Here is a 72,089-nt window from a genome sequence, read left to right on the forward strand (position 1 = left end):
TGCCCTGTGTTGGTGCACCTGAACTACAGTATGTACACATTGTTCAGATGTAACTGTAGAATGGAATACACTATATTTGCCATTAAAAGAAATAATCAATACAATGTCTAGAATTAAAAGTATGCACAAGCAAAGATTATATCAATGCCATTCTTTCCATAGAGCTTGTCGGTGCATGGCTTATCCCTTGTGTTCGAGGAGGATGAGATGGCTGGCCAGCTGTTTCTCTTTCCCAGTGGGATTCTGCTGACAGACGACTATGTAATAACCTGCCAGAAATGGATACTCAGCCTGTCAATATCAGGGGTTGGAGTGAGTGCTGTCGCTGGCTGGCCATACTGTGAACCATATGGGGGACTGCTGACGAGGAGAATTGGATTGTGAAAGAGTGATTTTGTTTAAAGGGTGTGCACACTGGCCCTACTACGTGGCATAGTTGACGAACTTGGCTCATTTAACTTGAAATGTTTTCGTGTCCGAACCTTGGCATGCGTGATTTTTAATTCTTCACTCGATTGTATATCCGACCTGAAATTATTACAACGTGGCGTGCGAGATCATTGCGGCAATACATATTTTTTTTGCTCATATGTATCTAAGGCACACCTGCAAATTTAGAACATGTGGAGTGCATATTAAAAGGAGATTTATTGCATGGAATGACAATATATTGAGTACGTGCATTCAGCATAAAGGTGATATTCTTATGAATGCAGCAAACATATTGGGTTTCAACATGATATATACTTCTGTATTGCAACCCATTTTTTGGTATCCATTATGTCTTATAAAAAGCCTTATTTAATGCAATGGCTATTCCCCAATAAGAACAGATGTGAAAACATATTTCAATGTAGGTGCTATTGCCCAGTCTTAGAAATGTGCATACATTGAAGTGCATACCTGTGGCAAAAACTGCGTAGACTGTAAATCAGGACAGGGCTGCATAGCCCCGTAAGGAGGAGCGGAACTGCAGTGGGGCTGGTGGAAATGTGTGGGAGACAGCTGAAAGTCAGCATGGGATATTAGCACAGTGATATGTGTGTGTGTGTAGCAGGCAACTTATTTTTGGCCACTCCACAGCTGAGGGGTCCAGTTTGTGTCACTAGGGCAAGCATTCAGATGTGTTGTGAGTGTGCCCAAGTCAAAATAAACTCACGCGCAGACACAGCCCATTTGGAGTTAACCGATTTTATCCGGAGACGCTTACCCATGGTTTTCACTGAATTGATTGTTACAGTTCACGTCATGCATTCACACAAAATAACAGAGATCGTGGAATTCGATAAGATGTGATGATTATCATTCTGCTTTGATTATTGCTATTGTGTTCCACGTAATGTACACTACCAGAATACATACGCTATTCATATTCACTTTCGTCTCACGTTATCATTTGTACAATTAATGCACTAAAATATATTCAAAAAGTGACCCGCGTCAACACTTTATTTTTAATCAAAAGTGTTTTTCCACCTCCTCCCGTTGAGGATATAACAATTTAGCACGCTGCAAACATCTCCATGACATATTGAGGATGACATATTGATGATGACATCCTGCCCAAAGTAACGGTGGTGCAAAAAGAGAATCCTTTAATCGTGCAGTGCACAATCCCTCTGAATGCATGGAGAATTACACTCGATTTAGTTTCGCTTATATATATAAATACACGACCTAATTTAATTAAATGTACAACTTAGGAGGTGCAGCTTAGCATAATTGTGCAATGTATTCCAAATGGCTTGTGCAGTACCAACACCACAAAATATACATATTTCAATTTCATTATATTTATCTTACATGCTCCAACCTTTTCTTGTAATTATTGCACAATATATTTCAAGTTGAATCCTTTGTGTAGCATACTTGCACGGTACAGCTGCCTCTGATAACGCTAATTATACCTCTTACAATCTTTGAATGCGAATGGTTCAAAATCAACTTGACGTATTTAATTGCAGGACATTTACAAATCCAGATAAATTCAAGCGGGAACCGTAACCTATTAACCTCTCCGACGAAAATAATGCTTTAAAAGCATGCTTATGAAATTTTGTTCACAAACATATCGCACAGATGGTTAACAATATCTAGACAAACCTAAGACGGCCATGCACATATGGATGTCTGCTTTTGTCCGTGAAAATAAATGGTAAAATCCGCATAAGCTGAAACAACAACAAACAGCCTTCCATTTTGTTTGAATTGCAACTGCAGCTTCTGCAACTCTCCACACCGTTAATTAAGAGCAACGAAGACAATGAATCGCAACTCCTGAACTGTATAACATTTGCATCGGCAATGCATAGTTTCGTACAACTCAGTGGAAATATTCAGCTTTCATGTTCAAAGGAAACACAAAAGAATGGGGAGGTGGGCAGTGGCTTGGCGGTTTGCGCACTGCAACATGAACCCCAGCGACATGCGCTAGAATTCCTGGCCATGGTTAACATCAGCAGTGAGTGACATCAGAACTGGTCTAAGGTCCTCCCGTAGACCGAACCACACTCACGATGCTGGTGACCTATGGCCAAAACAGCCCACATGACTGACATGATGAACGGGAGGCCCTCATCCAGCAGTGGATTGACAAAGAGCTGTCATCTTTTTTTCAAGATACGTATACTTTTAAATGTCACAAAATGAAATAAATAAAGTATGCGTATAGCGCAGCGTTGCACATATTTCGAATGTTTTCGAAGGAAGCAAAAGCAAAAAACCCAACAACCTTAAAGCAACCCCAGAAGGGGTGCGACGTTTCATGAGTTCAATGGAGCTGCTATGGTTACACCGGACACAGACACAGAGTTTGTATGCCCATTGCTCAGCTCAGCAATTTTTTCCCCTGCAGTCTCTTTCCACAGTGTGGTTGGAGACTGGCATGCCTGGCATGGTCGGGCGGCGGAGGGGGTTCCGTGGAGAGCTGGCAGCTGCTGCTGCTCCACAATTAGTAACGGGAGACGGGGGTTCCATCCATCCCAGGGTAGTGGGGGACCATGGGGTGTTGGCGGGGATCTGGGTAGGAAGACCGATATGCTATCCCCTGGAGGTGAATAATGCTGTGGCGTTGCGCCGATCCCATGTGCTTGGCTCGTCTGAAAAAAAAGTGTTGCTGGGTATTGTGTTCACAATTAAGACGTGCTCTCTGCCTTCACAATTTCTCTAATTTCTTGCGACTTGTTTACACACAATGTTGTATTTGTTAATATCGGTGTACGTGATGTGCACGTGTATCTTAACTGTGCCGCATATATGTATTAAAAAAAACACACACTGGTATATTTAGACATTTGTATACAAACATTACGTTGGTCTTCTCAGTCGGTGAACTCACAATTTCCAGGGGAAGTCCCATGACCTCCTACCAGCAAGCCTTCGACACTGCACTTTGCCTCATACTCCACCTAGACTGGCACAAGTGGCGTGGTGACATCACTGCCACTTCGTTGCAAATATAAATTGTTGTATATATATGAGTGTGTGGAGCCTGACAATGTGATGCTGTACAGTGTGCAACTAGTATGGCAAAGGTTTACTTTGATTTTCTAACGACAGCCAAAATTCTAGGGAAGCGAACAACGTTGAAATAGTTGCATGCCTGTTGGGAAAATACTCTTGATGAACCCACATCCTGCCTCAGCCAGATCAAGAAAAGCAACGTTGGTTTGTGATTATATATTTTTATGTTCCAAAATCCCCCGGGGCAGGGCAAAAAAACAAACATAAAGGGCTGATGTTGCTTTGCATCCCCATTGAGTCGTTGATGAATGCTTTGCAATGCAAGCTCTTTGTTTCTTATTTCTGATTTCTTTTGGGAAAACAACACACACACACGCGCGGCGCGCAATGAATCGTGCATTCATCACATGATTATAAAGTGATTGTTGACCCACATGTTCAGCGGTTTGGCTCGCCATAACGGGGGTGGGGGGCAAGCAGATGGACAAGAGCACAATATGAAATATCCCCATATGAATTCGCGAGTGGAAATTATTTTCGCATGGGTACGGAGCGACACAACCATCGTTTTTTGCGCACGTATATACATCTCCGTCAAGTTACATTTTGGATAATTACAAATTGTCATCGGATACCGAGCTCTTGAAATATATAAAGGACTTGTGAAAGGCACGACACTCAAGTGAGCATTTATTGTTGTCATCCATATCTCAGGTCGCCGAGTTACAAGTTGTTCATTGCTATGTATGCACAAGTCTGGCTTGTCTGGGTCTTCTTGAGCCATCTTTGAAACTGTGTCAGCCGTGTTTATTTCAGTTGCGTGAACAAAGCGTCACGTTTAAACGTTCTTCTCGCGCCATGGAATTCGTTTTAGTTTAACGGTGTCGGTACGGGCTTCGACATTCTCACTGTGAAGGCTGTTTTCCTTATCGCTCTGTGTGTGCGTACCAGTGCTGCAAATGCGTAACGGAGATTCCTATTGGTATACTTTTTTGGGTGATGCTGTATGGTCCATTGCTGTACATGAGTCCCTGTGTGCAGCTTTTTTTTCTCCGTAATCACCGATCCCCCACGTGTACGTACTGTTTAAGCTGATTGATTTCCTTGCACATTTTACAGAGCTGCGATTGTGGTAGGCTGCACCGTGGTACGTCATGAGAACTGGACTTCCCAAAACACTGAGGTAGGTTAGGCTAAATGGTATACTTCAATTGCCTATCCAGATTCACACTTAATATTACTGTCTCCATAAGTTTTTATATATAGTCACCTCTAACAGTTCTGAGATCATTGTCAGCCATCATCTGTCCAAAATGCATCTCACTGCTACACACAAACTCATTGCTCCATCTCCGCGTAGGTCGTATTCTCTCTTTTGACCTATATGCTTAAATACTAGATCCATTGCTGGCTGAAACTTGGTCTCAGTACTGTCACTGGGGGGGTGGAGCCAGGGAGGGGTCCGTGTCTACTCGAGGTGTATCAAATGCATTCATTTATCGAATGAAATAAAATCATACACTTATACGATACATGCATTGCATTATGTGTGTATGACACAAGGAGTTTGATTCGTATGTTGTATGTGAAGGGTTTACCTCCCCCCCCCCCCCTGCAATGACGTGATCGAGCGGCAGGGCGTTTGTCGCTTGTTGCAATAGGTTTGCAGTTCGAAATCCTGCCACCGCCCCGGTTAATACTGCGGTTGTATGAATTCACCTCTGCTTCACAGTGGACATGAAAGATCCAATTATTTCATTCAAAAAAATAGTTGGCCATGTATGCAAGAGTCGTGGTCCAAATGTTCCAAATGAGGAAATAACGATTCGCAATTTATTTTTGGGTCAAATCACACACGTAAAATGTGTGTCGTGAACCCTCAACTACCCGACGACACAGCTAATGAATAAAGTTGTTACTCGAACAGTGTATTACCGATCAGCAAACACTAACGGTATGTTGGAGAGTAACCTCAGACAACATTTAACAATCGGTTTTTTAGACGTTTCGCTGATAGTTACAATGAGCGTCGGCAAGCAGTTGCCATAATTGTGGGAAGGTCCTCCAGTCTTTGGCCTTCTGAAATCGGTGGAGCGATGTCATCGGTGGCCCATCATTTGTTAATTAAGCTTACAATAAACCACGTTAGATTTGTAAATATAAACAGTATACTGTATATGCAGATACAGAACTTACATAATGGAATAAGTTAGTCATCGTTAATTTGATAGCTACGTTAGATTATAATAAATTGCGTGACATGTTATTGAGCTACACATATTGACATGGTGAGCGAATTAGTTATAGTCAATGATTTGTGATGGTATAGTTACAATTGATTTAAATTACCTGCTGTTATTTGGTAGAGTCGTACATTGCCCCCCTTCCCCCCGAGTGTGAAACTACTGCAGACTATTATCGACTGTGATAACCTTGCTCCGTAATAATGTAGTGCACACCATATGCATGTATGAGTGATTTAATTTAGAGGCCACTACATTAATCGCAATAGAAAACCGTTGCCCCAATTCGTGACAATTCATGGAATCCCAAGAGATTGTGTCGGTCCAAATGGCTTTGCGTGCGAAATATTCAATTTCCCATTGTCACTATAACCGTAGCAAACTCAAATCCACCTCTCTCTACGTCGATGAACAAAAGAAGAGAACAGTCAGTTGGACGAAGCTCTACAAATACGGTGCTGGAAGAAGATTAGCAAAACTGGTTAATTACCCCCTTTCCCCACCACCCCAAAAGAAAGCCGCCTCCAGTAACAAACAATCCAATGCAAATACGGTGCTGGTGAATTAATAAGCCACCACGCCCTGGTAATTGTAGCAACGACCAGACTGTGTTGGCTCTGGCGGTTGCTCGTGTGGTTCTTGGCCTCGATACTCTGGTCCCCCCTCCCTCCGACACAGACTTGGCCAAACAGCAGACACGCCACCACCACTACTACTACTGAACTAAATCGTTACTAAGCTCACTCTTGGCTCCCGTATGTTTTCCAGCAGCGTTTCTTATTTATTTTTCTGTCTGCGTCGCAGTAAGCATTCAATACTTCTCCACCTCCCGCCCCGAACGTGGCCACGGTGGAAATAAATCTCGTGTATGAAGTTAGCTGTTTCCTTTGTAGCTTGATTACAGTCTTGTCACCGATTTAGAATCAAAAGGAATATGTTCTGCATTGTCCTGTATGAGACACCGATATGAAGGTGTTTAACCCTGCACAAACAACGAAGTTGCTTGGTGTCAAGGCTTTGCAACACACCTCAAATGCGATCGAGAGGTGGCCATTTCAATCACCCAGCCCGGCAAACGAAACAGCAAAGAGAAGGTTTATTCATCCCCACCCAGCAGTCACAAATGAGCCCGCCGGCCAGTAAAGTGTGGGTGCTCCCAACTCTTACAAGACGTCAGCATGGATGAGTAGGTCAAACACTCTGCAGAGGAGCACTTTCTAGAGACCTTCCTTCTGCCAGCGGTGGCGTGAGCAAAGGAATTCCATGGCTGCACCTTTAGAGATATCAACACAAAGCACGCGGCGAGAGCAAGCTTGCCGAATGCAACACAGTCAATGGATGGATTGTCCAGCAACATGCGTTTACATCTGATGCCACGTACAGTACTCGCAATTGTCATCACACGCATTTTTTCAGTGGGCATAAACGCGAAGACATCGCGATATCTGGCCTATTTTATGTTATTTATTTAGACGGGGGCAGACCCGACGAAGTGTATTTACTTGCGTCTCTCGTGAAAAAAAAACGAGTGTACCGATAACTGCTCGCAACCGAACTCAAAAAAAGAGAAAACATTCCTAAAGCCCACGGATGTTTTTTTTTTGCTATCCATGGCAAGACATACAGGCGCATGCATGCCCTCATAAGGATGCTTTTCGGGGCTCTCCGCTTTGCTGCTTTGCATTGCACACGTGCTGATCTCGCCCCTCCCCTCCCCCCTCGTACTTTTTTGGCACGTGGGTTGGGAATTCCAACTTAGGATCATTCCTCTGTGGATACAAGGAAGTCAGCAGAAAAGCCAAAAACGGTGACATAATCGTACGCGCATGGCAGTGCCGTGTGTGTGTGTACAGAGCGCCGTGTGTGTCGCCCCTTATCCTCCCACGTGACGGTAGCCCTTTCACAAGGGGACCGCAGAGGGCCGCGCATTGTTTGGAAAACGTCTGTTTCCCCTCCTTTTGTTGCTGTTGTTGTTGTACAAGAAAGAACTTGCCATTGTTCTAGGAAGCTGGCCGCAAGCAGTGTTCACGGGCCCCCACATCAGGGCCTGAGCCGGTGGGCGGACTGATTTTGGACAACGGAAATGTGGGCAGCTCAGTCGCTCCGATCGTCGTCTTTCCACGAGTCGACCCCGGGCCACCCTTCAAGTTGAAATCCGCGAGAAGTCGCACGTGGTGAATAATGAGGTATCTCAAGAAGGCTATAAAGTATCACGACCCAAAATGTGCGACGCATCCTACAAATACCGTACGTGTATAGTTACCGTTAAAGGACGCAATTCTCAATCCGCAAATACGGAGACGTCGTAGCGATACACTCCACTAACTCCTGACACGGTTATCTGGCTCGACCGCCTGAATGTGAAATTGTAGTTGTTGCTGTGCACCTACATCAGCCGTACGACAGGAAGACGACATCGCTGTGAGGAATGACCGGTGGACAAGGCTGGTGGTGGAATAGAGGTCAAGAGAGAGAATGGGGCGTGAATTCGACCGACGCGGAGATGGAGCAATGAGTTTGTGTTCAGCAGCGAGATGCATTTTGGACAGATGGATGGCTGACAATGATCTCAGAGCTGTTACAGATGACTATAGATAAATAAATATCTAGACAGTAATATGAAGTGTAAGTCTGGATAGGCAACTGAAGTATACCATTTAGCCAGGCCTAAATCAGCGTTTTGGAAACTCCAGTTCTCAAGACCTCCCACGGCGCAGCCTTCGACAATTGCAGATCTGTAAAAAAACATGTGCAAGGAAATCACGCAGCTACTACAGGACGCACACGTGAGGGTTGGTAATTACGGATAAAAGAAAAAAAGCTGCACGCAGGTAGTGGAGTTTGAAACCCACTGCCCTACATCTTGCCAGAACGGTTACATCGACGCGCGGACTTGTGCTTCGTGGGTGAGCTGCCGTGCTGTGATGGTTCGCACGCGACTGAGACTTGCAATCCGGAGTTCGCCGATAAATTTCCAATTTCCATCTCCCAGTACAGCGGTTGGAATGGCGGTGCAAGTTGATCAAATTCCCCTCCCAGCACGCCCCCGTCCTCCCAGCATTACAGGCGGGTAGAAAAGTTAAGTCGATGGGCATTTTGCGTGGTGGTGGGGTGAGCTGTGGGTACGCCCACATCTTCGAACACATCTGGGCTCAACGTGGAAGCATAGGCCAAGTACTCTCAAGTATTCGCTCTCTCGTGCAGTGGTTTCTCTTGAAATTTTGTTTCAACCGAGTAGCCCTTGCAGACCCAACATGGCTTTCTGAGCAATAAATGTTACGAATAACGAGCATCGATATTTTAACTAATTGCCCATTTTGTGAGGCATCCTAGCTAGCTCGTAACCGCAAGCGAATGAAGCAAATTCGACGGACGCTCTTGCATGTATGACGCGATTTGTTCGCGCTCACTGGCTACTCGAGTAAACCGCATTGTTTGTGATCAATAAAGTTTAGAATGTTACATCGTTCTCGGTTACCATACGGACAGAAAAAGTATCGTAGTTATCTTCTTTGGTTTTTTCGGTAAAGTCACGTAGAATGAGAATAAAATAATAAATTGATAAAATAAAATAACACAATAAAATTCTCACGACGTTTCGGCCACAACACAAGCGGCCTTCATCACAACACAAGCGGCCTTCATCACCTGATGAAGGCCGCTTGTGTTGTGGCCGAAACGTCGTGAGAATTTTATTGTGTTATTTTATTTTATCAATTTATTATTTTATTCTCATTCTACGTGACTTTACCGAAAGAACCAAAGAAGATGAATCCTTGCAGTCACGAAAGCTTTAAATCGAAATATCGTAGTTATTTTATATTAGCAGATTCACACGTGATTATTCTCGGTTACCATACGGACAGAAAAAGTATCGTAGTTATTTTATATTAGCAGATTCACACGTGATTATTCACCAATGACCCTCATGTATGATATAATTTCACATGTATAATCAGATGCCCCTCGTTTGAGAGCCATTGCTCTGTAGGAGGCCCTTCACACCAGCAGCGGTGCAAGTGAGCAGTTAGGGCTGCGCCTTAACCTTTTAACCCCTCGAAAGTTAATCGTTTATTCACCCCAGGGATAGTAAATTATTTACTAACAAAATGCGGAGAGATTCATTGAGTAGATGGAGAATCTCAAGCGTTATGCACCCTTTCTCATCCCGAATTAGTTTGCAATTGTAACAACAGTTGGGAAAAAAATACCAGTGGCAACATTTCTCTCACGCAAATATTTGCAACGATTGAGTTCGCGTATTCACTCCACAATCCATGGTATGCATCATATACATTGGCACTGTTGAACTGAGAAGCCTTGTCAATTGAACAAAACAAATGTAAACGATCCTATGAATGAGCCTTCTTCAGAGATTAGCTGCATTCGCACTTGTCAACAGTGCCTTGGAAAATGTATTTTCTTTTTCATAGTTGCATGCAGCATCGACAGTCTAAAATTAGGCGTGTTATCTCGAATAACCAATATTATGCCACTGTCAAAAATCATGTCATTTTAAGGACTAAGTCGTGCACCTGCCGTTATAAAAACCGTGTGTATAGCGGTCTGCGAGAACTCATCTCCCGCAACACAAAACTGCTTTGATGCCTCATGTTTATATTGAGTTTATTCTGAATATTCCCCCCCCCCTCCTCACTAAATATTAACGTGTTTTAGTTTTACCAAGGAAGGTCAACGTGGGCAGACTTCATCAGCACTTTATTTGTTCACCAAATACAGTGCTTAAACTCAAATGCAAAAAAACATTGCAAGTTATTGTTACTTAAGGCATATATTATCACACACACACACACCTAAAAACCAGCTTTGAATATGTAAAAAAAAGCGACCGTTTCTTTTACATTTATTGAAAAATAATTAATTGGAACTAATATAAAGGCATCACTACAGTAGTCTGACAACATAAATAATTACAAGTACAATAAAAACATTACAAAGCTAAAAATACTTTTTTTTTATACAAGTGTAGGCATTTGTCCACTTTTCAAAACATCAATAATATAAATTAACTGGTTACAGGGCTATCACGGAACCTTAAACTTCACATTTACTGACACCAAATCATTTGTGCTAACTACAAGCACTAAGGTGCTAACTTCATTAGCATGCACGAAACACCACTTCGGCCCAAACGCCAAACACGTATCGTCATTACATGTGACGAGCGTTCTTCCGCGCACAGCGATGACTTGAAGAACAGCACGCATTATATCACAACAGATGTCGTCCCGTCACAGTTGAACATAAAGCTGTCATCGGCGTTCTGTTGTTGTCTCCTAACCCAACATTAAAGTAGCACATCAAAGTGGCAGTTGTGTGGAATAAATAAAAAAAACATCCACAATATATTTTAACAGTATCAATAAGACCACTAATAAAAGAAGATACCCTGCCGATTTGGTGGTTTTTGCCCAACGAGCGAGAAGATTTATGCGATTTGAGAAACTTAAATCGCGGGTGAAATTTAAAGAATAATTACGTGCGGGCTACGGTTTGTCACTTAGGGGCCGTCCATAAATGACGTCACGCGATTTTGGACGATTCTTGACCCCCCCCCTCGTCACACGGCGTCACAAAAAGTCAGATCCCCCCTCAAATATGACGTCACAAAGCTCTGCCCCCCCCCCCAAAAAAAACATATTTCCATTTTGAAAATAAAACATGCTTCAAATGGCTTTAAACTATTGTCATTGTAGTGCGTATTTAATGTGGCGCTGCACCTTGATGTTGTAGGAGTGTTTTTATAACAATTAGTGTTATAGCAATTCTATATTTATTTCAAGTTGCGCATTTTGATGTGACGTCACATTTCTCAAACCCCCCCCCCCCCCCTTGTCACACATCGTCACAAATGTCTGACCCCCCCCCCCCCCCCGGTGCGTGACGTCATTATGGACGGCCCCTTATTACAAATTTCGTGATTTCGTTTTGGACTTTTATAACCAAAACTCAAAACGTAACTAACAAATGAGTGGATTGTGCTAACAGAGGTACAAACAGCCGATTTAGAATGAATAATAATTACGTGTTTAAATTAATATTTCTCCGTTTAAGTTTACATGCATAATTTAAATGTTTCATCAAATTTCGCAAATAAATGATATGGCTGCATTTCAATATGCTAGATACGAATTCCTGTGTCTGAGAAAAAGCAAGAAAGAACTTGCATACGAACTTGAAAATTGGCACTAATCTTTTTATTTCCCTAACATTAATTGTTGCTATTAAAATTCTCATACGCGTTTTCACCTAAGCTGTGGGATCATTGCCATCTTCAGAATTCTCTGCTTCAAGTTGACCCCGTTCCGATTCTGCATCAGAATCATTTTCTTTTTCCTCCAGCTCCTCCACTTTGTCCAGGTCCCCGGTGTCATCCGCATCGTTTGCAAGATCATTGCCACCATCTGGCTCACATATTTCCGTGTCCCCAATCGGAGACTCGTCGTTGGCCACATCTGTATTAAATTCGACTTCTTCTGCAGGGTCATCGAATGTTTGTTCATCGTCTGGCATTGAGGCAATGCATTCTGCATCATCTGGTGCTGGATTCTCTGCTTTGTCGTGAGCTATCAGCTCATTATTGCTCTCCTGTTTGTCTGCTGAGCTGTAATCATCATCATCATCAGAATGGGTATTTTTGTCTAGATAGACATTGATCGAGATTCCACTTGGATCCTCCTCCTCCTCTTCATCATCATCAGATAAATCTCTGAAATCTTTGTCTTCACCACCCAGATTATCATCAACGTCCGGCGTGTCCTCTTGGTCATTCTCTAACGTCATATTCGTTGATGTTTCTTCAGTACCACGGGTGGCAGCCTCATTTTCTGTTGCTTCCGATGCGCCGTTCTCGGTGCCTTCTGGATGTTCCGACTCGGCTGCTGTTTCCCCAGTTTCTTGCGGACGGGACTGCGAGCAACGCCCACCGCCCTCCAGTTCACCTTGAATGTCTGCGTGTTCTCCTTCCTGTTTTCCACCTGCATCAGCTGAAGGTTTCATACACGAAGCGTTTGCCGGACCGGACTTGGGTTTCTTGCTCGATGCCACGGGGGACGGGGAGGATGAATCTCGCGGCAGCCACCGGGGTTGGAATGCCCGGGTTGTGGATTTTTGAGAACGCCGAGCAGCTGCAGACTCGCGGGACTGTTGCACATAAAAAAAAACGCAGGGAGAATAAAAAACACAACAGTCACAATAACAGTCGCATAAATTAATGCTTTGACCGCATTGGGTACTTTGTTGGGAGGTTCAGAAAATGAGTGAACGAAGAGAATTGAAAGCGATTCAAGAATTGCAATTGGAAAAGTGCAAACATCAAATAGGACATTGTTTCATCGAGAAAAGCAGACTTACAGCAGTCTAAAGTTGGCATGCTAGGAGCTCCAAGGGGCTGTTAATACAACAGGGTGCTTCTGGATACATGTCCAGCAAGATGTGGTAAAAGAGCAGAAATTAGTGTTAGTAAGTAAAGATGTTAAAACAGGTAGTTTGAGTAAGTAAACTGCATGCAGCCTTCACAAACCACAGCACAATTCACTGAGAAAAACAGCTTCCGTAACCGTCATGTTAAACAAAACATTGTAAATAACGCATGGCCGAAGGAGGCAAAAATGATGGTGCTATGCTAGGATCGGAGAAAAGCAGAGTATTCATTACCGACGGCGATTCGGGAGTATTCCCCGTAGGTTTGTCTGTGTTGTTCTCTCCTGCATCGTCTTGGTCGCATGATTTCGCTGCTGCAGGCTCACTGCTCGACTGACCAAGGGCTTCTCTCCCTCTCGGAGGGGCAGTCACCGGCACCTCTTTCTTCGGAGACCCAAAACAGCTTTTGACAGCCGCAGCACAGATCCTCTGTTCGCGATTGGAGTTAGGACTCAGTGACCTGTCTCGAGCATTTTTCAGGATCTCTTGGATGAGCCCGTAGTTTGACCGCGACATGTCGACCGATCGCGACCGCACTGGCTCCTTCCCGCCGGGCTTTGGCCCTGCCTTGCCGGGCACCTCCGTGGAGTGATCGATAAACGTGAAGAGGCTCGAGAGGCCGTGATTGGAGGTGGTGTGCACGGGGCTGTCCCGCGTGGTCGTGGAGCGAGCCCAGGCCGACTCGCTCTGCCCTTTCAGCGAGTCGAGCCGCGACAGCGGCGAGTCTCGGCCGTAGCGAGCCTGCTCGGCACGGCTCGCGGGGGCCTTCCGCGGAAATCTCGGCGAGCTGAACTTCGAGCAGCAGTTGCGCTCAAAGCGGGCGTCCATCTTGTCGAGCGGCGACGCCGCCGCCGCCGCCGCCGCCGCAGCCGCCGCCGCGGAGCCTTTGCCGCGCGCGCCGAGGGACGAGCGCGGCGAGCCGAGGACGGCCTGCGAGGTGGCGCGCTGCAGCACGGCCGCCCGGTGGGACGACAGGCCCCGCACGTACTCGGTCTGCGCGCACACGTTCACCATGGTGCGCACGGTCTGCGTGCCGGTGGTGGAAGCGGAGGCCGTCTGGCTGGCGGTGTCCCGCGTTGGACGGCCGCCGCCGCCGCCGCCGCCGCCGTCGTCTTCGTCGTCGTCGTCGTCCCCGCCGCCCCCGTGCGCGCCCGTCCGCGTGCCGAACGCCGCCTCCTTCATGTCGTCGCTCATGTTGCGCGACGCCTCCGTTTCGGCCGCCGAGGACGTCTGTATGTCCGACGCGATGCCGCTCTCGGAGGAGTCGCTCCGACGGCCGAGAAGCTCGGACGACCAGCGCGAGTCGGCCGCTCGCCTCCTGTGCGGGGACAGGAACGAATACCCGCCGTCGCCGGCGTTGCCTTCCGGCTGCGCCGCGTCGGATCCCCTGGGCGACCGACGCCCGTAGTACCCCTCCCCGTCTCTCTCGGCTTCTTCTGTGCCGAAGCCCATGATCTGCTGAGCCTGGAGCTCCGCGTCTGCGAGGACGCCGCCGCTCACGTCGTCGCCGGTGGTGAGGTACCAGGAGGAGTGCCCTTCACTCTCGGCGGGGCCATCCTGCAGCAAAGCCTGCTCGCTCTCCCGCCCGTCGCTCGACCAGCGGTCGTGGGTGGCGTCGTTGACCCTCCGCCTGGCTGCAAACTCTTCGATGTATTTCAGGTCGTCTGGCGAGAGTGGGTGCGAGACCCCATCGATCTTAATGAACAGCGGATCGCTGTTGGTCGGGGAGCTCTTTTCCGGAAGGTATGGCACATTGTCCATTTGGGCATCGAAGTCATTGATGGAGGAACTTGACCTTGCCCTAGAAAGACACGAGCGAGTCTTTAATTAAAGTCACATCAATTAGTCCACAACAATTTTTGCTTCTCATTGTATATCGGTATTCATGAATCTGAATTTCATGTTATACTTTAAATATGTACAGCAGCATTTTAATGAAAATTATTCGCTGCTGTTTGATCCGTCCAACACACCTGCGTAAACCTGTTTTACCATCAGTGTCTTCTCCCGGCTCCTCGCTGTTTGTTCTACGGAATAGTTTCACCTGAATGTGGAAAAGAGCAAGAAAGCACAACAACACTCATGTATATTGTGAATACATTCGATTTTATTGCAAGTGAAATGTTCAGCGGTGCAGAACGGAAAGTCACAATTGGTTATTTTAAATGGTACAAGCAAACAAATCAATGTTGGTTGAGTTTGGAGTGGTGGTGCACTGTGCTATATGAAGCCAGTGACCTGAGTTCAACTTCCTGCCATGGCTAATATCAGTGGCGAGTGCTGTGCCAACCGGTCCTGGGCCCCAACATTACTTCGCACTGACCAGTGTGGTCAAGTATGGTTAAATAACCACATGATTTGACATAGCGTGGGGAGGCCTTCATCCATCAGTGGATTGACAAGAGCTGAAAATAATCAATTGTGTATTTTTTTGTTCAAAAAAGGAAAACTTACAATTTACAACTTTATTTGATTTATTATTGCCCACAATGTCTCAGTTCAACAATATGAGCTTAATTAAGAGCTTAATTACAGTCATAATTTCACTTTCATTATGAAACTCTGTCATTATTCATTTTACATTATGCCCACAGCAGGTGTGGGCAGTGCATTTAATGTGTTTTTAATGGAAAACAATATTTAATTAGAGTGGATAAATGCCACCTTCTAATGTGCAACGCCTGGGCAAGCTATGTTTGCTCATTACAGTGGGATTGAGCTATTCTGCATTGTGTTACCTCATTCTGTCCCAGCATTGGGGCCTTGTGTAGTGCCTCCCGGTTTGGCGAGTCCAGGCTGAGTGCGTCCAGAACCAGGGATTCGAATGCACGTGGCCGAATGTCCTTCAGCATTTGGGAGTCAGGGCCACAGCGCAGGATGGAGATGATCTTTCCTTGCTCGCTTCGGAGGCCCGATGAAACTCCGGGAAGGTGCTGAGCCAGCCCACTGGCTGCATGCGATGGCTTCTCTTTCTGTAGCTAAGGGATTGAAACACAATTATCAATGCTACTTACCACCAGAGACGTCAAGGTCAAGAGATCATCGTGTGCCAATGAGGTTCGTAGCACCACACCTTTGGCCAGCATTTCCTTCCACTGTATTGTGTAGCTATTGTAAACTTGACAGCTGGCCTTCAAGGTCTGCTCTTAGTGTATCACATGATCTGGCTACAGATCTTCCTCTTGGTCATCTTGTCTCTGGGCCTCTCACACCAATGCCTGTCTTAGTAACCAGCCCTCCTTCATCCTACACTCATCCCCACCCATCATGTACTATTAGATATAATCAATTTATAAAAAAAAAGTGTGTAAAATATACCATAGGGCCCATTTTGGTGATGTTCATCATAACTAAGCACGTTTGAAATATAAACTATATTACGTGTCGACTTGTAATCCATACAGGTTTACATGTATATAGTAATTATTCTAAAGACAATTGATAATTCGCACACGTTTCGCGAATCAGATGTGAATGTTCGATCAAGAACTCGGAGGCGCAGAGTCAGAGCTGAACGTTTTTCGTACGGAAGCCTGAACAGGTGAGAGCCTGAACAGGTGAGAGCCTGAACAGGTGGGAGCCTGAACAGGTGAGAGCCTGAACAGGTGAGAGCCTGAACAGGTGAGAGCCTGAACAGGTGAGAGCCTGAACAGGTGAGAGCTCAAGGGTCTCACTTGTTTAGGTGGATACTAATTGGATGCGGAAAATATTCAGTGTTGTTTCAGTATGCCCTAAATGGAACTGTAAAAATGTTCGAAGTTGTTCATGCTATTCGGATTTGAAAGTGTTTGTATAATTCCACCACTACCCTACCACTGCGGGATTGCCGTGTTTCTGTGGATGAATGGCGTTGTGGCTAGAGGGCATTCGATTTCACACTCCCAATTTATGTACGGTTGCAATGACTGTATCCTGTTACCATCGGCCGAGGTGGCTTAGTAAATGAGCAAAGTCTGCGCAATCACAGGACACTCATCAACAGTGGGAAAAATACAGCAGAACAAAATCGCTAATTACGTAAACATTAAAGGATTAAGCTATGAAGCAATAGTTCTTGCTTTCCGTTGGTCTCACCAATCTGCAGCCTATTCATTGATAGAGGTGCATTTTCTCATTGCTGAAGAACAATAAATCAATGTTTGGCATTTTACTTTTTTTCTCCTTTGCGAGTCGACCACAGGAGCTCAACAGCAGCTGCGAACACGATCTACACCCCTCCCCCATCGCTTGCGAGCTCCACCACCACCCACCCCCTCCACTGCAGCCATCAGCCAGACCAAGGGTTGCCGCGATATCATTTTTCACGATACGCTGTGACATATACGTTTTCAAAATATAACGATTATCGAAAAATCGTATCTTGCCGTTTCTTTGTAACTGTTCTTATAATATTGTTTTGAGCAATATTATTAATTAATAAGTATTCATATTGCAAGCTATGCTTGCAATATGAATACTTATTAATTGCATTATTAAATTACGGTACCGTGAAAGACTGCCATGCATCTTCGAATCATTGTCAACGTACATATAGTAAGTATTTTAATATGCGTGTGCTGTGCGTTACAAAATAATTAATTGAACAAATAAACTAAGGGAAATGTTTTGTTGGTTGCAGAGATTTGTGGCTCATGATCCATAGCCGCCCTGGTTAACACCGCGGTAATAGCAACCATAGATACACGCCGTCTGCTTCACCGTGGACATTTCGGATCCTATTTGGAGAAGAGCAGGCCACGTGTGCCAGTGTAATGGTCCCAATTCGCCAAGATTAAAGAACTGCCCAGAAACTACTTCATCGGGAGAACGCTTTCAAATGCGCTTCTGCGGCCGTCTGGAATGCTCTAACTTCCAATATTGAGCAGCCACTGGAGCTACGCACTTTTAAATCTAGATCGAAAACTAATTTCTTAAGAACTGCTTTTTGTGTTTAGTTTGTTGTCCTTCGATTAACACGGTTGGCTATATGTGAAAAAAGTCCAAAATACATACATACGTAGATAACACAAATAATGATATTCCGAGATCAGGATACATACAAATACTTCACCACGATGGTCAGTGCGGGTTTGTCAAGGTGGTGGCAGGGTTAGGGGAGCAATGTTTTTTTTCCTGCAGCGCTGCACTCTACTGCACACAACGCCCACTCCACCAGTCTTGTATGCATGGTGCTCACCCGTCCGAGTGCTACACACACAGCGATAAACCTACCACTAGCCTACGGCCACGAAACACGGCACCTTTGCGAGAGCCTCTCGCGCTGTAAGACTTGGCGAGGAACACACCGAATGTACCAACTAAACGGTTGTGGTTAAACATTGCACGGGCGGCTGGGGCGCGCGGCTGGGGCGGCTGGGGCGGGCGGGCGGGCGGGCGGGCTGACCTGGTGGACCTTGTGCCGCATGAGGCGGAGCTGCTGCTCCCAATCCTTGCGCTCGTGGTCGAAGCGCTGCAGCAGCTCCGTGCGCTCACGGCCCCAGCCGCGCTCGCCGGCGTGAAGCTGGCGCCGCAGCTCCATCGTGCGGCCGTGCATGTCGGCCAGCAGCGCCTTCTGCTGCTCCGCCAGCTGCTCCGGCAGCGGAGGCTCCTCGCCCGACGACGAGATGTCTGCCTGCAGCTGCGCCCGGGGCAGGCGACCGGACGCGTCCCGTGCAAAGGTTATCGCTTAGGATGGCCGGTGCCCAGCGCGAGCAAGCAAGCAAGCAGACGCATCGCAAGTTAGGTTATTAGTTTGGCTCCGGCTGGCCAATGGGTTTCAGTAGAGGATTGATGTTATACTACCGCAGAGCACTGGAATGGTTGAGATGAGGTGCGACGTAAGGTGCTTTGAATCGCTGAGGCAATTGATATTTTAAATCCAGATTTTTGGCAACTAGTCATTTATTTTTTTGTATAAATATGCTTTCTCCATTTCAAAGTTTTACAACTCCACTCGTGATATGGGCATCATGTCATTCGATCAGAACTCTTGCAGAGCACTGCATACCCCATGTGCTGGAGAACACACGTGGTTTGCAGCACATAGCACTGCTCATAGCGTGTGCACCAAGTAATATCACAACTAATGAGGTCTCGTCAAGGTACATCCACATTATGGGCTGCACCCTCTGCTAATGAGAAACATTTCCATAACATAGCAGTGCAACCGTTTTGTTTAATTCTCCGAGGCGGCAAGTCAGCCAAAATAAGTGAAAAGACAAATTGTGCGTGACGTGCGTGTGCGTGTGTCGGTTCCTTTGCTGTTCAGTTATTGGTGAACCGCGTTGAGACAATCGGCTTGATGAATTACGGAACCCGGTTGAATCATGAGTGGATGCCCAAAATTCAAACTCAGTATCACAGCGGTGATGTCTCAGTGCTTTGAGCCCTGAGCCACCCGGATTTTGGCTGCTGGCCATTGAACAAAGACGCCCACTGCGTCGCGCGCTTTCAGATGCGCTTCTGCGGCCGTCTGGAACGCTCTTCCTTCCGATATTAGGAGAGCCACTGAAGCGATGCACTTTTAAGTTTAGATTAAAAACGAATTTCTTGATAACTTTTTGTGTGTGTATAGTTTGTTGTCCTTCCCCAGCACCTCCAATTCAGATGGTTGGCTGCGTAAGGTGCAAAAGAAGTTCAATGCACATACAAGAAAACAACAGTTTTAATTCATGAGATTCCAGGCCATTGTCCTGTTCGTTAGTATGCTTTTGAGCACACATAACACTTGTTCTGATTGCGAAACACAAATCTCACATACTTGATACTCGTCACCGGCTTTACGGCACGTAGGGGGTCTCTTTTAAAACGCCTCTCAGATTGGTTCAAATTTTCATTAACGTGCTTGGGGTTTTTTTTTGGCCACAAAAAGTGAGAGACACAACAGATGTGGTGAGTTTGATGCTGTCCAGCTAGAGGTCGGGATGTCACTGCTGTGATCCCTATCTCGACAACATCTGTCTCCACCTCCTCATCCCCTAGCTCCTTTACTGTTCCCATCACATGACTGACATCTCATTCTGTTTTTCTTCATTATTTAAAAAAAATGTTTTAGTCGTTTCCCATTTGTTTGGCTTTTAGTTAGAATGGTCCCCCCTTACTTTACTCGTGCTGGATTTTTTTTACTTTACTTTACTTTAAAAGTTGTTTACTGAATAATGTGGCACATTTTTGGCAGGGTCCAATGAAAGTAACATTTTTAATCCACATTTTACGTCAATTCCAGGTTTAATCATTCACACCCCTACTGCAGTGATTCAACGCATTGTCATAATTCAGGGTGACAATTTGATTTGAGGATATATCATTGTTTTGTTTTTACATTGTGGCTATTCTAGCCGCCTCTATGTATGTATGCTGAACTTCTTTTGCACCGTAATGTAGCCAAACGTGCAAATCGGATGTGCAGGGGAGGGACACCAAACTAAACAGTGGCTGCTGGGGCCACACAGACGCATTACATACAGCATAAATGGATCGAGAAATGTTGATTCTTACACATGCAATTTGATGTGTAGTGTGAGGTTCAGAAATTATATTTGTGAGTCAATATGTCATTTTGCATTGTACAAATGGATCATCAGTGGTGTGTGTATATATATTGGCAGACAGCACGGTTTCCTGCAGTTTGGGTAAAGCATACCTTTCTAACGGACTTCATACTGTAGAAGCATTCCACAAATCCTGCCACTGCAGCCGTTCTGTGACCAATCGAGCAATCACTCCTGGTGGTTCGCACATCTGCGGCAGGGGATGCGTGTACAGTGCCCACTCTCGGGTCTTTTTTTTTAAGTCCTTTGTGCAGCTGTGGAGCTTATTTTAAAGTCGGCACCGATAATTTGATAACGCATCCAAACTATTACTGGGAATGCAATCGAATTGCCGTATATTTCATCACCGCTCATGAGCATATGAGGAGTTTATCCACTTAGAAAGGGTTTTTTGTTTGTTTAATTTAATAAAAATGTAACTGCAATATATTATGTGTAATGCTAATACTGAAAGCCCTGCGGATGAATAATTCTGAATTCGCTTGAAAAGATATGCATCATATACTGTATATATACAAATGTATAAAGTAATCAGATAAAGAGATCAGAATTCCTATCATTTATATTGCAACGCGACCTTTATAATACTTATCCTGATATAGCAGCAAAAAATGGAGCAGATAAACTAATTTAATGACGTTTGCCCTGAAATGTTCGGCCAAATTCTACCAAGTGAAAAAACTAATAAAATAACGCCTAATATTTTCCATGTAATATTTTCGTGAAAGACTTGAAATCATATTGCATGCATGCCAACATCATTCCAAATGAAAACCAATACGAATCACAATACTTATGTAATGTGGCAATTAGTTATTCTTGTCATGTATTAATTATATAATTGTAATGTGCCAACATTGCATTTGGCAGCACGTAGCAAAGGCAATCGGGCTATACCACAATGTGAAATTGTTTAAGTAACAGACCCCACCCTTTATTGTGTGTCCCGAGTGATGTGTTGTGTGTTGGGTCCGGTGAATATGTAACGATACCATGAGAGGGGGAGAACGGCATGCAAACGCATCGTCTTTGGGGTCGGCAGTCGGCAAACCAAAATAAAAGGGAAGGCGACATTTTTTTTTCAAATTCGGTACAAAAACAAATATTCCAAGAGCCCCAATGCATGTGCTTGCGTACACACGCACGCGGACATCACGTCACAAAGCAGCCGCAATGCATGTGCTTGAGTACACACGCACGTGCACATCACGTCACAACGCAGCCGCAATGCATGTGCTTGCGTACACACGCACGTGCACATCACGTCACAACGCAGCCCCAATGCATGTGCTTGAGTACACACGCACGCGCACATCACGTCACAACGCAGCCCCAATGCATGTGCTTGCGTACACACGCACGCGCACATTACGTCACAACGCAGCCCGTAAAGAGCCACACGCGGCTCCGGAGCCGCAGGATGCCGACCCCACCCCTGTCTTGGGTGGCGTATTTATTATTTATTACGCCACCACTGCCGAGAGCCAGATCTTTTCACCGTCCCGTGAAGACGTACCGATTTCCTCGGACTGCCACGCCGATTTAACAGGACAAACCAAGAGAGGTTTTAGCCAAAAGCCGAGCCTGGTGTAGAGTCGGGCACCTGAGACAGGACGAATTTGAACTGCGCGCGCTCCATCTCCCAGGTGGCCTTCTCGGTGGCGAACTCTCGCTGCAGCTCGGAGCGGCTGCGCTCCTCCTCGCGGAACTCCGACTGCAGGTCCTCGAGCACCGAGCGCAGCTCCAGGAGCACACGGCGGCTCTCCCGGCCCTGCTTGAACGACCACGTCACGAGAAACAGGAGCCGTCGGGCAGAGCTACGCGGGCAGGGCTGCCCAGGGGATTCTGGATGCCTGGGGGCAGAATTCGACTGGGGCCCCCCCTTTCTCACCTCGCCCCACCGCCTTATTTCGTCAGTAGCAAAAGACGCAGGCCCCGTTGTGTGGGGCCCCTTATGTGGATGGCCCGTTTTGTAACCCCCCCTCCCTCCATCCACCACCCCCCCCCCCTCTTCCCCTCTGGGTACCGCTGACAACAGGTACCCAGGATCATAGCACTTCCGAATAGCTAGGTACGGTGGGAAAGACATTCAACATACATATATACATAGGCTTTCCACTAGGATTGCCACCGGTCCTCGTTTTTTTCCTTTTTCCCATGATCATACTTTCATTTGCGGAAGCTGACATGGGAAAAATGCAAGTCTTCTCATCACACTGAAAGTGCAGTTTTTATTTCTCTCTCAGTGATGCAATAATAATAATACTAACACAACTCACAACAATGTATTTACATGTAATTATCTCCTTATCTGGTATTGAAATATTCTTCTTCTGATATTTACTTGTGTTTTGTACCTCAGATGGCAACCCTGCCTGTCCATCTCGCTTTTCTTAACACGTTAAAAGAGTCTAGAAACGTACGTGTATGGATAAACTGGCGTTTCACTTAAGAGGTGGGGATGATACTGTGAGAGTAGACCTTGAAGTTACGGTGCCAACTAAGAGATCTGGCTGAAGGATGTAATTGACAGCAAGGTGTGGCGGTGTCATCAACGGCATTGGCTATGATGACCTAGTGACTTTGGCGCTAATTAAAAAACGCATGGGGCATTTGCGTTTAACATCTAGCACGTAGGTGCATGTGCACACTGCTTTATATAAAAATGCGTGCAATATGTGAATATTACACAACGAAAAATACACAGCAATCGTCATTATGAATGTAACAGGTTATGTTACAAACAGTTTACAATTATGATTTATTTATATTTCTAATTGTGTAGGCATCATTATCCTCGTGTTGCTATCTGTGGTATGAGCAATAATTTAGTTTTTTGTCGTTTACAATTTTCCAATTAATCTTAAGTGTCATGCTTGGCGAAAGGTTTTGTCCCGAGTGGCTCACGAGTGATCACTTTGACGGACGCTTGACATTCCCACATTCACATGGGAAATGCGTCCAGTGAATTTAAAAGCCACTGCACCGACCTGTTCCCATTTGCCCAGACATTCCATGGCGGTGAGGCTGTCTCTCTTCTCAGCCAAGCCTTCCAGCAAGGAGTGCACTCCGCTGTCCTCTGTGCTCTCTGATGTGTTTGATGCCTCTGACAGGTCCTCCAGAAGATCCTTCTCGACCAGAACCAGACTGAGATCTGCAGCTCCATCCAGCTGCAGCACACACATACAATCACACAATGGGATGGACCCGTGTTTCAACCCGCACTGCATGCTGTGTTTTGACAACCACTGGAAACCAGGCGTCGCTGGCCCCAGGAATGGCCTAGAAACAGCAATAGGACCCTGGCCCGGGTCCCCAATAGGCTTGCAACCGTCTTACTTTTCCCAGGATTGTCATCTTCTTTTTGAGGTAGCTGTCCAGGGAAGTCTGCGAGTCTTCCCAGGTTACTGAAAGTCCCCGTATTTGCAAGTTACGTGATAAAACACCAACAAAAACGGTGGATTTACATGCAGTCCCTTTCTTCTTTCAGCATTGTGAAATATAATTCTTCCAATGCAATGTACAGGTTTATTTGTACTTCAGGGAAGGCCACCCTTGTCGCCACACTCGATGAGCAATCTGGCTTCATGGGCACGGCAAAAACAATGCCGGAGTAAAAACAAATGTGAAGCAGGGGACAAAAGAGGGTCCCCGTAAAGAAACAAATAACTCAAACTAATTTTTAACAATTTGTATTTTACCAGGTAAGGCGCACCGAGCAATAGATATTTTTCAGAAGTGACCTGCCAAAAATGATAGCCCAAAAAAAAAAGTGGCATATCACGTGGAAGATTATAACGGCCAAATACTCTCAACGCACGTTTCTAAATGTAGAGGGAAAAAACAGGAGGACCCGGAGAAAAATCCACGCGGCCACGGGGAGAACACGCAAACTACAAATATACAAGCGACCTCCTGTAAACCGGGCGAGGTAGTTAACGTCTCGCCACCGCGGCCGTAAACTCACGTCGAGGAAGGCCTCGTCCCCGAGCCCCAGGTCCTTGCGGCCCTGCCTCCAGTGCCGCACGACGGCCCGCAGCCGAGCGCACACGAGTGCCAGGCCCTGGCGGAGGCAGCGCACCTCCTGCACAAGCGATCCGCGAGCCCTCGCCAGTTCGCGGCGCTCCAGCTTCTGCTGCAGCCGCACGCTCTGCAGCTCAAAGTCCCGCCGGAGCGCCAGCTTCCGTTGCTCTGCCTTGAGCTTTCGTACAAGATTCGGGAAAGAAGGGCAGCCGTGTCAGGTGGCACTGCGTTGCGATTGCACGAACAACTGTGTCCATGACGGAGATGAGGTTTAGACGTTTGTCATCACTGTTTGATTTCTCCCATACCGCCTTTGAAATGGAAGCCTTCGGGATCCTTTAAATGTCTCATAAAGAGCACGCAATGAACAAGGAAGTCTTGGAAAAATCTAACGGGCTAAAAAAATCAAGGCGACTAAGTCACGTCAAAAAATAGGAAACACTCATGTTTTAAACACATAACCAGGATGAATGGTGACTGGCTGCAAATGACGGTGATGAAGAACACACTGGGCGGTGTTAGGGAGCGAGGAAGCCCGTGATCTGCCTGGACATCAAACATCAAACAAGGGATGGGATAGAAGAAGCTGTCTCAGTTGAAAGACGGAGTGACGGACAGAGAGAGGGCGGAGAGACCACTGCAATGAGACATCAATTGAAGGAAACAGTCATGCCCCAATGGGCCCAAGGCCAGGGGACTAGAAGAATATGGGGCTCATGCATTATCCCCGGCATTTGTTGGCCCTGGTGTTCAAGTGGCAGGTGTACTCACCAGGGAGATCTGCTTCTCCAGGTGTTGGTTTTCCTCTCTCCGATACTGTCGCTCTTGCTCCAACTGCACCTGAAGTTGCTGAATGGTCATGTTGGCTTCTGAGAGGACTTCCTGCGACTCTCGTAGCTAATGGTGTAGATATACAACGTCCGGTTATTTTGGACATTTGTAGAGAATATTAAAATTGCACGTTCAGACGTTCAGCTCCAGCCTTTGTGAGCGGGCATTTATATTAGTATGTTAAGGGTTGAGGCTGCGTTTGTGAAAATTATTTGAACGAACAACACTTTTGCAAAATACAAATACTGCATAGACAGAATTACATTTGTAGATTAGCAGTGATTGGTGTCATAAAAGCAAAGGTATAAAATTACACCACGTGAGATAGAAAACAGCAAGAGACAACTGAAATATAAGTGAGAGTGATAAAGTTACAAATTAAGCTTGATTTGAATCATGTTAATAGTATTAGTCTACTAACCTCAGATTCCACAGAATCTGTTTTTCCATACATTCGTTCATGCAATGCTCCGGAAGAGGTTTTGTCTGCAGGTGTTAGGTTGCAAGCCTTGTCAACTGAATGTTCATCCCAAGACGCCTGATCCTCCAGCTCAGACTTTTATATACAGTTTATAGAAGACAGACGTCCACACACGACACACACACACAAACATACACGCACGACACGCGCAAAGACACAACGCACGCAAGAACAAAAATGACAAGAGAGGAAAAATTTGACCTTTTAACGTAAAAAAATGAAACGATAGAAAATAATCTTCGTAAATAAAAACGAACACGTAGCGGAGTAATTGAATCACAGGACGATGAAGAGGAAAAAAATAAAAGCCAACTTAAAGATGAAGGCATAGGACATGGAAGAAAACAACAGGAGAGCGAGGACTAAAAAAATGATTGGCTGCAAAATCTGCATTGCGATGACAGGCGACAGAGAAGAGTGGTGAGAAGGGAAGGGGACGGGGGAGTGCAACAATTCATGGTTATGCGCACATGCAGAAGCAGAAACATAAGTGAATAGCAACAGCAGCATCATGCCAGAGTGTGCTGATCTTTGGTTTTTAGATAGAGCATCAAACTGTGTTTGGCATGTGAGCATGCGTTTTTCAGCAGGCACTGTATGACTTTTTTTCTGTATAGTATTACTATTATCAGGCTTAACATTGCTGTAACATGCCAATCACATGTATTAGTCCTTATGGCACTGTGCAGCACCCGATGGTATAAAACGAACATGTTAAAGCAATCGTAAGCCCCACGGATGACAATGCAAGTGGATTAAAGGCACAATGGACATTTCATTTTAATATGCAATGTTGCAGTATCTTTAAAATGCGTTTGTTATTGAACACGTAAGTGGCATTAAGATCCTAGTTTTCTGTGTCTCTATCTGCTTAGAAGACACTGCAGCTGCATAACCTCCTTAAAAAGCTTATCCAGGTTTAACCAGGAGCAACATCAACGGGTGGTTTGTAGTAGGAAGCCAAATTATGAACACTACAATATGGCATTTACAGTACCAGTGTGTTGTAATTAAATTAAACCTGAACATGCACACAACTCTAATTTGCATACGTGAAAATGCAGGCTTTAAAATCTGGTTTAAAAAAATACAGTGCAGTCCTTTTAACATGTGGTTTCACGAGCTGTGCTCACCTGGAAATCCAGTGTGTGGTCCCGATTCAGAGAAAAGTGGGAGAAGGTGTCTCTTGTGCAAGTGTTATCTTCATCAGCAGCATCATCCGCTGAAATGTCAAGTTTTTCGATAAAAGATTTCAGTTCTTTGCCTATGTCCCTCATCCTAGCATCGATTTTGTCCAGCAGTTGTGGTCCACTGTTCGCGAATGAAGCTTCTCCTTCGTTTTCTTCGACTTCACTGCACGGCATGGCATCCTTTGCTTCGCCGATCAAACTGTCCGTGTCGGATATCAGCGACTCTACAACCTTCCCGAGACGCTCTGCTTCGCTCCTGAAGCGCGCGAGTTTCCGCGGTTCCTCGTATCGTCTCAGGAGTAGGCTCATGTCATTCTCCATCTGAGAAGTGGCTTCTTCCCGATGGTCCTCGCTCTCTCCCTCACCACCCACGGGCCCCTCGCGTCTCATTTGGGACGGTTCTCCAAGGTCCTCGAGACTGCCGTCGGTGCTCTCCTTGTGGCTCGCCTGGGAAACGAGATCACTGCCCTGCGCTTTGCCGAGCAGAAGCCTGTTCTCGTACTGGAATTTCGCCAACTTGCCGCTCAGCTGCCCGATCTTGCTGCGTGCAATGTCGAGCTCCTCCTGCAGACTTTCGGATGACGGGGGTCCACTCTCGGACATCTCTTCATCCCAGTCACCTTCAGGGTCAGAACCCGGCCGCGAGCGTCCGAGCTCCTCTGTGAGCAGCCGATTTTGTTCCTCCAGCTCCACCACCGACCGACGCAGGACCTCCGCCTCTTCCTCGACGAACTGGAGGTGGCGCCTGAGCTCGCACGCCGACTCGCCCAGCTCCCCATCCACCGAAATGCAAGACCTGTGGTCGTCCGCGTCAGAGCCTTCCGCCGTCGCAGACCCCTTCTCGCAGTGGCACTTCATCTCTTCCATCTCGCTCTTGAGGCCTCCGTTCTCCACCTCCAATTCCACGATCTTGCGGCTCAGGACGGTGGCCTCCTCTTCCACGAGCCTCAGGCGAAGCTTCAGCTCGGTCTCCCGCGTGCTCGGAGGGCCACCGCCGATGGCCGAGCTGCCGTCCCCTGCAGTAAGAGGCCCATCCAGGTCACCGTACGAGGCCTTGTACTTTTGTAGCTCCTGCTCAAAGCGGTCTCGCTCCTTCCCAACGCGCACCATCTTGCGGCGCATCAGCGCAGCCTCCTCCTTCAGAAACTGCAACTGGCACTTGAGGTCTGCATTGTCCTCCTGCAAGAGTGGTGAACGGTGATGTTTGTGGTGTCTGCATGGTAATGTCAAATCGAGCTGTGACAAACTTAAATGTTGATCATAGCTGATGTTTCACTTTATTTATTAAATCATTACTAGCCTATGGATGGATTTTGCTACAGTGGTCCGTGCACTGCAGTATTAACCTCGTGATACGAGTTTGATTCCCGACTATAGCTGACTATGTATGTATGTAGAACTCCTTTTGCACCGTATGTCGCCAACCGTGCTAATCGGAGATGCGGAATGTGAACCAGTCCTGGGCACCCATATTACTAACCCACACTGACCAGTGTGGTGAAGTGTGGTCAAACAACCCCTGTGACTGACAAATAATGGGCAGGGCTTTCATCCGAAAGTGTATTGATAATCCAGGGAATACAATGATTATTTTTTATATATAAAATTTGCTTGGATTCTTAATTCATAACTAGTGCGAGAGGCCATCGAGATGGATCACGACCTGGGAAAAAGGAAGACGTGAGGGGGTCCATTATTGAGATGAAAACTATTCATATGCATGTTTCGATTAAGGGTCAGGGGGCTAAGATTCCCAAATGGACACCGACACAAATCAGCGCTGTCACATTGGCAGCGTCGCAGTTAAGGTGGCTTTGTTTCTCCGCAGCTCATGGGTGTGACCTGCGTAAGCCTGGTTTCCTGCTATTTTGAAGGGTGTATGTTGTTCCTACCGCGCCTCCCTCCCTGTGCTTTAGTCAGGGCACAGGAAATCTGTTTTGTTTGGTTTCACTTCCTTCTATTTAGTCTCCCTTCCCTCTCCAGCTCGCCCTCCCCACCCCCACCCCTGCACATTGTAAACAATGATGTGCCTCGTGAAACCCAAGCAGCCTTCTGAAAATATTTGGGAACATTGGCGGTGCAATTTGCGTATTTGTATTCGAAAGAGGCGGCAGTAAGGAGTCACCTTTGCTAGTAATAATTTTAAATCGGATTGCACCCATTTAAATTACCACACGCTATGACCCCTGAGGTTAATTCACATTGCTCTTGAGCGGCCAGGTGATTTGTCAGTGGCCCAATAAATCTGTTGTCGGTGCTTGAGTGTGACAGCTTCCTGTTACCAGGCTGACGGTGCATCAGTGACTGGTTACGAGGTTAGGCGATGTCCGAGCCACATGTACATTTACCGCCGTCTAGCTGCTGGCCGTCAGTCTCGCATGCTTCACGAGTGTAAAACACGGCAATACACGACTACGCGTGGCTTCAGGCAAGAGTTACATCTGACACTTGACGATGTCGAAATGCATTGGGACTGGCTGCCTTCATCAACATATGTTTTCCATAATAGAGGTTTTTGGGTTGATATTGATATTATTGGTCGCGAAAGCCTACATGTTAAACATATGTTTTATACATTATATATGTGTGTCCAGTGTACTCTACTATATTCGATGACAAAAACTAGAAAAAAATGTACAGGTGCTGTTTCATATGTATATAGTATACATAGTTGCAAATGTTGCCATGGTTGATTAACGTGTCACCATACTGCAGCATCATTTGTTGATACATTTCACTTGTCTTTATACATTAGAAACAAAAACAAACCGCTAACGGCCCACTGCTCTTCTAACGTGCGATTGTGCAATGGTGCTGCCACAGTCTTTGATCGCATGATATATCTGCCAATGATCAGAAGAGTCTTGACAAAGATATTGCACACCAATACTAGAGATCATTGCCTATTCACTGTGTAATCTTTACTGAAAGCACTCGGACATAACAATGAAGTACATTCGGTATTCGTGCCATTCTTATATTGTAAGGCGATCATGAAGGCACTATGTTTCGCAGACATGGTCTGCATGAAGTTTTACAGTCGGGGGCAATGTTGCAAGGTGAAATCCAAATTTGGCAAATATGAACCATGACGTCAACACATAATGCCCTCCTCGTGTTGAATTATGTCACAAGGTCTTCAACGTCCACTGCGAAGCAGATTGCGCATATTTTACGGCTAATACACCCACAGTAATAGCCAGGCCGGCTGGCCAGGTTTTAACCACGAACCTCTCCAACAAGCGGTGAACGTGCTAAAGTTGTTATGGAGCTAAAAAAAAGCTCTCATTGAAACACCCACGTATAAATAGTGTCCATTATTTTGGGTGACAAGTTACTTAAGAAATGATAAATAATACATTTATTAACCGGAAGCAAATTAATTATTACAGAGTCTACTTGCTAAACCCCATTCTAAATAATACGTATTAGGACCGAGCAAGTGAATCTGCCTTGGTATATTAATATTCTCTGCGCCAACACATGTGCAGCAAGTGGAAATGATTGAGGGGGGTGGCATTCTACCAACATTTATACAACAAATATATTGGCTGCCGCAAGAACAGGGAGTTCTACCCTTTATAAATGCCATCTCGGACTATGCTTCTGTGTAGAAGTCTAAAGCACCTCCGACTAGCATCGTTGGCTATGCACGGTACGAAATAATTTCAACATACATACATCTATGGGACATTTTTTGCCAGTATCAAAATGATGAAAACAGAACAATAGGCTTCACCGTTTCTGGCAATAAGGCAGGAAAAACATGCGAAGAAACATTCTCTGATAATATATGGGGCATTGTCTTTGAAACTGATAGGCCTACACCAGAGACAGCCTTCTTTATGGCCGTGTCTCACCACCAGTGGTGTTAGACCCGAGAAAAACGCCAAAAGGCAAGCGTAAAGAAAGCTGTCTCTGGTGTAGGCCAATCAGTTTCAAACACAATGCATATATATTTTTAGAGCATGTTTGTTTGCATGTTTTGCCACAACTACGTGTAGTTAATACGAGACTCGATGCCGCTCAATAGGTATTTATTTGGCGTTCGAACGTCATAACACCTGTTCTGTTGCCAGAAAGGGTAAAGCCTATTCTCTATGCTTTCGTGCATATACATGCAGGGCATAAGTTGGTGTGCTCCGCACGTAAAGCCCTCTAAGAGCTTTCCTCGCAGCTAACGCGCTTACCGTCCGAGTTTGCCTGTCGCATATAGCACTTTAAAACGTGATCACAGGAGAGCGGAGGTTATCTTTGGCTACATTTATCGATGTTCAGGGTAGCCTTGAATTAAGCACGCTCCTGATGTAATGGAAAGAGACTCGGAATTGAGCCGAACACATTTAGGGCCTAAAATGGCACTGAAAACACCACCAATGGCACACTTCGAAGGCTGTCCAGCCACAGTGTCAGCGTGATCACGTCACGCCAGAAGGTCGCGTGGAAATGTTTACCAATGGAGAGTTGTGTTTTCTTTCAGTAAGTGGAATACAGTCTACATTGAAGTACGATGAATTGGAATCCAAAGCTTTTAAAATGCAATCATACTATGTGTATAGTGTACACATAATAAATCATTCCTTATACAGTAGTAATTAAGAGATTGTATTGTACAGTATTGCATAAATATATTTCATCATATTTTAGGAGGCCTTCGTACATACGCTCTGGACATTCAGCACGTAAATGTGCGGATTAATCAATTATAAGAATCAGTTACGCCGGTGACAAAATGCACAGTAGTGTGGTTATATTCCACTTGTCTTACACTTCCCTCACCCATGGTCGGGCTCTCTCTACGCGTCAGCTCTATTCAGCCTCACTGACCATTGATCGGAAGAGCTGCGCCTGCCACAGTGTAATGTGTATGGCAGCAAAGCTCATTAAAGCTGAAGAGAGCCTCAGGGAAAATGTAAGCTCTTTATATACGCTTTCTTGTTAATCAGATTTCAGGCTCGTGTCGGCTCATCATTCGGCATGGGAAACACCGAGATTTATCTCTGGGAGCCATTATTATCATATATATTTAGACGACGATGATTTAAAACTGTATATTCTTGTTTGTGGGGAGCGGTGACACTGTGGCTCATGTACTATGCGACAAACCCGGGGATCCGAGATCGATGCCTGACCACGGTTGACATCAGTGGCACGTGGAATCTGGACTGATCCTGGGTGCCTCCTTCACCAAACTGCAATGAACCAGCCTGGTGAAGTATGGCCAAACAACCCCTATGACTGACATTGGATGCAGAGACCTCCACCCAGTAAATGGATTGATAAATGGTTATACATTTTATATATAAGATACAGCATATATTATACCTGTTTTGGATGGGCAAGTGGAAACACATGTTAAATACAGGGTGTTTAAAAAATATTGACCCATTTTCAAAGCAGTATATTTCACGATGGCAACATGTTACAATTACACAAAAAGTTACAAACAATTTAATGAGTTATCAAGTTTTACTAACCATTTTATAAATGCTCTATGTGCCCTCCACCTGCTGTACGGACAACATCGAGAAGATAGTTGAATTCGTCCCAAACGCCTCTCAAAGTGTCTTCTTCCACTGAAGTCACCTCTGCCGTGATTCTGTTTTTGAGGTCATCCAGATTAGTCGCTAATGGTGGCACAAAAACACGGTATTTTGTGTCACCATGCTCTTTGACATTGGCAGATCAATGCCAAAACGCCGTTGAAACGCACGCTGCACCGCAATTACAGATACAGTCTTGCTGAACTGCAGAACGCAAAACGCCCCTTGTGTTGCGGAGGGGTCACCGTCTTGCGAATGACTGAGGCTAGGGGCTGTTTGTGCGATGGGAGAGGCATCTAGCGATAATCATTTGAAACTCGGTGCCCCGCCCTATCAAGTGGTAAGAGTTTCATTCATGGGCGGTTCGTGGTTGCAGAGATATAGCGATTTCAAATAGGGTCTATCTTATTAAAACACCCTGTACATTAATATACTCTCAGCAATGCCTTGGCCGCCTTGTTTAATGGACTGAATGTGCATTAATTCCTGAGGCGAAGAGTTGAAACTCATAACACCAACCTGGGACAAAGGTCTCTTTTCTGGCTTGTAGAGCTCCCTGCTGCCACGCCTTCGAAGCGAGCTCTGAAAAAAAAACATTTGTACACGATCAATCAGATGTTTGTTTTAAATTAAAACCAGCTGTGAACACATTGCAGTACAATCTTCTTTTGCATAAATCCCACAACTCACAAGGGCAGCCGACTTTGGTTACCAGTTAACCGTACACTGCTCACACACAATGCTCCTGAAAACGCGTGGTATGTGTACGCATTATTGAATATAAATCTTCACCCACTTAATACAGAGTGTAAAGCCTACTGAGATATTCATGTCCTTTTGTTCAAGAGATTTGGGACAGTGCAATTAAAACTCACGATAACCTGCCCACTCTTACACTACGTGATTGTCTTGACAATATGAATTGAATTGGTTTTATGTCATTAACTTGAGGGGATATTCCTGAACTAATAATGAGGCAGACCCAAATTAGGAGGTCCAATTTTTACAACCGCTTTATTGTGCCAATCGGCCAATCCAGCCACTCCCACTTAACCTAGCACGCAAAATAAAGAACTCCGTTATTTCGAAGAGCAAATGTATGTTAAAATAAAGTCAGATTTTTTTAAACATTATTTCCTTTTATGAAATACCACCACAAACATCTCACATTCATTTGGATTTTTTAAAAGTCAACTTGCGTAGTTAATCTTGTAAATCACCTTATTTAGTTAAATGGACATCCCTGACAATTGCATGTGACTGACCTATTAACAGCAATGAGGCTTAAATTTTGATTTAAAGCTTTCGTGACTGCAGGGATTCATATTCTTGGTTCTTTCGGTAAAGTCACGTAGAAGGGAAACAATAAAATAAATCAGAGTTTATATAGCAATGAGGCTTGTTAATAGCAATTAGTTAAAAAAAGCAAAATATACATAACTCTACTGTAGCTATACACTTATACACAAAACGCATCTTAACAATCCGTTCACTTGTTGGTAACTTGATGAAGAATACAGTTTATAAACATGACGCTTCATTTTTTGATTTAAAGCTTTCGTGACTGCAGGGATTCATATTCTTGGTTCTTTCGGTAAAGTCACGTAGAAGGGAAACAATAAAATAAAAAAAATATAAAACAATAAAATTATCACGACGTTTCGACTGCAACACAAGCAATCATCAGGTGTGAAAACCACAACAAGAAAATTTGAAAAAAAAATAACCGCTACTTTTTTCAAAATTTCTTGTTGTGGTTTTCACACCTGATGATGATTGCTTGTGTTGCAGTCGAAACGTCTTGATAATTTTATTGTTTTATATTTTTATTATTTTATTGTTTCCCTTCTACGTGACTTTACCGAAAGAACCAAGAATATGACGCTTCATGCCCAATTAAATACACCCAGATGTTAAATTATATGTGAATGACGAGTCAATGTAAAGTATGATTGTGCAAAATCCATAAGGGGCAAATGAGACGTGACAGCGGTGTTCCCCTTTTCCATGTTTAAACCCCTAAATCCACCTTTAGAACGTGCCACATTTAATGGGAACATTGCAGCATTTAAAAGAGCCTTGGAATGAGTGGCCCCAAAGTGCCTTTGTCTCTCATGTTTAAGCAGCAAAAAATCCGAGTGTTGCCCCTAGGGGCTGGCACTCGGCTCATCCCTGGTGGGTGTCGCCAACACGAGCAGCTGCTATGCATTTGCTCAGCGGCATGGCAGCTCTCTTAAAGTCCCTGGCCCCTGTTTCAAGTGCTTCCAATTTCACCCATTAAACCCCACAAAAGAATCCATTGTGCAACGTCCACGCATTACTTTTACAATGCAGGATTTGTAAACCTACCAAGTGAATCACACGTCCTGAAGAACGAATTTTTTTCTATGATGGCCCCTAAGCTGAAATTCTATCTCTTATTTTTTATTGTGATATTTTAATTTCCCGAAGTTGCTCTTGGTTTTGAGAACTGTGAACTGGGTGTGGTAGAACTAAGAACTATAACATCTTCGCAGCAATTATTCCTGTTGTGCCTTTCGTATATTTGTATTATATATTCGACCTTTGAACTATACAGGTTGTATCTTGACTTAAAGCTTTCGTGACTGCAGTAATTCATATTCATTGGGTCTTTCGGTAAAGCCACATGAATATATACATGTTGTCACTGAAGAAATATAATTGTATGGTAGTTTTAGCTAGGTCGATACGACACACGCATTTGGCCATGTTAAGATTTTTTTTCATCATGTTAGTTTTATATCTCTAAACCTCTAAATGTCTTCATGGTGTTGCCAGACATGTCGGGTGTGATTGTGTTGAATGCTTCTGTTATGTGTTGTTGAACATATATATAATTCAAGATAATTGGTAAGGTAAAGACTTGGGTACATAAAGAATATCTTCTTCACCATGCTACTATTCCATCATGCAGATAAAAATGCTGTAGTTTTTCTATAACAGAGTATATATTTATATACAGACACTCTGGAAACAGTATTTATCTAAAATCAGGCCAGGTAGCTGAAACATAAGATTATGGCCCTGCTGAAACATTAACCTTCTGGCACATGTTAGTTTGTTTTTCCTTGAAATGTTGCTCATCAAGCTAGGCATGGCGTAGAGAGGGCGAAGATTTGTGAAGCCAATCGCTGTAAAAACACACGAATGCAGCGGTGAGTTAAAGGTTTTGCCACGCGCCAGAGCTCTCCAGCTATTGCCTGCAAGCGCCCTTCGGCCTGCTCAGAACGCACATACTTTACGACAAACACATTGCAGTCCGAAGAGTCCTTTATTGGCCTGTCTGCGTCGATCACCGACTTGTTAGATGATCGGCCAGCAAGCGACGCGCGGCTGTTTTGTATCTTTCTGCGCTTTTGCATGTCTCACAAGAGAGAAATATGATCGCAATGTGGATGGTTTTCTGTTGCTCTGCCTGCCTGCCTCTGTATGTCAGGCCTTCCCGTGGCAGTGCTTACACCATTTGGAGGAAGTGTGGAACTTGCATGGCGATTCAAGTGTCGAACACTGTGCCCCCGATAATATATTGCTTAGGGCAAAAGGTCAAAGATCACAAGTACTATACTTCCAATCATTGCAGCCTTGAAAGAGGTTAACAGTACGGATGCAGTGTTTCACTTAATGCACTTCACTCCAATTATACATTAATATCATTAAGTACATATATAATTCATTATTCATACGTTTTTTTTAAATCAATGTGCCTGACCAAGCAATCCACAAACAAACTTCACCATCATTTTCATAAATCAGCTTGTATTGACTGTGGCGTTGGTTAAATGCAGTTCCATTGGGGGAATGAATTAAAAACCAAGCCGCAGAAGCACAAAAACAATCAATTCTGCTTCAATCAGCAATCCCACCTCCCGCAGTCTAACACTGTACCTTTTTATTTTGATGCTAACCACATGTTGACATGAAGGCATTCGGGTAAACATTTTCTATTGTGGCAATGGATCAAGCCTACTGTGAGTTAAAAGTGTGACACTATCTTACTTAGATCTCTACTTAAATATATCAAATACTGAGCTGGGGGAGCGGGCGGGGTCTCTGCAGAAATCGCATTCATGCACGAGTCCATCCCGCCAAAACGACATATATAAGGCTACATAAAAAAATCTATACATATACAGGTAATCCTCTACTTACAATCGAATTATGTTCCAGAGGTCTGTGCGTAAGTCGATTTGTTCGTAAGTCCAATTTTACTCCTGTCGATTTCAAACATGTTGTACGGCATGTACACTAAACACGGGGAATGGCTTTAAAAGTTGTATAATTTTCTGTAGATGTCACAGGTTCTTCATATTCTGCAGATGTAGATGCCACCACTGCTATCTATTTCGTGGCGGTTGAACTTACAGACTCTCGGTCCGAACAGGCAACTGGACATATGGACAGATTTGTTCGTATCTGTGATCGTTCGTAAGCCGAATGTGCGTAAGTAATTTCATCACATTACATGGGTATAAGTGTTCGGTTTAAAATAAATTAGACCAACTGCTATTTGTTTGACTTTCTCTCTTATGACCTGAACATACGGAGTTGAGTCTGTGCAATGGTTTCATTTAGATCATATTTTATCACCTTGAGCCACTTTCTAAAGCCAAATTACACTCCAGTATAAAACGAAATTACACACAGGCTGTAACTATGTCACAAATTACCTAAAAGGGACCCAGTGTAAGTTTTCAACCATGATCAGCCCCGTGCCTGTTGGATCGTAATTTGCGGTGTATAATAGTTGAACACTTAACATCCATGACATGAAGCAAATATGTTTATACTCGACAAGGAACTTAAGGTGCTTGGCTCACTGCTCTGGTTGAAAAGGAAATCCACTACAGAGGAACCTGTCAGAGGTCATGCAAAGGCTCGCACAATACCACCATTGTCATGTACAATCAATAAAGCCGTGGCTTTAACAATAGGGCTCTCAGAACGCCGAGGTGGCCCCATTGTTTTCTATGACCGAGTGGGAAATGACATCATGGCTGAGAATTCGGCCACAATTGCAACCCGGCGGCGGGGCGAGGTTTATTTGTTGGGAAAAGCACTGCAAACCACACTGAGAGCGGAAGCGTCTCTAGAACTTATGTGCTCATTGCTTATGCACCGCACGATTGCCCCTGCCCGATACGAGCGTTCTGCGTTCGGGAGATGTGCAACACTACATTGGCGTTATTCGGCGCGTGCTCAGATGTGCAGTGCAAAGCAGATTACGGATGAGGCGAAGCGGAGGTGAAATTGAAAAGAAGAACGGCAGATATCATCGATGACGCTTCTGACGGTGTCAATAAAGTCCAACAAGTACATAAACATGATGTGTAAATATCATGACACATTCCACTGTTAAGTATTACGATACTTAGTCCGTGCTGCAGGTCTGTTGGGTGCGATGTATACTTGATTGTGAAAATTAGGTCACTTGTGTATCTATTCTTGCTTTCACAAGATATGGCAATGCAGTCACAGTCACGAGTACAGCCACACACCATCTCATTATTCCAGTCAGTCAGATATTACATTTATCCGACTAAAATCATCTCAGAGCTTGTGTCATGTTTATATTTAGAGAGATTGTTAACAGACTAGTGCACTGCTCACCGTTCACAACTCACCCTTAAAATTGGCTCGTCAAACCTAAAGAGCATGAGATTGTTTCTGTGATAGAGAGCGTTATAACTGTGTCCACGCAGCATGCCATGGCAAATTAAGCCGTCCAGTGCTCCCGAAGATTAATGCCTATTGAGTACCAGTGCATGGAAATTTTGGAAATTCCAGTCATGATTTGCCAGCCTGCCTTACCCTGTTCACAATTCTGGAAATGTAACAAGTAGACGAAACCCACAATTGTGTTCTGTTGTACATGCTTAGTACAATGGGTATATGATTGGAAATAGTGTTTGCCAGAAAATAAAATCAGTCATCGTAGGAAAAAATTGTTCCACATTCTCTTCCTGAAAAACAAAATGGCTTTCGCGAATAAATTATGTCCTTGCTGTAAAATCCTGAACGCTATACTGAGCTTCACCCACCGCCGATGAATGTTTATTATTTGTGTTTTCATGCACTATGCTACGAACCCCGGTGACCTGTGTTCAATTTTCAGTCACGACTGTCGTCAGTGCCGAGTGATGTCAGAATGAGACCCGGTACCCCCACCACCTTGGACTGGTGAAGTATGGTCTAATTACACCGAACATCTACATGGTGTGGGGAGGCTTTCACAGGGAACTGGATTGGATTGACAAAGGGCAGCAAATGTATTATTACGCTGAATGCTGTTAATACGAGAGTTTCTTTTTGTAAATACACTTATTTATAGACTCGAGAATGGCCTCAAATGCAAATGGGGCACCATTTCATTTTTAGGCATCACGAAAATGTATGTTGTACTCTAAAACGCACAACGTACGGCACGAACGCACAACACATCAGCACTGACGCACAACATGCATCACTGACGCGCAAAATAAACCCAAACATAATAATAGTATTGATAATGACTTGAAAATGTTCAATCATGTAGTAGGCGATGCCGAGGTGCTTGTGTGGTTGACAGTGGCGCTCGAGATCATGGTCGAGGAGGGCCGGGTCACCCACCTCCTTCAGCTTGTCCATCTCGTTCTGCAGCGCTTGCTTCGCGACCTCCAGCTGAATGAGCTTGGCACGCAGGGTATCGTTTTCATCTTCTGCCCGCACACGCCGGTCCTCCACGCTCTCCAGCTCACGGTGAAGCCTCACCGAGACGTCCTTCGCAACCTATATCCGCGCGGGGGGGGGGGGGGGTGACAATGACTCGTGGATTATAACAGAAAGAAAAAAAGCTTTTACTGCAATTAAAGCAAAATTCTAAAAGTGCTTTTCCTGCTCATTTGATTTTGATGTAGTGCTCACCTCCCATTTACAGTCCTGAGCCAGTGGTGGAAATTCCACATTTCTATGGTGGGGAAAGTCAATCCTTGGGGCAATCACTGTTGACTTCCCCACGAATGGATACTTTGAGTATTGACCTGAAAGGTGATGATTGGCTGAGTGAACCCCAACCAGGGTTTGAATTTCGATTTAAAGCTTTCGTGACTGCAAGGATTCATCTTCTTTGGTTCTGTCGGTAAAGTCACGTAGAATGAGAATAAAATAATAAATTGATAAAATAAAATAACACAATAATATTCTCACGACGTTTCGGCCACAACACAAGTGGCCTTCATCACGTGACTTTACCGAAAGAACCGAAGAAGAGGGTTTGAATTCTCAAATTTCCGATCTACTGAGCCAGCAGGATGTGCTAAGAGAGCAATAACGATTATTGGAGATGCTGCTATAATAATATAATAATAACAACCTACATTTTATAAAGCGCCTTTCATATTGACGTACACTGGACTTCTGGACTTGAAATGCAGAGGTCACCAGTTGAGCTCCCGGCATAATAGTTGAAACAATAGTGCAATATGTTTAAATTCCCCCCACCTCTGTCTACCCAGCAGTATAAATTTGTACTCCCATAGCCAATTGGTAGATCACATGGTGGGGTAAAGTAAGGGTACTTCCACCTCTACCAAGACGTCTGGCCAGCATGAAAATAAAAGGGCAAATACCCACTAGAGGTGCTATCTAGAAGTCCCCCTGGTGGGTCCTCCCTATAGCTCCCAGACCAAAAACCTACTCTCTGTACTGTATTACATGCCACCTTGTAACCCTGTAAGCAGACATCGTTACGCACGGGCTAAGGGCCGGGCTGAAAACACAGAGCCACAAGGCCGAGGGTCCTTTGGTCGACGCCAGTGTGAACGCCAGTCAAGGGCCGATCATCTAGGCCAGTGTTCTTCACTACTTTTGAGGGGGAGCCACTTTGGCCGATCAGACATCAGTGTGAGGGCCGCCACTAATTTGAAACCATCGGGTTTCACAGGACGCTGGGGTGTTTTCACATTTGTTTATTTTTGGGGGCCGCAAGTCAGGGACCGCACTAAAGGCCACCAGGGGCCACCAGTGGCCCGTGGGCCTTGCAATGAAGAACACTGCTCTAGGCTGAGGCTAGTATCAAGATCAGTGCGGTAAGGCTAAGGCCTCGGACTGAAGCCACACTCCCGAGGCCAAGATCAAGTATGAGACCTGGGGAATTGTCCTTGTGCCGGGATCGAGGTCAAGGACTGGCCTGTGATAATTGTGTGATCCTTCAAACTCACCTTTAAAAATAGTTGTACATTAAAAGCGTCTTTTGGCCGCCTCACCTTGAGGTCTTGCTCAAATGCCCGGATGAGCTCCCCGTCCGAGTGGCCCGAGTTTGCGGCGGCGAGGGCCCTCAAGCTGCGGCGCTCGGCCTTGCGCAGGCGGTACTGCAGGATGCGGCAAGACTTGTGCGCGCGGTCGAGCTCACGCCGGAGGTCCTGCACGTGCTGCGCATCCTCCTCCAGGTAGCTGTCCCGCATCTCCTCCATCTCCGTTCTCAGCTCCTCCAGCTCGTCCTGTGGTGGTCACGAGCGTATGTTGGACGCTGTCAGTGCGAAGGTATTTGTCTGCGCATGATTGGCGCGCGATTAAATTATTCCACCCCCTCACCCCCCACCTCCCACACTTCCGATATGAAGAGAATAGTTATTAGAGAGCCATGTGGCAGGTCACAGTGTCGACAACTTTGCTTGATGTGATGTGTAATTGTAATGTTTTTTGAGAAGACTTGAGAGGAACTTCATTGTTGTGAGTGTCAGTCGCTTGTTAATGATCTCTCGTGAAATGATGGTTTCTCTTACATCTGAAAACAACAATTTAAGTGACACACAGTTAACCGTCAGGGACCGCACTAAAGGCCACCAGGGGCCGCCAGTAGCCCGTGGGCCTTGCAATGAAGAACACTGCTCTAGGCTGAGGCTAGTATCAAGATCAGTGCGGTAAGGCTAAGGCCTCGGACTGAAGCCACACTCCCGAGGCCAAGGTCAAGTATGAGACCTGGGGAATAGTCATGAGACCTGGGGAATAGTCCTTCCAGACAAGACACCAATTCTTGTCTGGAAGGGAATGACTCCAAAGAGGGCACAATTGGTTAACTGTGTGTCACTTAAATTGTTGTTTTCAGATGTAAAAAAATCATAACAAATGCACATATATCTGATGTGTGTTAAACTGCATTCGTTTTATGCTGACCTACGTGCACATCAGCACACTATATTACAACATAATGTGGGAAAAGCACAGACTATGTTGAAGGTCATTTTGGCCACGACATTAGCAAACAATTGCTTTCTATTGTAGAGAGTGTCACGGGATCCTAAATATCCACATGCCAATGCGACCGTTAACTGAACAGCCCCTCCGAAGAATGGCATGCTTTGAGGTGCTGCGTCTGCCACACAGCATCTTTCATCAGATGGATTCCTACTTCACCGAGTGATGCTGTGCTTAACAATACATTAGCGTTGTATTTTATTTGTATGCACCATGTGCAAGTTACTTCTGTTGACCTGTGTAATTTTTTTCGCAATCTTGCTGATATTTCCAGCTGTTTGTAATAATACGCTGAGCGAGTTCAACATGGCATTGGTGATGCTGAGCGTTGTAATTGCGTGTGCAGATTGTGTGTGCTGATTGTGTATACAATCTAACCCATTCATATAAATCTAACATTAGTTAGAATCTCATTGGTGCAATCCGTATTCCTACATGCCCATGTATAAATCATGTTTTTGTAATTGAGTTTTATCCACAAATATACCGATTATAGACAACGAAACTCTAATACATAGTTAATATCATGCAGTATTTAGGGAAGCAGATTAAATAGAGGGCCTGATAAATAACTAGCTGCAATAAGGCTCTGGAAGGAATAAAAATCTGGCTTTGTGTGACTAAGCATTGCGGCTTGAATAAGGAGCCAATTCTCTCTTGTGTTTAAAAATGAGATGTGTGTGTGTGAATAAAGAGGCAGTTACTTATACCAGGGGCGAGCAGTGAATAAGAAGCTGGCTGGCCATGAAAATGGAGTAGAAGTAAGGATCTATCTTATGCGACATTATTTTGTGAATTCCCAAACCAGTTGCCAAGAGGAAGTCAACAAGCCAAGGCCAGTAGCCTTCATCAAAACAATTGCACATTTGGAAACATGCTATTTGAGGTGTATGATGTCATTTCAGGTACACAGAAAAAAAACTCATGGACTTCTTTACACTGTGGGTTTTAACTTTTACAACGGCCTGCAGCTTTGTAAAGGAACAATAAAAGTGAGTGAAGTCCATCTTGGACTACATTTACATTTATTTAAGCCGTGTGCAGCTATTGTCTCGTGAGATATAATTTTACCAAAATCACACTGATCCGTTACAATAACAGAAGGTAGCTAGATTTTTTTTAAAATAACACTCATCATCAGCCGTGATCATTCCACTGCCCAAAGAAGCCTTTCCCAATCCATCAAACATTTCTTACGGTCCTGCGACACAACAATCCATCCAGCGCCGGCACGCGTGCTGTTTTCATTGTTCCAAATTCGCAGTGGCCACTATCTTAGGTGTGTTCCCTCCTTACTCCGTCACATTTCCTCGTGAGCCTCGACCATTGGCAACCATTCTTGTTAGTGACATGTCCTGCTCAAGGCCACTAACTTTTCGTGTTTGTAATTTCCCGAATTCATGTCACAAATTTGCATCTTCTTGTCATGTTCGTTGTTGCGCTTTCCGATCAGTACGCCACAGCAGTTAGTTCACATTGATTGAAACGTAATTTTTTAGGCATCATTGGTATGTTGATTTTCGCTACTTGCAGTAGTTCCAAAAGTAGTCCAACCTGCTCTCTTCCAAGTCGTTATTTAATTATTTTGACACCCATACCGCCTTCAATAACTCCCATAGGTATGTATACTATGATGTGTTTTCCAGTTGTGTCCCTCCGCCAGATATCTTCAATTGTTTAGTGAACTTATTTTACGAGATATTTTTTTGCTTATATTTAAGCCCCACTTTGCATCTGTCTCCATCAAGTTCTACCATTTCCTGTAGTTAATTTCAATTTGGATGATGTACTGTAATGACTCTTTCATCAGCATATCTGAGATTGGTAATATTGTCTCCATTTATGTGTATTCATTTGTTTCTTAATCCACTTTTTAAAAGCATATTTGAATGTTGCTGTGAATAACCTTGATGAACGTGTGTCCAACCGTCTCAGACTCCCCCACTAATGTTTTTATTACTTTGTATCTATTTCTGTAAATTGATTGTATTGTTTTTATTTTTTAATTTTATGTAGGCCTGGTTTGAGCTTGAATGATTGCATCAATTTGAACCGAGTAATATCTACGTTCATAGTCTACAAAGGCTAGGCATCATGATAACCGATATTAATTCGTCTTTTCTAAGCCAAGTTTGCTCGTGTGGTTGGTTGGCATCTATATATTCCATTATTCCGTTTTCCAATGATCTTTGTGAATCTTTAATATATGTGCTCTGCCTCTGTAATTTTTCAAGTCAGATTTATGTATGACATGTATTGATTAGAATTCCATGATGGGGGCATTTCATTTATATGCACACATGTTGTAAATAGGTTCACAAATCTTATTTGGTTCTTTCGGTAAAGTCACGTAGAATGAAAATAAAATAATAAATTGATAAAATAAAATAACACAATAATATTCTCACGACGTTTCGGCCACAACACAAGCGGCCTTCATCAGGTTCACAAATGTTCTTCCAACAACTGGTCCTCCATCTTTGATTTCTACAGTTACACCATCTGGTCTAGAAGCTTTCCATTTATTCACACTGTGATGGACAGTGGAACTAGAATCTCTTCATCTGAAAGCAGTTTGATTCTTGCAATATATGATTATGGAGTTTTTGTTAAAAGTCTGCATACAATTCACCCACTCATGTTTTTATTTTGTATCTTATCATGTGTTATGGTTCCATCTCTCTTCCTAAGGGTTACCAAATGTGAATTGCCAAATATTAACTTTCCCTTTGCTGCTTCCATACTATATTTTCTTTCGAACATCCAGTTTTTGTTTTGTTCTCTGATTTATCTTCTCATACTTTTTTTATAATATAAGTTACAAAGTTCCGTGCATTCAACTTTTGGTAAGCATCTCAATCTAGTTGTGCTTCATAACAGATACGAATTCTGATTTAAAGCTTTCGTGACGGCACTGATTCATATTCTTGGTTCTTTCGGTAAAGTCACGTTGAAGGGAAACAATAAAATAATATATATAAAACAATACAATTCTCACGACGTTTCGACTGCAACACAAACAGTCATCATCACACCTGAGCACATCACTGCAAACTAAACAATGAGGAAAGCCCATACACTTGGTGAACTATAAATATATATAAATCCCTTTGTTTTTCTGGGAACTACAGTGCTTTGAAATGGGGCACAATAGATTTTATAAAGCGTAAAGTAGATTGCTTTTGTGGGTAACAGGGAATTCGAATGCATGAGCCTTGCGTACAGTGTGAGCATAACAGGAATATTAGACAATGCACAATGCAATAGCAAGGTCCGTTATTGAAGCTTTTAAGTGCTACTCATTCTTACGTTCTTAAAGACACTCCTGTCCGCTTGACTCTTAAGTGGAAAATGCTAATTCTGTTAGCTAAGAGAGTTTGGCAAATGTGAGGGCTTGTAAGCACAAAGTCCAATCGGCTTGATAAGCCCTATGCTAAATCCTGGAGAACAACTTTGCTCACCAACACAATCACGCGAAGATGGATGTTGGACTGGGCTTGCATCATTGTCGTTTGCCAGCCAAGTGTCATTATGGATGTTGACCCTTTGAACTGACCAATAAAAAAAAACCCTCTTTGTCGAGTAGACAATTGATTAAATGAACAATCACATTGCAAAATTATACCACGTAAAACACGTGGGCCTTTGGCATTTAACAGTTTTGGACGATGCACACAATATGATATTATAATCCCCACTTAACATCAAGTCATGTACTGTAAAGCCGTCAATCAATTCAAGTGCCTGTTTTTCAACCATGGAGTGACCTAGTTTTGATAACGGATTTGATGATGGCTGCAGGGTGGAATTTTTTCCACTACACATTCAGGACGCATTTCATCACTGTGTCGGTCAGCAATGAAAATCGATTTACAGTACAGATGCATTAAATGTGTTTAAACCACGTGACTGTGTAAGAAATTAAAACCATGCGTGTATATTTCTGTTCAAATTTAGGTCATGCTGTGCACAGTGGCTTAATGTATGGCAGTAAATCCCAGGAGGCAAAATCCTTGACAACATGTATTGTGTCAGAAATAAGTAGAGCACCCTTACCAAATATACGTTTTGTAAAATAGGTCACGTAGACACGTCAATGTATATCTCGGTTACACACTCTGAAACGTTCAAAGACGCGCAGTACACAACGGCCGTAGCGCTCAGAGTATCCGCTGGGTAATTAATTGCATGATTTTAGGGTAATTTTTTTTAAAAAAATTCATGATTACGAATTACTGATCTTATTTTGGCAACCTTTCTTGATTCAAATCTCCATCAGCATCCACACATGTGACCCAGTAACCGGGACGACACAACGGCGCAGATAGCTGGGTTGTTTGTAATCAGCAGTAAAGGTTATCCCGTATATTTCGCGGATACATTTGCGCAATTTTAAAACGCACATGTTTGAGCAGGAACATTATGGCAAACAGCAACATCACAATACAGTATATAGTTACGCATGTTGGAAGGTATGTAGTGAATATAACATGCAATCGAAATGAGTGTCGAGATTATATAATACATACAGACGATCGTGAACGAGTGATGTCAATTCTAGTGATGTTCTAGTACGGCTAGAAAGCTCGTCCAGTCCGTGCTCTTAACTAGACAATCCGAAAAATAAATACATCGAATTGGGGCCCTCAATACGAAGGGGGACCAGGAGGGAGGTCGACTGGGTCGAGCCGATAACTGCATTCATTGCATTCACGTGCAATGTCAATTAAATACCCCACGTCCAACACGGCACCCGGGGGCTCTCATCCAGCAGTGGAATGACAAAACGGACGTCATCACATGCCCCACGCTACACGATCACCACCATCCCATCCACTCCGGTGAAGAGTTGACCCCAAAAAGCCAGCAAGAGAGCCGAGATTTATGCACGTATGCTGAACTTCTTTCGCACCGTACGTAGCCAACCGTGCGGTATTTTAAATTATTATCGGGAGGTCACCAAATACGACTCACACTCGGGTCCCGTAATCGTGCCCCACCCGCACGGCACGGCACCCACCTTGAGATAGGTGTTTTCGGAGCGCAGCTCTTCCATCTCGCGGAAGATCTCCTGGTCCAAGAAGCCGAACTCCTCCACCTCCTCCTCCTCCAAGCCGTACATCTCGCCCTGCCTGCTGGACCGCGCGTCCGTCGCCGACGAGCAGGACTCGGCCGCCTCGCCGGAGCCCTCCTCGTCGGCGCGCAGAGCGGACCTCAGCTCGGACGGGGAGTCCGCCGACTCTGCCTCCATGCCGCTGTCGCTCCAGTCCGCCAAGTCTGCTGCCTTCCCAGCGGCATCTGCCGCAGCAGTTGTCTCGTCGTCGTCGTCGTAGAAAGCAGCAGCAGCAGCAGCTGCTTCGGCGTGCGCGCCGTCCGTCCCCACCACCACCTCCTCCTCCTCCTGATCGCCGTCCTCCGCGCTCTCGCGAAGGTCGTCCAGATGTCTGTCCGAGACGTTCGGATCCCCGCCGCCGCTGCCGCCGCCTCCTTGCTCGTCCGAGACCGAGAGGGGCTCCGAGACGCAGTCCGAGAGGTCGGAGCCGCTGTCCGTGCGCGGCGTCCGAGTGCCACCGGGCGCCGCCGCCGCCACCGCCGCGTCGGACGCGAGCGCGCAACTCGCCGCCGCGGCCACCTTCCTCCTCAACCTCGCCGCGGCCACAGCGACAGCGGCCGTCTTGCAGTCGACGATCTTCTTGGCTTTCAGCTCGGCCGACGACAGGCGCACGAGGAAGCTCTTGGTGGCGCGCGGTGCCCCCACGGAGGAGCACGAAGACACGGACGAGGTCGAGGAGGAGGAGGAGGACGCGCCCGGTTTGACGCCGGGAGAGCCGGCGGCATCCGACACGTGCTTCGCCTTCTCCTTGGCCGGACTCCTGCGGGCCAGGCGTGCCGGGGAGAGGCCGGCTTTGCTGGCCCCGGGCTTGGTGGGCAGCCCGGGCTTGGTGGCCGTGGACAGGCGAGCGTGGCCGCCCCTCGGACGCGCTGGGGACGGTGTCCGGTTGCTGGACCTCTTCTGCTCGGGATGCTGCGGCCGAGGGGGATCTGCCGATGCCGGTGCTGGTGATGATGCTGCTGCTGCTGCTCCGCAGCTTACAGCCTCCATCGTCAGGCGTACGAGCAACGGAACGTTGAAATTGTCGCCCTCCGAATATGCACAGGATATTTAAATAAGCACCCCCTCCCCGAGTTGCAGTGGCATCGACGTGTTTTCAACGAGAAGAACACAAAACAAAAGAAATCAATTACATAAATCTAAGCCACCGACGGCATTAAAACAATAAGAAAAACCACGAATGACAAAAAATATATATGTACGTGGACTCGGCCAGCAAGCAGGCGCCGCGCTGGGGAATGAATCCTTTACCCTACGCTGGGACCGACGATTCCATTCTGAATGGACGCTGTGATGGTCGGCAGGGCGTTGTCACAACGCATCGCTGCTGCTGATGCTGCCGCCGCTATTGCCAGCCAGAGCGTGAATGTGCCTTCTGATCGTGAACCGGTGCGCGAGCATCAACGGCAGCAGCAGCAGCAGCGTGAGCGCCAATTCCCCCCGGGGAGCAGGAGGGGCTGCTGGTGGGCGTGTGGGCGATGAAGCATTGAATCAGGCTGCTGCTGTCGCTGCTGCCTCTGGTGGTGGCTTTTGGTGGGTGGTTGTGGCTTTTGGTGGGTGGTTGTGGCTTTTGGTGGGCGGTTGTGGCTTTTGGTGGGTGGTTGTGGATTTTGGTGGGTCGGTAGGTGGCTTTTGGTGGGTCGGTAGGTGGCTTTTGGTGAGTCGGTCGGTGGTGGTGGCGGCTGCTCTGGCAAGATCTATGCCCTTGCAGTGCAAATCTGAGCACCAATTCATTCACGAGCCGTTTTGCCCCATCGCCAGGGAGGGCTACGGATACTGCCGCTCGTCTACAGAGAGCAATTCATTACCGCGATGGATTAAGTCGGAGAGATGTTTATTTGTTACGACCAAAAGGGGTCTCTAAAACAATGATGGCCACGTAATTATTGCCTGTGGAATATAAATATGTTTTTGCGCTTGACCAAATCACACTGAATGCGCCCGATCACCGTCCAATCCCGAGATGCTCAGCTGCTTTGCGCCTGGTTAGCGCGCGGATGGGTGCCCTGGGCGTTGTGTGCGGTAGAGTGGAGTGCAGGAAAACCCATTGCTCCCCCAACCTTGTCCCAACCTGCACAACCCGCACTGACCATCGTGGTGAAGTATAGTCAAATATCTCTCACGGTTTTCAAGGCGTGGGAAGGTCTTCATCCGTCATTGGATTGACAAAAAAAGCAGGCTGCACGTGTATTTATTTGGTATCCCGATCTCGGAATATCATTGTTTGTGTTATCTACGTATGTTGAACTTATTTCGCACCGCACGTAGCCAACCATGCTAACATAGCTATTTCTGTGACCAATCACAAGCTAATCCCTCAGCTATTTCAATGCTAAATTCTCCTGTTTGATATGTAAACCCCTTTGTCAAGGTGCCTCACTTCTCTCAACCAGCTTAAAAGACGCTACGAATCTTAGCAGCGTTCATTGAAGCTCTGTCGTCCCCACAGTTGTGTTCCTTCACCTGAAGAAGGCTCCTTGTGTTGTGGCCGAAACGTCGTGAGAATTTTATTGTCTTATTTTATTTTATTATTTTATTCTCTTTCTACGTGGTGACTTTACCGAAAGAACCAAAGAAGATGAATCCTTGCAGTCACGAAAGCTTTAAATCGAAATTTACTTTCCTCTTTAGATTGTAAAAGTGCATAGCTCCAGTGGCTTCCTAATATCGGAAGGAAGAGCGTTCCAGACGGCCGCAGAAAGCGCATCTGAAAGCGCACGATGCAGTGACCGTCTTTATACATTCACATTCTCCTACATTCACAGGAGATGCAGCGTCCTCAGGTATGCACGTATTTAAACGGAATTAAAATGCCGTATGAAACAGTGCAATCGCCTGTGACCAAAATCAGCCGGAATGGTCTAGATCTTCATCACACCTCAGAAGTTAAGCAGACATGATCCTGGATAGTACTTGGACAACCAACATTCAACATGTACTGTACTGTATAAGAAACAGGTGTTATCGGCTCTTGTGTTCGATACGTTGTCGGCCACAGAGGGTGGCAGTAGAGGGTGGTGCAGCGGCGTCCGATGTTGGACTTCACTATTACTCACACATCTATGCTCTCCGCCTTCATAAACTTGCACTGACTTTTCATTGAAGGACTGATACAAATCTCAAAACACTGCCACCTTACATAAAGCATATCAAGACTTATTGTACGCTTTGGTTATTTCGGTAAAGTCACGTAGGTAGAAAAATAAAATAAAACAAAAAATAATATATCACGACGTTTCGATCGTAACACAAGCTGTCGTCCTCAGGCGGAAAAAAATAATCCAGCAGCGGAACTGCTGAACTGGCTGATATATTATTTTTTATTTTATTATTCTACCTACGTGACTTTACCAAAAGAACCAAAGAGTATGGATTCCTGCAGTCACGAAAGCTTCAAATCAAAACTTATTGTTTTGCGTGTACAGTCTAGTTTTAAAATGCTGTGGTGTATTTGAATGTCCTTGCTTTTTATTGATCAATTTGTAAGAATGTTTGATTTTTGTTGCATAAGCCCACGTTGTATTTGCTATTTATGATTATTTGTTTCATAGAACGTAATTTATGTTTGTATTCTATTCATTGCAATACAACGAATGGGTTTAAGCATCAGTGTTAAAAGGTTTATGTAATGATGACAGCATACACTTGGCATCGTTTTTCCTTGACACGTGGACATGTATTGATAAAAAGGAGGGTCCTTGAATTATTGACTTGTCCCGAAGCGATTGTTTGTCCAGTATAATTATTTTCATTTATGTTATTAATTCTTTATTAATGTAGCAGCTTATTTGGTGATGCTGCTGCTGCACTGACAGTGGTGCACAAGCACAAATAACAAAAAACCCTCAACCCTTTCGACCAACAACACTGTGGCCTTAAAAAGAAAACTATAAAATAGGCGACTTTTTAGGTAATAGGCCTTCTTCATAGAGATGCCAGAGAGAGAGACGGTGGATAATAAGAGTTGGAGACATCACTTTACACCATGGGACCTCATGAGAATTAAAATGTTTTCTTTTGACCAGTAAAAAAAAATGGCGTATGAATGGTTACCTAATAAGTATGTCAAAGTATCTATTGAGTAACAGAAAAGAATTAAATCACTGGACCGCCTTTATCGCCTTTGTCTATCCACCGATAAATTGCATCACCTCCGACTTGCACGGTCGTGTGCGTACGGTGCGAATGAAGTTACACATAAATACATACATCGTGTTGGTCGTGGAGGTTGTTTGATGATCTATTTCTTCTGTTATATTCTAATGCTTCGGCACGTTGGTCAGTGTGGGTTAGTGAAAGGGGGGGGGGGCGGCAAGACTGGTTCATATTTCGCTCGTCAGTCATGTTAGCCATGTGGCCAGGAATCAAACTCTTGTTGCTGTGTTCATAGTGCAGTGCGCTATCCACTGCTCCACCACTCCACTATCAGTCTTTTTTTATGCATTCACATATACTGCACAGTACTGTACATGCACGGCCTGCATTTTTGGAGTGTGTATATTGTGTACCTCGAGGTATACAACATTCACACATGCTGCTGAAACATATTCAACATAAGAACGATCGCGAAATGCGTATTATTATTGTTCCGTGTTAGTCTGCCGCGTACCATCGACGCTTTTTAATAGTACGCTTATCTTAAGTGTCACATGTCCCGTGTTGAATCAACTACACGTTTAAATTGGCATGCCGATGTGTGCAGCAGAGGCAATGGAGTTAGTTGTACGTAGGCTACGCCGCGTGAAGATAACGTCTAAAACATTAGCCAATTATTAGACCTCGGGTTACAAAAGGAAGATTTAACTCCCGCAGTGTATTCCAGTTTTTGAAAAGCAGAGTTTCAAATAAATTATATCCCTTTTGTCCCAACACTGATTGTGATCGTAGCTTAGTTACGAGCGTGTTCCGTTGTATTTCGTGATCACTGCTACAGTTTTCACGTTCACAGTGTGTTACCGAGCCATTGAGCCAATTCCAGTTCTTAAGTGGTAATACACAATCAGGCAATTGACTCCATGCACTCCTAAAAACCCACCGAATATAACTGAGAGAATTTGCCGCCGTAGTGATGAAAGGTGCCGAAAAGCTGCGCTGGTGGGTTTATAAGTAAAGTTGCGAGCAAATATAGACGCATTTTTTTTGTTACGTTTCACGCCCTCTGGTCCCATTAACTTGCAGCCTGATGGGAGCTATTTACTCAGCTGCCCTGGCGGGGTGCGAGGGGGAGAGAGAGAGAGAGGGAATGGGAACTTTAAGAGTTGAGTGAGCGCACACCCTTTCTCATCTCCAGCCTTGCTTTTTAAAGACTGACTGCAGCTGTTTGTATGGATAACAGCTTTTTATCTGCCCGGATATAACACCCAACTGCGTGTTGTGTTAATAGGTGGGAGAGCATTCACTGCTCCCAAAACGTCACTTATTTGTCTCCTTTGAAAGTGGCCAGTAAACACTTAAGGCTCCGTCCCAAAAAAAAAAACATGTCACGCAATATCCATCTAAAATGTTACTTTCTGATTTTTGTAGTGGAATTATTAATTTATTGCTTCATGTTGGTACTCCCAGTTGTGCTGTGTAGCTTTCTGCTGTGTCGTTTACGCACAGTGGTTTTCTGGCACGTGGAGCGAAACGTCAGACCTCGCTTTAGCTGAACAACACGTGGTCCAACCCGAAAACACATCGGGGAGCAAAAGTCATCACTGGGCATGGGGTTGTAAAGCTATTCACTGATTCACTTGCAGTTATGGCTTTCATATCCTGTGCATAGCATGCCTGCAGCGTGTGTGGTGCTGCATTTGCTGCTGCTGTGATGCATCATCACGGGGAAAGTTTTGCTGTTGAGTCAAGGGCTCAGATTTTTCCATTGTAGTCACGCAAATAATTCCATTCTTTTATTTTCCAACACGCCGGACCCTTATCTTTAGGGAGAAAATGAGAGTGTGATTTGTGCATCAAATGTTAAAACCGTAGAATCGCCCAGCAGACCTTGGAAGATAGGCAGCGTTGAGCCTGTATTGCGCTTGGATGTGTGACAAACATGCATAAAACGGGTGTAGTCGGCATTGCGCATTCGCCAAGCCGCAACTGAATCATCACTTTAGAGGTATGGCCAGTTAATGACCCTCTCTGCCGACAGTGCGTGGAGAGGCCCTCATCCAGCGGCGAATTTACAACCGTGCTCTATGCGCGCGTGTCGTGCATGACTGCACGTTTTCAAGGACAACATCCGGATGGCCGTTCGTAGCAGTGATGCTGGTACGTCGGCAGGTTGTGCAATGGGAACGGGGCATTTCAGCACAACTTTGCTCGTAACGTTAGAGAGTTGATGAATTCGTAATGCGCACGCATATCAGTTGGTGGTGGACTGTGTTACTGCAATGCAGTAATGTGTACGGTGTATGGTAGGTAAGCCTTACATAAAGCACCGGAAGCTTTCGTGACCAACAGTGTCTCTCATTGGTTTTCATTATATTGGAGCCATATATTGTTTTTAGTTGTTAAAATATGGCAACTCTGATAAATTAAATGTGCATTGCATTCTGGTTATGCCACATTTGAATTCCAATCAAATGCCGCAGATTTGAAAAGTTTACTTTTTTATGGCAAAAATATGGTGTCTATGTTTGGAAAATCTTATTTTATTATTGTGTATTTGCGTCGTCCGGTGTTAAAGATCAGAGATAACTGTATCATTAACGCCTTAAATTTCATTTAGAAATTAAAACAATGAAGGCCTTATTACACCGCACGATTTTGTAGTTGTGGCACTCTACCAATGTTTACCATTGACAAAAATCATCAGCACGGATTTCAGAAAATGTTGGAATACTCAACGAATAAACATTACATTTCAATGCCATTCCTTTTCATGAAGGTCACCTTCTGCACAGGTCTACATTTGACTGAAGAATTCTAGTTTTCCACCAACCCATGGACGTGTTAAAATTTTGACTTAAAGCTTTCGTGACTGCAGGAATTCATATTCTTGGGTCTTTCGGTAAAGTCACGTAGATAGGTTCAAAGAAAATAACAAAAAAAACTACGACGTTTCGATCGCAACACAATCAATCGTCATCAGGAGAAAAAAAGAAGGGGAAAGCTGCTGAGGCGGCAGGATGTTTTAAAGGCTTCCCTGCCTCAGCAGCTTTCCCACTCTTCTTGATGACGATTGTTTGTGTTGCGATCGAAACGTCGTAGTTTTTGTGTTTGTTATTATTGTTATTTTCTTTGAACCTATCTCCGTGACTTTACCGAAAGACCCACGAATATGAACGTGCTCTTCGGTTCTTTCGGTAAAGTCACGTAGGTAAAAAAATAAAATAAAAAATACATCACGACGTTTCGATCGCAACACAAGCGGCCGTCCTCAGGCGGAAAAAAAAATCCAGCAGTGGAACTGCTGAACCGTCGTGATATATTATTTTTTATAGGAATAGGTTTTACCCTTTAAACTGGCACAGTTTAAAGTCTGGTCCAACACCAATGGAGACTGGGCTCTAAGAAAAGCCGTCTCGGGTGTGGACCAATCAAATTCAAGGACAGTGCCAATATTATTATTATCAGAGTTGTCTTTTTTGTTTGCATTTTGACTGCTTGTGTTGTGGTTATTGCACACATGATGCCTTGAATAAAGGTGTCAGTTTTTGTGCCAGTTAAAAGGGTAAAACCTATTACTATATCTTGTTACTGGCAAAAGGAGGTCTCGTAATATTATTTTTAATTTTATTTTTCTACCTACGTGACTTTACCGAAAGAACCAAAGAGTATGGGATTCCTGCAGTCACGAAAGCTTCAAATCAAAATATAAACGTGTTTGTTCGAAGCTGATTTCAATGTTGGCACTGCACGGCTGAACATCAATGCAATAGTAACAGGCTGCGTCAATTAAGTTATTCTGATTTACAAGCTGCTGGACCGTGCAGTTTACGAAACGAGCGTTTCAACATCGTGGCCATTTGTTTAACTTTATGTGCGCGAGCCGTGGGTTGTAATATTACGCGTCCAACTGGTGTAAAGTATGCAGAACGCAGTCACAAAGCCATAGCTAATGTGAACAACGTCGTGAAGTGGTCAAGGCCCATTTACCGCACACTTTAAGGCACCGCTCGTAGTTGAAGCTGCATACCGTCTTGCGGTGTTGTGCGCGTGGTGCACACAGGCTCCCCCGCCATGGCCTTGTACCCTTCCTGAAACAACATCCCTCACTGCCAAGCCACTGGGAAACGAGCATGGGAGTGGCAGGTTGACTCGGCCCTACGGCCCGATATGTAACGCAGGTTGCACGTTGCGCACGTACCGCACATCCTTCTCCTGGTGCTGAAGGCGTTGTTAAACTTCGCGGTGTGTTTCTTCTTTTTGATTTTGTTTTGTTTCAAGTCGGGGAGTAATCATTTATTTTAACTTATCGTAAGTATTGAACGAGGTATACCTAGGTCGGCTATTTAAGGCAAAACCGAGGTGAAACTTTGAACACAGAGGCAAACGAAAGCGGGTTTGAGTGTTTTTTGAAAAAATGAACTTAATAATGATAAGCAACATACCAATATTCCTAATGTTGGATATGGTCTTTTTTCATCGGTGCATATTACCTGCTACAAGGACATTGATGAAGAAGATTAAACAACTGCAAGAGCATGGATTCGATCACATGTAGAGCTTTTAACGTATTCACTGCATCTTAAATGGTTATTTGGAAAAACATAAAGACCTCTACATGTTTATCATTTTTTATGTATGTTCAACTTCTTTCACACCATACGTAGCTAACCCTGCTAATCATTGGTGCGAGGGAAGGACAACACATTAAACACACGCAAAAAAATAAGTTTTAAAGAAATGAATAGGATGCTTCTGGAAAATTACAAATACGTATTTGATGTTACGTGTCACACCATGGCATTTCATTGAATCACACTGTTTCAATGAAATGGCACTGTCTGTTTGGGGTTGGCTATAAGAGGGAGCAACTCCATTCCCAAAGTATCGTTAAGTAATATACAAATCATTGTGTTGTTTTACACAACACCAAGGCTCTACATACATCATATATGCACCGTATTTATATTATCAGAAGTATAAATGGGTACATCAGAGTCCATTGGCAGCTCATGTGTTGGTGGAGTAAAGTGAGTGTACTCTTAACTCTTCCAAGACACATGATCAGCATGAAAGAGTAGGCCAAATACACTTGAGAGAGAGAGGCCACTCTAGGTCACGATGTAGCGAAGCGCTGTCTCTAACTCGTGGAGGCTACTTCTTACAGCAATGGCGTGAGCCAGTCAACGCGGGGCTGGCACCTTTAAAAATTCAAACGTACAAATTTTGATTTAAAGCTTTCGTGACTGCAGGGATTCATATTCTTGGTTCTTTCAGTAAAGTCACGTAGAAGGGAAACAATAAAATAATAAAAAATATAAAACAATAAAATTATCACGACGTTTCGACTGCAACAATCATCATCAGGTGTGAAAACCACAGCAAGAAATTTTGAAAAAAGTGGCGGTTTAGTAGTTACATTGGAGAAACCAAACGACATGTCTCGGACCGCATTCGTGAACACAAAGCAGACCTAAAACACGGTAGGATCAACACCTCGGCCGTGGCAGATCACTGTTATAATTCAGTAGGTTCACATGACATTGACTTCTCCAAGACAGAGGTTCTTTGCAAGCCATCTGGCTACCATGAGAGATTCGTTCATGAGGCTATCCATATATACAAACACAGAGACAATTTCAACCGAGAAGATGGATTCTTCTCATTTAGGGTCTTAATTGATTGTTCACGCTTACGGTGGCTTTTAGACTGCATCCATTATTTTCGTCTCCCCCCTCCTCTTTTCCGAACATAGATGGACTCGTCCATCTGAATAACTGCCAAATCGCTCTCCGTGGTGCTAACGTTAAAAAAGCCGCCACTTTTTTCAAATGTTCTTGCTGTGGTTTTCACACCTGATGATGATTGCTTGTGTAGCAGTCGAAACGTCGTGAGAATTTTATTGTTTCAAATTTTTATTCTTTTATTGTTTCCCTTCTACGTGACTTTACCGAAAGAACCAAGCATATAAAACGTACAACGTAACATTTTAAGCGGTGTTTATTCACATGGACATGGTTATTGGAACACAACTGGTAAAAAAAAAAAACTTTCGTACAAAAACTGCAAGAGCGCAATAAAAACGTGTACATATTCATGCGGCAATAATATGCAAGGTTCACAGGGTGAAACCCGTCACAAGCTATGCAACTATTCCGATGAAATTCTTCACTTTTACAAAACTAACAAGTTTGTAAAATATATGCATTTTATACAACTTGCAATGCTGAGATATATCGCATAGATACATATTACGGTGTTGTGCTGGCATTAGAAGGCAAGGTGTCGGTGATGATGGCGATGATGCATGATGTAAATGCCTTAACATATTATGAAATGCAATGCAAAAAAATGTAATGTATAAAACACTGCAAATGTTTATAGACAGCCATAGGTTAATTTGATTCCAGGATTTGCTTTTGGCTACAGAAGAAAGTAAACATGAAAAGGGATATATAGGACCTGTAATGGTTTACTGAGCGAATGATCTAGGCTTCATGGATGTTTGGTGTAATATAAGCGAAACATTAATAAAGCTATGATTCATAATTGATATTTGGATCAGATCACAATAGTAAAACGTCTGATGATGCTGGTTGTGACTATCAGCGAAACGTTGTACCCATTTGTTAAATGTCATGACATTGCTCTGCACCACACCGGTGTGCTTATGCAGTAATAAACAATGCAATGTTAACTTTTCATTGCTAACGTTATTAAATGGCAGTGTCGGGTGGAGGAGGGTCTACGACATACATTTATTTTTTCGCTTTCGGACTCATGAACCAATTATTAATCAGTATTAGTCGCGAAAGCCTACGTGTTAGATGTGAACACAGAACAAGTAAATACATTACATGTGTTAAGGGTATTAATAATGAAAAAGCCACGAAAATTTAAATGTGTAATATTTCCCCATGACTATTTCCCATAGTTTTACACTGTGCTAGTTATAATTTTGTTATTTAAAAAAAAACCGACATTATTTGGCCAAATCTGAAGGTATACATTAACTATTATTTAATCATCAAAAAATATATATTTTCCATCATAACGTACATTTGACAAAATCCTGCCCTCAATGTAGCCTCATACGGTGGCTAAACCATACCCAGCCAAGCTCTAAACACGGCACAAGAGCCCTCTCTGGTGTCCGCATAACAGCACTGACTTGTGACACTTCGTAAGGATGTGCATTTTAACGCCGACGTTGTGATTGGTGCTCAGCATTTATGTGTCACAGGTTACACGTTAAATAAAATATAAGGAGCTTCGTTTTTTTTAAAGGGAACTGAAATGCGTTTCTAGAGGACTTCAATTGTGAAGATAGGGCTATCAAATGCAGCTCAATTGCAGTTGCTAAGTGGTTTATTCCATCGCAACATTGTAAGAGGTGGCTGTAGCCCGAGGAGGCTTTCATCCAGTCGTGGATTGACAATGACATATGATGATGATGGAATACTACTTATTGTTCTGCCCAGAAAACACACGTATTAAGCCCGTCCGTGTGTCTGTCTCTCTCCATCCGAGGGCACGTCACATCACAAAAATATAACCCCTACACCAATCGCTATTGAAGAGATCAATTTACAGACTGTTATATATTTTTTGGCCAAGACAGTGATTCAATATTTTCAAAAAAGCATGTTTTTTATGAGATAAAAGGTAACTTTATGCTTTATACCAGTGCAATTAACGTGTGTTGGAATGTGAATGCACAAAGATACCAAAATTGACTTTGCATTTGTGCTTGTTTGCTTCAATAGTCGAATTTACAAACAAAACAGAGGCTTCCTTAATATGCTCGCTCGCCAACTCGATTATGTCCAATAGGATACCTCTATTGTACAGAAGTTGCAAGAGGGCATTATGATAACGTTTATTTAACTAATTTGGAAACATAAAATGCTTGGTTAAAAGGTGATTTGAAGCCTTACGCTTTGTTTTGTCACACTTGACAAAATTGACCTTACTCTGTTAAAATCTTTATAAATAAACGATACACGGACTATTTACTCTAAATATTACATCATATTTTATTGTACGTGTTTCCCACAGCAAAGATGTTCCTGAGTTTATTTAAATCTTCATCATCGATTGTTTCATAATCGTGTATGTCTTCGTCTTCCAAAAGTTTAACTGCAATGACACGTGAACCAATTGTTAGACGTGCAACACTCTCATCTGTTTTGATTTAAAGCTTTCGTGACTGCAGTAATTCATATTCTTAGCTCTTTCGGTAAAGTCACGTTGAAGGGAAACAATAAAATAATAAAATATATAAAACAATAAAAAAATTCTCACGAATGGTCGAAACGTCGTGAGAATTTTATATTTTTTTATTGTTTTATATATATTATTTTATTGTTTCCCTTCAACGTGACTTTACCGAAAGAGCTAAGAATATTAATATATACTCTCATCTGTGTCTTAAGTCGGGTCAACACCTAACCATCAGTTATGCAACCAGATCGCTCTCAAAATGACGCTAATTACTCTCCTGAAACGGCTTTGTCCACATGTCCACATCTGCGCGAATAGTGTTGCAAAACAGGTGGTCTGGGCTTAGCTAATGTGTCTGATCATGTCCCTTTAGAAGTTTAGAGCATAGTCCTGCCCCTTATCTGGTTAGCTCCACCCCCCCCCATCATCCAAGTTATAATTTTAACGACCAATCATGTTTAACACGTAGGCTTTCTTCACAAATATTATCCATAAGAGGTTTTATTTTGGGTTTGATCGTGTAAGTATAAATGTGTCGTTAAACCCGCCAACCACCCGACACAGCCAATTAGTAACTGTTTTTCACGAAAACAAAACAAGCCAATTCATTACTAGTACAGTACACTGGTGTGTTGGAGAGTACATCTACAATATTTACAATTCGAGTACATCGTTACGCCAGTAATTACAACTAACATCATCAGGCAACAGCCAAGTCTGGCTGATGCTAGTTGTAATTACTGGCTGTCGCCTGATAATGCTCGTTGTAATTACTGACGAAACGCGGTATTTAAATTGTAAATGTTGTGGGGTTACTCTCCAACACACCGGTGTGCAGTACTAGCAACGAATTGGCACATTTTGTTTAGGTGACAAACCTTACTAAATGGCTGTGTCGGGTGGTGGCGGGTTTCACGACACATTTACATTCACGCAATCTAACCCACCCCAACCTAAAAAAAAAACTCTCATGAACCAATCATGTTTGTCCAGGTGATGAACCAAGTTACCACACATTGCTGAGCAGATTGCTTGCGAGTAGAGTTTAGTTTATTAGTCCATGATGAATCTCATTTGCAAGAGTAACAGGGGGAATGAATCTGCCAGTAGGGTTTCCAATGACTGCTATGTATAGTCCAAACTATGACGTCAGGGAAACCAACCTATGACGTCAGAGGATTTTTATCGTCCACTGTGAAGCAGACGGCATGTACAATTATAATGGTTACTACACCCGCAGTGATAATCAGGGCGGCGTTCGATTAGAACCATGAGCCTCTGTATAACCACTGAATGCGCTTCCGCTAGGCCTTGTCTCTGTTTTAGCCAATCGGTTGCTCAGCTTTTCGACAATGACACCAGAGATGTCCACATTTAACTGATTCCATTGCATGGAAGCAAGGTGTGTAATGGGTCATTCAGGTGTGGATGCGCCCTTAGAAACAAACCATTTTATATTTAGAATTGTCAGTGTGGTTTTGTGTAATAAGGGGCCGTCCATAAATTACGTCACGCGATTTTGGACGATTTCTTACCCCCCCCCTCGTCACACGGCGTCACGAAAAGTCAAACCCCCCCTCAAATATGACTTCACAAAGCTCTGCCCCCCCCCAAAAAAATATATATAAAACATGCTTCAAATCGCTTTAAACTATTGTCATTGTAGTGCGTATTTAATGTGGCGCTGCACTCTGATGTAGTAGGAGAAAAAAATATATATTAAAAAGTATATTTTATTAAGTAGAACGTGTTGTCTATATTTATTTAAAGTTGCGCATTTTGATGTGACGTCACATTTCTTAACTCCCCCCCCCCTCGTCACAAATGTCTGACCCCCCCCCCCACCTAGGTGCGTGACGTCATTTATGGACGGCCCCTAAAGTAGCAGGATATTATTATTATTGCACATTGGAATGAGAACGTGTAACCAACGTTGAAAGGTGCTTTGGTCAAGCCAAGGGTTGCCTGTAGGATATTACCTGCCAATGTTCTGTGGGTAGACTCTTGAGAACATGTTTGCTGGTCAGTTGGTATTCCTGCTTCCACTTTCTTGGGAGTACTCTGCACGTGCAATGAAGTTGTGCAGCAAAGATAAAACGACTTCAACACTGTACATACATACACGGATATTAAATATTTGTTTAGACACTTGCGCGCGAACATGCCGTGTGGACGAGGGGATTCCTAACCTGGCATTTCTTTATAGGTGGCTTCACGGACGGTTTCCTGCAGGGGATGGGCGGAGGCCGATCGATGATCCTGGTGTCTTCGTATATCAGGAGGCTATTGTAGCTGTGGAAGGACAGCCTCTCCACGTTGACCACATTCTCAACGAGCACAGTTTCTGCGGTCTCGGCCCCCCTGTACGAATGCATGCGGAAGGCCATGGACACCCGATCGATTGGGATTTCGAAAGGACTGTGCATGGCATGATCTAGCCCGTTGGATATACTTGCAACCAGGCAGCGGTCCATCACTTGATTCTCAAGCACCAGGGATCCCTGGATGGACACCAAGGGGTCACCGGGCATCCCATCTCCAGTGACAAGCTGCAAGGAAGAAATATACAATGTTACGTGGGCATTTAATACTTGAAATCCTTTTAACACCAGTTTCAGTCTTAAATTATCTTAGTAATACGGTATATAAAATATTTGGAAATATGCAGGATGTCTCTAAAGGTATAATCCATTTATGCAGAATTCGAAATAACATGTAAGTTTGATAAAACTATATATATACACACTCGGTAGTGTGTTCCCTGTGGCTTTGGTAACATTGTACTGAGATTTGAGAGTACCAGGTGTTGACTAACATCTCAGGTATCGTTGTTTACAATGTTTATATTATTGGTTCTTTCGGTAAAGTCACGTAGAAGGAAATAATAAAATAATAAAAAATAAAACAATAAAATTCTCACGACGTTTCCATTGCAACACAATCAATCATCATATATGAGCACCGTGTTTACAAGTTCAAACTGCTGTGTTATTTAAATTATTTAATAATGGATGACACCTGCTTAGTGTTCCTGTATATAGTGTACATAGCACATTTTGTACAATAAAATAGGTTTGCAAAATCAGTAAAATATGCAATCAGTACTTAGCCCGGACCTGCGAACTTCACAGCAGCCAATAAACTAATTGTCACATAAACAAAAAGTGCCAATTTTGTTACCCAACAAATATAATTACCTTAATATTTTTTCTAGATTTAAAGCTTTCGTGACTGCAAGGATCCATACTCTTTGGTTCTATTTGGTAAAGTCACGTAGGTAAAAAATAAAACAACAAAAAATCACGACGTTTCGGCCACAACACAAGCGGCCTTCAGCGCTGTCCTCTAGACAGCCTGCTCCCTTCACCTGTTGAAGGCCACTTGTGTTGTGGCCGAAACGTCGTGAATTATCTTTTTTACGTGACTTTACCTTAATATTGACACGTGTAACACAAATGACGCCTGTGCACCACATTGCATTGTTTTTTTACAATGTGGGTTTTTTCCAGAGAACAATTATGTTTTTAATGCAATTATTGTTCTGAACACAAAGGATCCATCCCACATAGGTCCTTTACACTTTGTGGGGGGAAAGCGCTGTAAGCGAGCACCTAACTTATGCAATTGAGAAACTTAAATCGCGGGTGAAATTGTCACTTAGGGGCCGTCCATAAATGACGGCACGCGATTTTGGACGATTTTTGACCCCCCCCTCAAATATGACGTCACAAAGCTCTGCCCTCCCCCCCCAAAATATAAAACAAGCTTCAAATCGCTTTAAACTATTCTATTGTCATTGTAGTGCGAATTTAATGTGGCGCTGCACTATGATGTTGAAGGAGAAAACATTTATTAAAAAGTCTATTTAATTAAGTAGAACGTTGTCTATATTTATTTAAAGTTGCGCATTTTGATGTGACGTCACATTTCTCACCCCCTCCCCCCCTCGTCACACATCGTCACAAAAGTCTGACCCCCCCCCCCCCAGGTGCGTGACGTCATTTATGGACGGCCCCGAAGGCCTTCAATGGCACATCAGAGCGTGCTGTGGTCAGCACCAAAATATATATAAAACAATAAAAAATTCTCACGACGTTTCGACCATAACTCAAACGGTCATCATCAGGTGTGTTGGTTTGCATATTTTTTTTTTAAACGGCACATTTATTTATTTATAAAAAACGTTGGCGTCACGCGCAGCGATTGGCAGTTTGCCCAGGACTAGTCCATCTACAAACTAAGTTGCCTCTGTGGTAGTAGTTACATTGGAGAAACCAAACGCCATGTCTCGGACCGCATTCGTGAACATAAAGCAGACCTTAAACACGGTAGGACCAACACCTCGGCCGTAGCAGATCATTGTTCTAATTCAGTAGGCTCACATGCCATTGACTTTTCCAAGACGGAGGTTCTTTGTAAGCCATCTGGCTTCCATGAGAGATTCGTTCATGAGGCTATCCACATATAAAAGCACAGAGACAATTTCAACCGAGAAGATGGATTCTACCTTAGCAATCATTGGAAAGATTTGATAAATCATTTCAGTTCTTGATTGATTGTTCACGCTTACAGTGGCTTTCAGACAGCATACATTATATATATTAAAAAAAAAATCGTCTCCCCCCTCCTCTTTAAAAAAAAAAATAGATGGACTAGTCCTGGGCAAACTGCCAATCGCTGCGCGTGACGCCAACGTTTTTTTTATAAATAAATAAATGTGCCGTTTAAATTTTTTTTTTATGCAAACCAACACACCTGATGATGACCGTTTGAGTTATGGTCGAAACGTCGTGAGAATTTTTTATTGTTTTATATATATTTTGTTATTTTGTTGTTTCTCTTCAACGTGACTTTACCGAAAAAACTAAGAATATGAATTACTGCAGTCACGAAAGCTTTAAATCAAAATCATGGAACTTATTTAAGCTTGAGATTAGCCGGTGGCCCCAGAGGCCCAGGACCAGTTGAAGTACAGGTATTCGCTACTGATGATGGTGGCCTTGAACGAGAATCTAAGTTAACATGTGTGTAACACTGAAATACATTCGCACGCTTAATTCTGCTGTTACCTTGACTTCGCAGGGGAGGCCAGCCATCTGCACAATCTGGCTGATCGGCATGGGCTCCTTTTTCTGCCGCACGATCTCCAAGAAGCCGGCATTGGAATAGTCAGCCAGATGCACGGTCGTGTTGTCCAGGAGACGCTGCACCTTTAAGACCTTGATCTCCCGGCCGCCGATTCGTTTTGTGATGCATTGCAGTGCTTCGAAACGATCTCCAATGTCGATGGACGTTATTTCTGAGTTGTCTGATTCCCAGGATTGTGTGGCCATGAACTGCATGTTTTTCATTGCCGCGTCCTCCATGTTAATTTTATATAGGCAGGCAAACTTCTGTGGCAGACAGCGAAATTGCCCCTTGTATTCAGGAGGAATGAGAAAATGCTGCTTTTCCTGCGAGTGTTTCTTTTCCATTTGCCCCTTCACGTTGACTGTGTGCGTGGCCATGAACTTCGTGGTGACGCGGGCAGCGTGCATCCTCAATTGTGTGCCTACTTCGCATGCGACGTAGCCTTGCCGAAAAGACAAGTTGCTGCTGCAGCTCTCACACACCTCCACCAGCAGTGGGAACTCTTCTGCCATTGCGTACACGTCGCTCAACGAGTAGAAAGGTATGTCTATCTTAAAGTCTTGTTGACACATGTCCGTTATATCTTTTATCTCCACGTCCAGGTTCGAGAGAAACTTGAACTTCCTACCCGTCTCTGAAAGATTCGAAAAAAAAAGATACATGCACACGTATGTTTACAGTATTTGTATAATACTCAGTGCATATCGTAAATTTAAATATAATTTTGTATGTGAACATATGTGATGCTCTTTTGTAGTAATCATCATGAGCAGCATAATCAGGGCGGGTTAGTGCAGGGGCTTCAGGTGTTGCAGCTTGGGGCTTAAGATTGTTTAGGGCAGCAAAACATGTATACTGCTTCATGACAGTTGAAATTATAATCAATGCATCACTATTTGTTACTACCAGTAATGTGCCAAAAATAAACTGGGTTCGACGTTCCGCTGATAGTTACAGCCAAATATCATCAAGCAGTTGCCAGAATTGTGGAAAAGTCTTCCAGTCGAGGGCCTTCTTAAATCGGTCGAGCGAGCTCATCAGTGGCCCACAATGGAGCAAGAAGTGGCAGGAAGTGATATGAAGAGGTTAATGGCTTTGCATAAATAATATTTTAGCTTACATTAAATAATGTTGATATGTAAATACAAAGGCATATATATGATTAAACAACTTAGTCATAGTTACTAAACTATCTTAACTAAAATCTGTTTTTTTTATTTTGCCAGGTAAGGCCCACTGAGCTATATAGCTCTTTTTCAGAAGCGACCTGGCCACACAAGGTATCTCAACGAAGTGGCTTATCGCGTGGAAAGGTATCGCAGCCAAATACCCCAAAAGCATGTTGATTCTAAATGTGGAGGGAAAAACCAGAGGACACGGAGAAAAGCCACGTGACCACAGGGAGAACACGCAAACTCCAAATATACAGGCGTCAGGGTTGGGATCGAACCCACGACTTCCTGTTAACCAGGCGAGGTAGTTAACATATCATAGATGGTTAACATAGATGGTTATATTAGACTGATAAAGTACGTGATATGTTAATATGAGGTACACATATTTAAGTAGGTATATTTGTTAGTCGTAGTTAATTACATGCAATTATTAGTAATGTTATAATAGCGCTGTATTAGTTTAAATGTAAATACACTTTTAACGTGAATTGAAACTACTTTTAGCAGTGCATATCTGACCTGCTGGGGACTGAGGTACAGGCACATATGTGAAACTGTTGGATATGTGAACATTTATCGGTTACTGGAACAAAATTAAGTGCAAACTGCTATAAACATATGCAAGATGACGATGACATCACTGTATGTCATAAGGTTGGACATGTGAAATCTGTAGAAATTAGTTACACCATGCACAAATAATGCATTGAGTATTCTAGATTTAAAGCTTTCGTGACTGCAAGGATCCATACTCTTTGATTCTATTCGGTAAAGTCACGTAGGTGTTTTATTTTTTACCTACGTGACTTTACCGAATAGAATCAAAGAGAATGCATTGAGTGTGGATGGTTAACTGATCAAGCCGGATATCTGACGGTAAGATATACGTTGCAATTCAATGGGCAAAGGCTCGACTATTCAGTTGTCTTGTTTGATAGTTAATGTCTTCAGAACAAACTTACCCTGCAAAACGCCCTTGACAGTGTAGACTGGGTTTAGCAAAATGATGTTTTCAAAGTTCATTGGAAGTCCTGGAATTGGGGGTTCCGTGCTGTACGGATCGTAACGGACAATGACCCTTCTCTGCTTCTGCTGAATCGCCTCTTGTAGGGTCATTTTCTTCATTTGACTGAACATATTTCTGGAATCCATGTGGTGTGACTGATGAAAAAAACAACAACCACACACACCGCTTCTCATCATGTGGGCATCTTATAAACAATAAAAGTTTACGATTAGAAAGTAAACCATTAAATCCATTAAACCCTGAACTGCATGCCAATTTGCAACTATCTAATGTGCACTTAGAGCCTGCGAAGTTGCAACCAACTGAAATACACTGCAGTCATTTCCATCCCGACGACTGAACCTCATGTGATAGCTTAATCTGAACAGCAGAGGGCGATACAATCTAACAGGAAGTTCTACTGATATGATTCACAACAGAATACATGTCATGTTGGTTATTGACCAGGGGTCTGCAATCAAAACAACGGGAGACATTTTTTTATTCGGTAAAAAAATAAACGCAACGCAATGTGAATACACGACGGTGGCTCCTTAATACAGAGCCACATGTAGCTCCCGGAGCCGCAGGTTGCCGACCCCCTGGTTAAGAAAGACACTGGCATCTGATTGACATGTGATAAACATCCCATAGGGCGGTCATTTGGCACGGAGTAAAGTTGTCAGCCGATCAAAGGCTCAAATATGATACCGATAGCACAATTACATTCTAGCAGCATCTGCTAAAAAAGGAACTGTTGGAGACCTGCTGTGTCTGCGAGAGGCTGCCAACTTTAACCGCAGTGAAAAGTACGTTCCCAGAGTGAGAAATGGATATAGATTGCTTGTAAACCACATGCAATGTGCAAGCACATAGTTGTCAATCCACTGCTGGGGTTGAGGGTCTTTCAACAATGTTGGCAGCCATTGGGGATAGTTGACCGTACTTCACCGCTGCGGCCGGTGCGTGTCGGTGAAGGTAGGTGGCATGTAGAGCAACAGCGGGCTTCGCTAAGGCTGCCCGCCGCTGCCTACAAACAGTGGTTGTCCATCCAAGCACTATTTCAGGCTCCGGCCTGCTTAGCTTACGAGCTCTTACTAGATCGGGCTCAATACAGTTGATTTGGTCATGTAACATCCAAATGTGTTTTTTCATTAAATACATGTTACCACTGTGTTGTACTATGAAAAGGCTCTTATTCACGAACTATGCCCACATGCATGTCCTTTTCCTCCACAGCAAAGCAAAGTAAACAAAAAAACCAGTTGAATGGCACGATATCAGCCAAAATGAAGGCCGTTTGCTGGATATTAGTCACGAGAGTAGAAAGACAGAAGTTGTATTAATTGGCCAGGAATCTTTTTCCAGTGAACTTGAATTTTGATACCATTGCCTTACACTTTGTGCATAGCTCTTAATTGTGGTTGGCAGACAATGCAAGAGGCAGGGTTTTTACTTACTCTGGCTTGATGATCATCAGGGGCACGCTCAAATAATCCTTTGGGAAGAAACGAAAATGTATTGTAAAATAGGAAAAACTTAAAAAAATGTTTTGGCACACTTATACCTAATCTGTAAGTGATAATGTATAATTTTTAGTTTGATTGTTGTTATTCACACACTTGTGCTGCTGATCACATCTTATTTGGCCACTTTTTAATTCAGCTCCCGGAAGTATTTTCTGTTGTTTCTGCACGACGTTCGGGAAATTAACGTCCGAATTTTGTGTTGAGTTATTTCTTCTGTTGTATGGTTGTTGATGTAGTTGCGGAGAAACAACTACAATTTCTGATGCAGGCGGTCAAGCCAGATAACGAAGTGGATTTAGTTTCCAGTAAAAGGTCATACTATGCAGAAAACCTACACCGCACTTTTTGAAATATCCACTTATTACATATAGACATTTGATAGTCTTATTAAATGTGTAACGAAGTTCTACACTCATATACAACAGGCATTAATTCGTTTAACTATTTTTATTTTACGAGCTAAGGTCCCACTGAGCTATCTAGATATTTTTCAGAAGCAACCTGGCCACGAATGATGGCTCAAAGAAGTTGCGGATCATGTGGACATTTATAGCAGCCAAATACTCGGAACGCGTGTTTCTAAATGTGGAGGAAAAAAGCCAGAGGACCCGGAGAAAAATCCACACGACCACAGGGAGAGAAACATGCAAACTCCAAATATACAGCAGGCGTCAGGGTCGGGATCGAACCCACGATCTCCTTTATACCAGGCGTGGTAGTTAAAAGGAGGCAAACGGTTTTTAACATTGTCTTAAAAAAAGATGTGGGTTCTAACCCAGCATGGGTGTCTAGTCACTTATGCAGTGTTTTTTAGTCGACAGTTTTGTCAAAGATGCAGGCTTGTGATTTGTGGGGATGTACCTAACTTTCCAGTGTAGTTTGGAGAATTCCCCCAACAAGCAAATGACCACAAAGCCGTGAATTATTTAATTAGACTGTGTCCTAGGATAAGCGGAAGAAAGCAGTCGAAGCTGACGTGCCATTTTTTATGGGGGTGAGAAAATGTAGACCTCAGTCTTGTGTTTCAGCCCACCGTCCCCCAACATGCGCTTTCCGATTCTCATGCACTTAGGCGTCCATGCAAATATAAGTGATGAAATGCACGTCGCAATCATCTGTTTATTGGTTGACTTAGAAAAAACAAGCTGCGTCTGACCTTTCGGGCTCGTAATTTAACAAATCACTAAGAGTTGTAATGATTCACCACGTATGGTGATTTGATGAATTGTCAGGATTCACGGTTATGGTTGAATAAAAATATATATATTTTTTGCATTGTGGTGGATGTATTAGACACTGGTGGGGTTACATTGACCCATTACATACAAAATATACAACTGCATTGATTCTTTCAGGAACAATTCTAACAATTATTTCAGCTTCATAATCGATTTTAATCAATGGATTAATGTATCATTACACCTCCAATGCTATATAAGCATTTATAGCAATACTCACGAAATCCAATAGTTAGTGATCTCCAGATAGAGATTTTTTAAATGTATCTGTGGTTGTTGCTGATGGAATTTCAGAATTGTAAACTGTTATTGAATTATTATGGAAGCTAAATGCGATTTACTCCTGTTTGAAATTTAGATTTTGCCTTGTAAAAGAAATATACAGTTTACGTTAAGCACACGTATGTTATAGATATGGGGGTGAATCGGTGGCACAATGATTCATGAACTTAACTATGAACCTGACCACCTGAGTTCATTTCTGGCCGTGGCTAATATCAATGACGAGTGGCAACTAAAGCACTCCTGGGCACTCTTCTCTAACATGTGCTGGCCAACGTGGCGAAGTACAATCAAACAATTATCATGCCTAACCGAGCACGGAGAGACCTTTATCCTCCAGTGAATTTGCAAAGAACTGCACATTTATATTGCGGATGCATTATTTTGCCTAATAGTAAGGAATGAGAGGGGCAGTCAGTACAAACAATGTTGTCCCCTCATTTGTTTGTCAGTCCCTGTTGTATAATTAAATGACGTAGGCACATTCACATCAAATTCCGCATTTCAAAACGATCAATGAACACATTTTGAGCAGTGCGAGTTGTCTTTTTTTTTCACAGCAGTACAAAACGCGGGCCTCCGTTGCATTGACTCACCGCTGTAGCTTGCAGGGATCTTCACCTCTGAGTTTGGGGTCACTCTCATATTGCCGTCGCACAATGTGGCCGAAACTCTCAATAACGAGATGCCTGTGATCTTTATGATATCTCCTGTAGAGAGTGTACCAGCCGTTGTCGAACAGTCATAAAGAGAGCCTGTTGATAGGAAGGAAATGACACACGTACTGTATGCCTTTTGCAAATACCACGGCACCTACAATTTCCATTTGTGATGAAGATACATCACAAAACGTCCTTACCCTCCTGCAGTATTCTGTTGTCCATGTCATTTGCCTATGTTCCAGTCATAGTGATTTATTGCTGAGCATCGAACCAGTGTTGGAAATTCCACATTCCTATGGTGAGGAGGGAGTCTCGCCATTGGACAACCGCTGTTGGATTTCCCCACAAAGTGGTACATGCGTTTTCGACGCCAGAGAGATGATGGGCTCAGTCACCCCCGCCTCCTCCCCCCCAACCAAGTTTTTGAATCACAGCCTTCGTGTTGCGAGCCGTTCGCTCTCACGCTGAGTCACCTGGCGAGTTTATGCTTCATTAAACGTTATTGTTATTTGCATTGTAAAAAAAAGTTAGACCCTTGTCGTTTTATTATTGATTATTGTGAAATGTTCCCTTCGGAAAGAATGTGTTGCATCTCTGTGTAGTATCTCGGTGGTTACTGCATTCAGTATTATTGACACGACACGATAATGCTGTGTAAGTGAATACGTACCTTGCTGAGCTTTACATATTTATTTTGCCTGTTTGTTTATATAGGCTTCACGAATGAATTAAAGTAATTATTTACAATTAGTCTACAGCGAATACATTCAACTGATTAATGATGGTAACGCGTTAGGATTTTTTTATAGCGAAAGGAAACTCCCTTCACAAAACATGTTTTTGCTAAAGATATAAGGCAACAGATACATCCGGTAGCAGAACATGTCAGTAGGATATAGTAATAGGTTTTACCCTTTTAACTGGCACAAAAACTGACATCTTTATTCTAGGCATCATGTTTGCAATAACCACAACACAAGCAGTCAAAATACATCTGGTCCAACACCAGTGGAGACTAGGCTCTAAGAAAAGCCGTCTCGGGTGTGGACCAATAAAATTCAAGGACAGTGCATATTATTATCAGAGTTGTCTCTTTTGTTTGCATTTTGACTGCTTGTGTTGTGGTTATTGCAAACATGATGCCTTGAATAAAGGTGTCAGTTTTTGTGCCAGTTAAAAGGGTAAAACCTATTACTATATCTTGTTACTGGCAAAGGAGGTCTCATAATGTCAGGAGGAGTACTGTCGTGTACCCGATGAAATAAAATATTATGAAGTAAAACACGTTACGCTAAAGCCGTTGACTAGTGCCGGATTAAGCTCGTGCGGGGCCTGTAGCATGATGTTATAAGGGGCCCTAAATAAAAAAAACACAAATATTAAAAGACATTTTTTACTTGCATAGTAAAGTAATTGTATTGTTTCATTTGCTATGCAGCCAGATAATACGACAAATGGCTAACCTTAACCACCCAGTCGTTCATAAAAGTTGAAGGCAGTATAGTACTATAGTAATAGAGCAAGTGCAGAATCACTGGACCGGAATTGACAGCTTGAAAGTATTTAGCGCGGGGCCCTTGAAAGTGCGGGGCCCGTAGCTACTACATATGTAGCTACTACATATGTAGCTACTACATATGTA

General features: G+C 43.8%; 2 protein-coding genes across 7 annotated transcripts in view; both read right to left on the reverse strand.

Moving 5' to 3' along the window:
* Positions 1-11,754: 11,754 nt before the first annotated feature.
* MTCL1 (microtubule crosslinking factor 1) lies at positions 11,755-48,770 on the reverse strand. Of its 5 annotated transcripts, none has more exons than XM_032952835.2 (16): positions 47,018-48,770; positions 41,007-41,240; positions 39,373-39,531; positions 33,265-33,327; positions 27,146-28,381; positions 25,953-26,087; positions 25,472-25,597; positions 24,645-24,878; positions 23,668-23,847; positions 22,281-22,451; positions 18,532-18,765; positions 15,887-16,126; positions 15,122-15,192; positions 13,383-14,949; positions 13,080-13,135; positions 12,729-12,869 (listed from the first exon to the last, which is right to left on the reverse strand). In XM_032952835.2, the coding sequence occupies exons 1-15, from the start codon at positions 48,098-48,100 to the stop codon at positions 13,100-13,102; spliced, it is 5,769 nt and encodes a 1,922-aa protein (XP_032808726.2). In that variant the 5' UTR covers positions 48,101-48,770; the 3' UTR covers positions 12,729-12,869; positions 13,080-13,099. The 5 variants fall into 5 exon arrangements, with proteins under 5 accessions (XP_032808722.2, XP_032808721.2, XP_032808723.2 ...); XM_032952834.2 differs by having other exon boundaries at positions 13,080-13,138; positions 47,018-48,762; XM_032952831.2 differs by lacking the exon at positions 13,080-13,135 and having other exon boundaries at positions 11,755-12,869; positions 22,281-22,448; positions 47,018-48,606.
* Positions 48,771-57,184: 8,414 nt separating this feature from the next.
* LOC116941612 (protein THEMIS-like) overlaps positions 57,185-72,089 on the reverse strand; it is a 17,694-nt gene continuing 2,789 nt past the window's right edge. For both annotated transcript variants that reach the window (XM_032952829.2, XM_076066589.1), the window contains exons 2-8: positions 70,382-70,540; positions 68,197-68,234; positions 66,693-66,891; positions 64,495-65,189; positions 61,615-61,974; positions 61,405-61,486; positions 57,185-59,341 (exon numbers count right to left, since the gene is read on the reverse strand). In XM_032952829.2, the coding sequence (XP_032808720.1) occupies positions 59,232-59,341; positions 61,405-61,486; positions 61,615-61,974; positions 64,495-65,189; positions 66,693-66,891; positions 68,197-68,234; positions 70,382-70,540 (1,643 nt within the window). In that variant the 3' untranslated portion in view covers positions 57,185-59,231. The remainder of the gene's footprint in view (positions 59,342-61,404; positions 61,487-61,614; positions 61,975-64,494; positions 65,190-66,692; positions 66,892-68,196; positions 68,235-70,381; positions 70,541-72,089) is intronic.

Source organism: Petromyzon marinus, chromosome 12, assembly GCF_048934315.1.
Source record: "Petromyzon marinus isolate PM22_M1 ecotype Great Lakes invasive population chromosome 12, UKy_Petmar_22M1.pri1.0, whole genome shotgun sequence".
Classification (NCBI taxonomy): domain Eukaryota; kingdom Metazoa; phylum Chordata; class Hyperoartia; order Petromyzontiformes; family Petromyzontidae; genus Petromyzon; species Petromyzon marinus.

Bases quoted from the DNA above. Each gene is read 5' to 3' on its own strand.
- MTCL1 (XM_032952830.2), bottom strand. From the start codon at position 48,100: ATGGAGGCTGTAAGCTGCGGAGCAGCAGCAGCAGCATCATCACCAGCA. The intron at 26,088-27,145 runs GTGAGCACAGCT...TGTATATAAAAG, and splicing joins ACCACACACTGGATTTCCAG to TCTGAGCTGGAGGATCAGGC. The intron at 16,127-18,531 runs GTCAGCCCGCCC...TCAATCCCTTAG, and splicing joins TGCGGCACAAGGTCCACCAG to CTACAGAAAGAGAAGCCATC.